The following is a 72,089-nucleotide window of genomic DNA, read 5'->3' on the forward strand; positions in this document are numbered from 1 at the left end:
ACTGTATATTATCAAGATCTTTATTAAGCATGATTCATGAGTCAAGTACTGTATATTATCAAGCTCTTTATTAAGCATGATGTATGAGTCATGTACTGTTATTATCAAGGTCTTTAGCAAGCATGATTCATGAGTCAAGTACTGTATATTATCAAGCTGTTTAGCAAGCATGATTCATGAGTTAAGTACTGTATATTATCAAGCTCTTTAGCAAGCATGATTCATGAATCATGTACTGTATATTATCAGGCTCTTTAGCAAGCATGATTCATGACTGAACATTGATTAAAAATAAATATATAGAGCAACAGAGTGCTTTGGCAAGGTTAATGTCCTAATTTAGTTGGAAAATGTAATTATTGAGAAATCAGCTAAAAGGAAAATGTATGAGTGTTAATGATTTGTAGATGAAATTGTGGTTGAAAATGGATGAGTGTGGATGAGTGTAAGTCTGTCGTAAACTCAGACTGAACCATGATTCAAACACTCTCTGATTCACTTGAATAGTCTGAATGTGCATATGTTGGCCAACAAACACTCTTTGAAGATGTATATAGGCTACTCTGGGGTCAGATTAATTAGGTTAACATTTTGCATTTTGGTCACCACAATGAAGCGTACTATTTGAATTGCCGTCCATGACTGATAAAGTGCTGTGATAACCAGCAACATAAATGTTTTCTCATGTCTCTTTTGGCTCCCTGTCTCTTGACGTGAAAAAAATCTTAAACACTGCTATGGTGTAGTCAGATAAATAGTACTTGAAGAACCAGTCAGTCTTTCTAAACAAAACAATCTTTTGATTAGTCATTCTAAACAGGACCTCCATGTTAGTTCTGTTGTGGCCCTGTTCCGTTGTGGGGTTCCTACGTGCCTAGAAAATTAGATTGATGACTGCATAATTCCTTTCTAATTGGCATCAAATGTTCTAATTTCCCATCTGCTCCTTTGGCTGACAACATAAACAACATTCCAGAAAAAGGAGAGAGAGAACAGAGAGAACAGTGACAGGGCCTTAATGGAGGAGAGGATTGGAGTAGAGGAACGGCCTTAGCTGCTGATCGATCAGGCCAGGAGAACACAGACCCTATTCATCACTACAGTATGTTTAAACACAAACCCCTTTGGGTGCAACTCCTTTTCGAGTCAAACCAAATCATCTTTATTTGAGTGGATAGTGTCTAACTAAACTCTCGCTAAGAAGACCTGTGGAGTCCAAGTCCCTAAGTATATTTCCAAACTCAAATGGTCGAAGCCACACAGTAGCCCATCCTGGCTGCTTCTGCTCTCTCTGGTCGCTGAAGGAAACTTTGCGTTCCTTACGCTCCACTTGGCCTTCCGGTGTCTAAAGCATTTAATGTTGCTGCTCGGTTGCTGGTGTGGCCACAGAGCTGCTCTGGTGGAGGCCCCTATTGTCTCCAGGTTTTCCTCTCGTTAGCACCCTTGGCCTCTCATTGTCTAGCCCCCTCTGTGTCAGGTCGGGTCGGGTCCGGTGCAGACCTCCGCCGCACAGAGGACCCCCTTCTCTCCCTTTTGCGGATCACTAAACAGGACAATTTCTCTATCCATCTTTTCATTATGGGCCATTGTGGCAACACCCTGGGTTGAGAACGGTTTTCTTTCACTGGGAAACCTCTTTCTCCTCTTTATCCTCCTCCTTAAGGTTAAGAAAGAAAACGAAGCAAACCCCCAGACTATGTGTCTCTCTTTTGGGAAGCCCTTATCCATTTTTTTTATGCCCAGACTTGATATCCATGACATGAAGAGTATTCAGCAGCACATCAAAGCACCTGATAGACCGGCAGGCAGAGAGAGCGACGTTCCCTCGGACGGACAGAACAGTGGAATGGAAGAGGTGGATTGTGGGAAATTCTACCTCATTAACAGACTTTCATTAATGAAGGTCATAGAAGGTCTTGTGAAAAAGCTCAGGCTCAAGTTTGGTTTTTATTTTAGAAATAAGTTGTGTTTCTTTTAAAGCAAGAAAGGGACTTGTTCAGCTACCTTCTTGCCTGTAATCGACTATGGACATTGTACATGTTTGCCCCTGTGGCGTCGTTACGTATGCTGGACACTGTGTACCATGGGGCGCAGAGGCGTGTTATGAACTCCAAAGCTCTCACCCATCACTGGAACCGCTATACCAGAATGGGCTGGCCTTCCTTAGCTCTTTGGAGACTAAGTCATTGGTTCGTTTTTATTTATAAGGCCATACTGAGAATGCTCCCATTTTACTTGTGTACCTACATTGTCCAACAGCCGAATGACAATGCGCCCAGGACTGTATCTCCTTGACGGTGCCTAAGTTCCGTACATAGAACAAAAAAGCATTCCAGTACTCTGCCTCTTCTACTTGGAACGAACTACAAAGGGAATTGAAACTACAGGAGCTTGTCTCCTTAAATGTTTTTTTTTTTTTTACAGCTAGGGTAAACTCTGTGGCGGAAAATTGATTTAGGAGGCTGTGCCAGTTCAATGTGTAAACTGATGTTTTAAACTGTGTTCTATGTTGTAAATGTTAAAAAATTTGTGTGCTGCTATTTTGGCCAGGTCTATCTTGAAAAAAATATATTTGTAATCTCATTGAGACTAATGTGTTATGTACAGTTTATTAATGTGTTATGAAGTCCTAAGTAGGTACTCTTCAAATAAAGTGTTACAAAACATTGTTACAGATTTGATTTAGCATGCCCTGTTTCAGCTATTCATAGCCTGTAGCATTTCATTTATATAGTAAAAAAATGCTAAATATGCCAAATAAGCCAAAGTCCTGTTTCAAAAGCTTTACTTAGTCATATAATAATGAACATAGATCATAGATCACATAATCACAATATGTTGGTTGTGCATCATGAATGTTCTCTTTCTCCACGAGAGTCTTCCTTCCACACATGATATTGTCATCAATGGTCTCTGGTCTGTAACAAGTAATGTGTTGTATCAGATATCACTTGGTTAGTTAGAAGCTTTAGGGAAAACGATACAACACCAGTCTTCATACTTACCCTAGCTCTCTGAATTCCTAAAATGAACAAAAATATAAGTGCAACAAGTAAAGTGTTGGTCCCATGTTTCATGAGCTGAAATAAAAGATCCCAGAAATTGTTCATACGTTGCAAAAAGTTGATTTCTCTCTAATTTGGTGCACACATTTGTTTCCATCCCTGTTAGTGAGCATTTTCTCCTTTGCCAAGATAATCCATCCACCTGACAGGTGTGGCATATCAAGAAGCTGATTAAACAGCATGATCATTACACAGGTGGACCTTGTGCTGGGGACAATAAAGGGCCACTAAAATGTGCAGTTTTGTTACACAACACAATGCCACAGATGTTTCAAGTTTTGAGGGAGCGTGCAATGACATGCTGACTGCAGGAATGTCCACCAGAGCTGTTGTCAGAGAATTGAATGTTCATTTCTCTACCATAAGCCACCTCCAACGTCGTTTTAGAACATTTGCCAGTACACCCAACCGGCCTCACAACCGTCGAGTGGGGAGGCAATTTGGTGATGTCAACGTTGTGAACTGAGTGCCCCATGGTGGCGGTGGGGTTATGGTATGGGCAGGCATAAGCTACGGACAACGAACACAATTGCATTTTATCGATGGCAATTTGAATGCACAAAAATACCGTGACGAGATCCTGAGGCCCATTGTGAGGCCCATTTTTTTTTAAAGCTATCTGTGACCAACAGATGCATATCTGTATTCCTAGTCATGTGAAATCCATAGATTAGGGCCAAATAAATGTATTTCAATTTACTGATTTCCTCGTATGAACTAAGTTGAGGTGACTAAACTGCTTGGAGTAACCCTAGATTGTAAACTGTCATGGTCAAAACATATTGATACAACAGTAGCTAAGATGGGGAGAAGTATGTCCATATTAAAGCGCTGCTCTACCTTTTTAACAGCACTATCAACAAGGCAGGTCCTACAGGCCCTAGTTTTGTCACACCTGGACTACTTTTCAGTCGTGTGGTCAGGTGCCACAAAAAAGTACTTAGGAAAATTGCAATTGGCTCAGAACAGGGCAGCATGGCTGGCCCTTGGATGTACATAGAGAGCTAATATTAATAATATGCATGTCGATCTCTCCTGGCTCAAAGTGGAGGAGAGATTGACTTCATCACTACTTTTGTTTATGAGAGGTGTTGACATGTTGGGTGCACCGAGCTGTCTGTTTGAGCTACTGGCGCACAGCTCGGTCACCCATGCATACCCCACAAGACATGCCACCAGAGGTCTCTTCACAGTCCCCAAGTCCAGAACAGACTATGGGAGGCGCACAGTACTACATAGAGCCATGACTACATGGAACTCTATTCCACATCAAGTAACTGATGCAAGTAGTACAATTAGATTTAAAAAACAGATTTTAAAAAAGCACCTTATGGAACAGCGGGGACTGGGATGCAACATAAACGTAGACGCAGACACATGCATACACACACACGATAACATACGCACTATACACACATGCACACATGGATTTTGTACTGTAGATATGCGGTAGTGGTGGAGTAGGGGCCTGAGGGCACACAGTGTGTGAATGTATTGTAATGTTTTTAAAATTGTATGAACTGCCTTAACTTTGCGGGACCCCAGGATCCATAATAAATGGGGATCCATAATAAATACAAATACAAATACAAACTCAGCAAAATCATTGAAATTGTTGCATGTTGCGTTTATATTTTTGTTCAGTATATTGATGCTCTCTCTCTCTCTCTCTCTCTCTCTCTCTCTCTCTGTCTCTCTCTCTCTCTCTCTCTCTCTCTCTCTCTCTCTCTCTCTCTCTCTCTCTCTCTCTCTCTCTCTCTCTGCTGTCGGTGAATGGAAGTAAGTAACTTTCATTAAAACTCAATACTTTTTATACCCCTACTGTGTTAACCCCTTAGAGTCTAAGCCCTGTCTAAGCCAGGGGAGGGTGGGTTCTACTAAGCGAACATATGGAATCATTTAGCTATTTCATTTAGATAAAAAAAAAAGTACACCGCTCTAGCTCTGCCATCTTTCACCGCAGATGCGGAAGGGCAATATCGGCAGATGCAGTGGAAAATGATACTTAAACAGGCGGTTTTTGATTGGGATTTTTAAATTATGTTAATTAGATTTCCGCAGGGCCGCAGAAATTGTATGAGAAGGGTTAATGCAGAATCATACGCAGAGCTGAATTTGAGATAACCAGATATCCTAATATTATTGAGAAGACATCTACCATCATTAGCACCAGCAGTCAAGTACTCAATGTGTTCACTCAAACAGTGATTCACCCATTAATCCAAACACAGAACATAGGACTTTCTTCACACAAGAGCCCAAACTTCCTGCTCTCTGTCAGCAACCTGTTGTGACAGAGACTAACTGTAGTAAGGTGTTTTTCTTCTCAGAGCACCTTCTATCCTCCAGGTAGTTCACACCCACTATATTATGAGCCTGTCTGAATAAAATATCCTGCCTTAATCCTGTCTTAATTGAGTAGGAGTTGTTTTGTTATTTTTTACGACCAGGCTTGAATTCAATTTCACTAGTCAAAACAAGGTACTAGTCATAACGTTAGTTTACAGTTAGTTTAAAGTTAGTTGGAGAGACGATGGAATGCCCAGAGGGCAGGATTAAACAGGTGACTATGTGTCTGTCACCGGTGCATCTCATGAAACCTGCAGCGAGGCGTGAATGATCCTGCAAAACAACACCCTCATCCCGGCCCCCCTACTGCCCCTTACCCTCACCCCCTGCCCCCCTACTGCCCCTTACCCTTACCCTCACCCCCTGCCCCCCTACTGCCCCTTACCCTCACCCCCTGCCCCCCTACTGCCCCTTACCCTCACCCCCTGCCCCCCTACTGCCCCTTACCCTCACCCCCGGCCCCCCTACTGCCCCTTACCCTCACCCCCTGCCCCCCTACTGCCCCTTACCCTCACCCCCGGCCCCCCTACTGCCCCTTACCCTCACCCCCTGCCCCCCTACTGCCCCTTACCCTCACCCCCTGCCCCCCTACTGCCCCCTCAGTCAGAGGTCCTGAAGCACTACTGCAGTCAGACCTGGGTTCCAAGACTACAAGAAACCTTTCAAATACTTTGTGTTTTTGCTTAAACCTGCCTGGGCTACCAGATGGTGCCAGATTTGCACTTTTGGGACCAATTCTATTGGTTCCCATGCAACAGGCAAGCTCAATCAAGCCCAGCTAAAGTATTTGAAATTATTTCAAACACTTTTTGAACCCAGGTTTGACTGCAGCACATCCATCAATTAGAGATTAGCCTGTGTAAACAGCCTCTAATCTAGGCTCCACTGCTTGAAAGGATTTGCTTTTCTCACTGATGTGCTTCAGGGGAGGAATCCCACTGTAGCTATGCTCCCTGGCTGTTTCAATGGGGAATTTCCTCAATGGGGTTTTGCTGCAGGCAGTGTGCTGTGTTTGCGTTATTGGGTGCTTGACTGTCAGATTGTAATGCCTGTGAAATCATACTGGAATTGGTCAATTAGTTGAAACAAGGAATGTGTATGATGAAAACATTCACTCAGAGTGGGAAACAGGCTTGGCTTGGCTTGGCTGAGTACTTTGAGAGCAGGGTTAGGGTTTTTCCATCAGTACTGATTGGGACATTTTGATTTACTCATATCTCAACTTGCTTGAATGGAATGTAAACTGAAAATGCTCAATCTCTGACAAAAAGCAAACGTTGTATGCACCAATCACACATTCGTAATAAATGTATCACATTAATTTTGATCGACAAGATTAAACATGTTACGGATTCAGTCATGACAGATTGTTAACATTAGCGTTCAAATCGAGTAGCTGCCCACAAGCACACAAGCAGATTTGGTTCTGGGTTTGAGATTAGGGATCCAGTGGGTGTGGGATAAATAGGTACAAGCCCTCCCCCCTCACAGGAGGACAGACGTTAATTCAAATTATCCCCCAAAACTAAAGCTTTCAGGTCACTCACTTCATCTACATTTATCTTCACAGGAAGACAGAAATGCCAGATCTTTCTCAAAGGGCAGCAGGCATCTATTTTCTTAATTTATCTTCATCATCATTGCTGTGTAAAACACTGGCCAGGGAGAAGGAGAGTAGCTTCAAAAAGTCACAGGCTAGCTGTGGATTGAATCACATGGTTACATCCCAAATGTTACCCTATTCCTTATATAGTGCACTACTTTTGACCAGAGCCCTATGGGAAGAGAATAGGGGGCCATTTGGGATACAAACACAGAGAGACAGAGGGCGAGAGAGGAAATGTAGGCCTAGAGATCAGTTGAGGATTACAGCAGCCGTAAAGGTATGTACAAAACCTCTCACCCACAGGAAATAACCTCACTACGTAATTAAGTCACTGAGGCTTGAATAAATAAAACAAAATAATGTCAACAAGCAGCACTGCACTGGGGTGTGTGTGGAGAGAGGCCCTCCTGTAAGCATTGATAGGGACCCCTCTCTGTCCTAATGATTGCTAATTACTCCAGGGTATTTATATGGTTAAAGGTAACATGACAAACAATAAATAACAAGGTAAACACTGATAACATTAAGACCATGCTAAGACAAAGTTTTAGATGAAGACCTATGGGTCCAGTAAGCCAGGACCGTGCTCAGGACAGGACCAAAATAACCCTGATCCAACCAAGATGATCAAGGCCATACAAAGAAATCCTAGCATCAAAACATCTTTGCCTTTGTTGCTTTCGCCGGCCAATGTCACTCCCTTTCTCTCGAGTTCTTTCATTTGGAACCTTTGACACAGGTTATGAGAACCATTCAAACTCCCTCCTTTGAGTTCTAGATTCTTTGGGTTTTGAATCACTTCAAGTATAGTTGATTTACAGCTATGGGGTCACGGTGTTGTGGTCAGAAGACAGAGAGTAGACATTAATCTTGTATTCCGGTTACATGGTACTCTACCACTCCCTATGTAATTAGTTTTCCATTATGTTGCCTGATTTATGGGGTTGTTAAGGTTCAGATTTCTCCAAGGAACTGGAATTTATATTCACAAGGAGATCTGGGGTGTGGCTCAAGATTTAGCCCAAAGGGGGCTTTTTGAAACAGAACAGGGTTAAGTGCCTTGCTCAAGGGCACAATGGCAGACAATGACATCTAGGATTTGCCAGCTCACTTCCCGACAGATTTTTTCCCATAGTACCCGGGATTCAAACTGGTAACCCTCCGGTTGTCGGCTCGCCTCTCTAACCGGTAGGCTAGCTGACGCCTGTATGTATGCTTGTTCTTAATTTTTTTATTTTGATAGCCTTTTAGTAAAATATTTTGGCATTTGTACAATGTCAAATTGATATGTCAAATAGATTGCTGACACAACTGTAAAGCTAGGTGTGACTCACAGTCAGTGTGGGTAAAAAGTGAGAGAGGTTGTTACTTACCATAAATGACAACCTTTACCTCTCTCATTCATTCATTTATCCATTAATTATTTTGTTTTGTAATCCATGGCAACTATAAACAGCCCCACTGGCAGCTAATGTGTAGCTCTTCCTCAAGCACACCTACAGGAAGAGAGCAGAGGGCCGTGGGAAAACTAAACTGCCCTCGCCCTCCCATCACCTCCACCTCTCCTGGAACTGAAGTGGAGCCGTCCTACACAGGGCAGGGCCAGGTTTTGGCACACACATACATATCTCCTCTGTTGCTCATACGTGGCAATGGACCAGGAAGTCACTGTGAAATAAGTGAAGTATACAGTATTGGTATTTCTATTGATCAGACCAACAGGAGGAATGAATCCCTCTGTGTACCCCTGCTGCAAGCTTAGCAGAGGACAATTATATAATAGGTGATCAGGAAATGTGTGTGTGCGCATGCACGAGTGTGTTTTCCCCTTCTTCTTATACCACACATACGTGATACACTGTAAGGAAATATTTAGTTTTTACAATATATTAGTATGAATTTATTTATTTATTTTAGCTTTATTTAACTAGGCAAGTCAATTAAGAACAAATTCTTATTTACAATGACGGCCTACACCGGCCAAACCCGGACGACGCTGGGCCGGTTGTGATACAGCCTGGAGTCGAACCAGGTGGTCTGTAGTGACGCCTCAAGCACTGAGATGCAGTGCCTTAGACCGCTGCGCCTCTGGGAGCCCCAGTGAGAGTTGAAACCTCAAAGTATGTTATGTATTCACAATACATAATGTGAGAACACAAAGTGCTGTGTGGGAAGTGAACTCTGGATTGTTTTACAGTAACTCTCAGACTAAATAGATTGTTTTACAGTAATTCTTAGACTAAAAGGGATTGTTTTACAGTAATTCTCAGACTAAAAGGGATTGTTTTACAGTAATTCTCAGACTAAAAGGGATTGTTTTACAGTAATTATTCGGTGAAGCTGTAATGTCTATATAGTTGGACGGAGAGCCTAGAAAGCTAAACCCAGCTAAACTTTTCAGATTCATTAAAATCCTAGCTACAAGTAGCCTATAGGCCTATTGTGAACAGGTTGCTGGAGTAGGGAGAGCCGTATCTATTCATACATGCTTAAGGCTAGAATCCTTAGTTGTTACATCCATTTTTGGATTCAAATTCATTATACAGTAAATACTCATTGATTCTTGAATAATATAACTTATAAATGCCTCATAAACTTAGTTCAACTGTCGTACCGCATCAGAAACCAAAATACAGTGGCTTCAGAAAGTATTCATACCCCTTGACTTATTCCACATTTTGTTGTGTTACAGCCTGATATCAAAATGGATTAAATAGATTTCTCACCCATCTACACACAATACCCCATAATGACAAAGTGAAAACATTTTTTTAGACATTTTTGCAAATGTATTGAAAATGTAATACAGAAATACTCTAATTTATGCAATATTCACACCCCTGAGTCAATACATGTTATAATCACTTTTGGCAGTGATTACAACTGTGAGTCCTTTTGGGTAAGCCTCTAAGAGCTTTGCACACCTGGATTGTACAATATTTGCACATTATTATTAAAACAATTATTCAAGTTGGTTGTTGGTCATTGCTAGACAGCCATTTTCAAGTTTTGCCAAAGATTTTCAAGCCAATTGAATTCAAAACTGTAACTAGGCCACTCAGGAACATTCAATGTCGTCTTGGTAAGCAACTCCAATGTATATTTGGCCTTGTGTTTTAGGTTATTTTCCTGCTGAAAGGTGAATTCATCTCCCAATGTCTGGTGGAAAGCAGACTGAACCAGGTTTTCCTCTAGGATTTTGCCTGTGCTTAGCTCCATTCCATAAAAAGAAATCCTGAAAGACTCCCCAGTCCTTAACAATTACAAGCATACATAATGCAGCCACCACTATGCTTGAAAATATGGATAGTGGTACTCAGTAATGTGTTGTATTGGATTTGCCCCAAACATAACACTTTGTATTCAGGACAAAAATTGAATTGCTTTGCCACATTTTTTGTAGTATTACTTAAGTGTCTTGTTGGAAACAGGGTGCATGTTTTGGAATATTTTTATTCTGTGCAGGCTTTCTTCTTTTCACTCTGTCAATTAGGGTAGTATTGTGGAGTCACTACAATGTTGTTGATCCATCCTCAGTTTTCTCCTATCTCAGCCATTAAACTCTGTAACTGTTTTAAAGTCACCATTGGCCTCATGGTGAAATCCCTGAGCAGTTTCCTTCCTCTCCGGCAACTGAGTTAGGAAGGACAGCTGTATGTTTGTAGTGACTGGGTGTAATGATACACCATCCAAACTGTAATTAATAACTTCACCATGCTCAAAGGGATATTCAATCTCTGATTTTTTCCCCATCCATCTACCAATAGGTGCCCCTCTTTGCGAGGTATTGAAAAACCTCCCTGGACTTTGTGGTTGATTTTGTGTTTTAAATTCACTGCTTGACTGAGGGACCTTACAGATAATTGTATGTGTGGGGTACAGAGATGAGGCAGTCATAAAAAAATCATGTTAAACACTGTTATTGCAACTGATTATGTGACTTGTTGAGCACATTTTTACTTCTGAACTTATTTAGGCTTGCAATAACAAATGGGTTGAATACTCAAGACATTTCGGTTTCTCATTATTTATTAATTTGTAAAAATCTCGAAAAACATAATTACACTTTGACATTATGGGGTATTCTGTGTAGGTCAGTGACAAAAAAAAATCTAAATGTAATACATGTTTAATTCAGGCTGTAACACAACAACATTTGGAAAAAGTCAAGCGGTGTGAATACTTTATGAAGGCACTGTACACAAAAAGAATTTTTCTAATGTTTGTAAAAAAATTATCACTGTATTGTCTCTAAACATGGTTAAAACTATAATGTTGATATCATTGATGGTCAGTCCTTGCATCCATAGCTCTGTCTATGAATTTGAGAGGGGTTACATTTCTCCAGGCCCATCCCTCAGCTTTTTACCAAAACAGAGGCAGGGTGACCGCTTTGTTATTGTCTAGCTTTAATAAGAACAAAATCATTGTGTGTATATAGACAAGGAACTTGTTGCATTTGTTTAAGGTCTTTCTTTTTTATTTTAATGATCAAGCAAATTTGCATTCATTTTCAGAGTCAGACTCACAAAACAAAAGACATTCACCTTGCTAACATGACAATGACAACTTATAAAATGTATAATGATAATAATCATCATCATCACCATAATAATTAAAATAATAACAACCCATTGTACAACTAATAACAAAAATAATAATAATAATAATAATAGGCTAATAATTACGCTAGTATTAACCTACTACATTCCTCCTTCCTCTGCTTCTTTTTCTCATAAGTCTACTAGGCTTGTAGTTAGTATTTTTGACAAAGTTCAAAGTGCATGGGTAAAAAAGAGGCCACACAAACAATACAACATGAGTCCTCCAGTCCAGCCACCAAGCATCTCTGCTTCCCCTTTCGGTACCCCCGCAGTAGCTGCAATCAGACCCTCGCCTAGCCTACTGCCTCCAGATCGGACCTGAGACCTCCCACTTCCAATAGCCCACACAATGTTCTGGCTGCGATGGGAAGGGAATGAGTTTATGTGGAATAGAGTTCTAAAACGTGTCCTCTTCTCTAAGGCGGGGGGGGTCTCTCTCTGTCTCTCTGACTCTCTCTCTCCCTTCTCTCTCTCTCTCTCTCTCTCTCAATTCAATTCAATTCAATTCAAGGGGCTTTATTGGCATGGGAAACATATGCTTACATTGCCAAAGCCAGTGAAATAGATAATTAACAAAAGTTAAATATACAATCAAAAATGAACAGTAAACATTACATTCACAAACGTTTGAAAGGAATAGAGACATTTCAAATGTCATATTACGGCTATGTACAGTGTTATAGCGATGTGCAAATAGTTAAAGTCCAAAAGGGAAAATAAATAAACATAAATATGGGTTGTTTTTACTCTCTCTCTCTCTCTCTCTCTCTCTCTCTCTCTCTCTCTCTCTCTCTCTCTCTCTCTCTCTCTCTCACTCTCTCAGTTCAATTCAAGGGGCTTTATTAGCATGGGAAACATATGTTTACATTGCCAAAGCAAGTGAAATGGATAAACGAAAGTGAAATTAACAATAAAAAGTGAACAGTAAATATTACACTCACACAAGTTCCAAAAATAATAAAGACATTTCAAATGTCATATTATGTATATATACAGTGTTGTAACAATGTGCAAATAGTTAAAGAACAAATGAGAAAATAAATAAACATAAATATGGGTTGTATTTACAATGATGTTTGTTCTTCACTGGTTGCCCTTTTCTTGTGGCAACAGGTCACACATATTGCTGCTGTGATTGCACACTGTGGTATTTCACCCAGTAGATATGGGAGTTTATCAAAATTGGATTTGTTTTCGAATTCTTTGTGGGTCTGTTATCTGAGGGAAATATGTCTCTATCTCTCTCTCTCTCTCTCTGTGTCTCTGACTGTCTCTCATGGTCGACGCCGCCTTCCTTTGATCTGCTCTCTAATAACAACAGTCACGTCATTGACCAACTGCGCGGAGGGGAGGGGAGTTTATTGAGGAGAGCAGAGCTTGGTCGCCTCCTGAGAGCTTCGACACAGCAGTCGCAGCAGACAGAGCAGAGCAACTTCCACGGAACTTTGGGGGAAGCAATCAATCAGTCTCTCTATCAGTCTCTCTCTGTCTCTCTCATTGCTCAAGCGACTGCCGAAGCCGAAGGAATGGAACACCAGTTGCTGTGCTGTGAAGTGGAGACAATCCGGAGAGCTTACCAAGACTCGAACCTGCTCAACGATAGAGTTTTGCAGACCATGCTAAAAGCTGAAGACAATTATCTCCCAGCAACGAACTACTTCAAATGTGTACAGAAAGAGATTGTACCTTGCATGAGGAGAATTCTTTCTACATGGATGCTGGAGGTTTGTGCAAGAAACACTTTCTAACAGCTACATAACATTACATTTACCGAAACAGATACATAACATGACATTCACCGAAATAGATACATAACATTACATTCACCGAAACAGATACATAACATTACATTCACCGAAACAGATACATAACATTACATTCACCGAAACAGATACATAACATTACATTCACCGAAACATCTCATATGTCTAGCCAATGCCTTTGGAATAATAAAAGGCAACATACGCTACTAGCATGCGTCTATAAAGAGTACTTGTCCTGTGTTGGTCAAAGTTGTCTATAGGCCTACCTTTCAAATGTGTTTATTACATCATACGTATTTATTCACCCAGTTTACCCTTTGGACTACATTAAGAGGTTGTCTGTGGGACTCATTGAGCGTCATTTTACCTGATACATGCTGCAAATGACGCCAAATATTCCCATATATTATATATTCAAGGGAACGAACACTTTAGTTTCATAATTCTCTAAATTAATGTCAATGTACACGTATGCAGTCACAAGTGCCAAAATGCGCCATCTTTGTTTTCTTGTGGTTTATAGCACTATTTTGTGTGTTTAAAAAAGTAATAACTGTGTCACTGCTGTTTTCGATATAGTAGGCTAATTGACCTCATATGCATTTGGAGCTATGTTTCTATTGTTAAGTTACAACTTGATAAAGCAAACTTACAACTGAACCATCAAAGTCGATGTGGGAGTTGCAACGGGTCGACTCTAGTCTAAATATGGTTAATATCTTCGATCCCCTTTGAGAGAATGCAATGAAGGTGTCATATAATGAAAGAAGAAACATTGCTTAAAATTTACATGATAAAAATGTTTTCGTGATGTGGACGAATATATTTTTTATTAATTTCTAAAGTTGCATGCTGTAATGAGATGTGGGCGCATGCTCCTTGTCCAATTTAGTGGCTTACAAAAAAAGTTAATTTTGACCTGTATTCTTTTAGCTATTCGGAATAAGACACTTATGTCCAATAAAGTATACGCCTTAGACTGTTTACATGCAATTGTTACATGCTAAAACAATTTTCAAATATTAAAAACAATTTTTTGAAAATATGACGAACTACAATTGCTTTCTACGCCATGTGCTTGCCTTGACGCCACCTTTGTGTCCACGAGTGAAATATAATGTTGTCAAAATGTTGTAGATTTATCCAAAACGTCTTACATCTGCATTTACATTCACATAATATACACTTATATGCATGCATGTATGACTCGTGTTATTGTTTGTTCTTTTTGATGACTTTGTAGTAGTGATTGTCGCCGATATGTAAAATCTCTGTTGCATTTTTCGATTCGATATTGATATCATATCGGGTTGTAGAAAGTACAGTTCATACAACTGCTTGCGGATTGCCCATTGGCCCTGGTGTAAATGTTCTGGTAGCCTAAACCTACCTAACCAGTTTGAAAACAAAGGGATCCCATCCACAGTTGTCGACCCATCAGCAGGCAATTAAGTATGCTTAAGTCAGAGGGTTTTGTGCATGCCTTAACAGTCATGTATGCTTTTTTACAGAACAGTGTAGGTTAGCAGGAAGAATAAACCAATATCATGATATGCCTTGCTCATATCGATATCAAACGATATTGATATATTTAATTATCAATATTGGTGCCCACCACTACTATGTAGTAGATAGAAATAGACCTATACAGGTATAGCCTATAGATATGTAACTGATCTTTCGTTTGGTTTTTGATTACAGGTCTGTGAGGAACAGAAATGTGAAGAGGAGGTTTTTCCCCTAGCTATGAATTTTTTGGACAGATATTTGTCGGTCGAACCCACAAAGAAGACCCGACTACAATTATTGGGAGCTACCTGCATGTTTCTGGCGTCTAAAATGAAGGAGACCATTCCTCTAACTGCTGAGAAGTTGTGCATATACACTGACAATTCCATCCGACCAATCGAGTTGCTGGTAATTTCACTTCCTCATCATGTTCTCATTAGTTGTAACCAACACATGTATATTATGTTAACGAGGATATAGTATAATATAGTATAGTGTAATATCCATATTATTACACAGTATGCCTATAATCAGAATTTTTTTTATGTGTTCATTATATTCCATATAGCAATGGTTAACTTCTGGAGATCAATCATTTAAAATGAGATAATAACTCAAATTCTGAAAGAAATTCTCAAACCAAATTCCCATAACATACTGTATCAATGATTGTAATGATAAGTAATTGGCAAGGTGGCAGAGTGTAGGCCTGTGTGGTGCATACCCCCCTCTAGTGGTGTGTTGGTGTCTTGAACCCTTGCACAGTGTCTTACTACAGGTTTTGTTTCTCTCTCTCTCTCTTTCTCTCTCCCTCTCTCCCTCTCTCTCATCTACAGCAAATGGAACTACTAGTATTGAACAAACTGAAATGGGATCTAGCCTCAGTGACCCCACACGATTTCATAGACCATTTCCTCTCCAAACTACCCATCCATCAGGACACCGAGCAAATCCTGCGCAAGCATGCCCAGACCTTTGTGGCCCTATGTGCTACAGGTATGCATGATGGGAGATCCACCACTACCTGCCTGTCTGTTGTTACAGTTGTAGGATCTTCATTTGATCACCCTGTTGCATGATAACTTTCCTGCAATGCAAGACATTTAAAACTTTTTGAGGTTTTAAAAGGCTTCTGAAGTTTGTAATTTCCACTTAGAAATTTCAGTGTATCAACACCTACAAAAATGTCCATGAATTATAATCCACATAATAATGTTGATTTCCTGTGACTGCAGGATTACTTTCCTGCTGTAGCAAACTTGCTCAAATTATGATCCTACATCTGTATACTGCTGACTTCTCTGCTGCGCTCTTACTGTTGTTGTTTAGTACTATAGAGGGGGTTTTAGGTGGAGGTGGAGGGGTAGAGGTGGTTTGGGCTAGAGGTGGAGGCGGTAGAGGGGGTTTGGGCTGGCGGTAGAGGGGGTAGAGGGGGTTTGGGCTGGAGGTGAAGGGGGTAGGGAGTGGAACACTAGAGAGTGTGAAAGCATGTTGAAGATCCTGTATGTGCTATTTGTGATGAGTAATACTTCTAAGGAAGGTATTTAACTATACTGAACAAAAATATAAGTGCAACATGCAACAATTTCAAATATTTTACTGAGTTACATTTCATATAAGGAAGTCAGTCAATTGAAATACATTTGTTGGGCCCTAATCTATGGATTTCACATGACTGGGAATACAGATATGCATCTGTTGGTCACAGACACATCAAAAAAAAGTAAGGGCGTGGATCAGAAAACCAGTCTGGTGTGACCACCATTTGCCTCATGCAGCACGAAACTTCTCCTTCCCATAGAGTGGATCAGGCTGTTGATTGTTGTCTGTGGAATGTTGTCACACTCCTCTTCAATGGCTGTGCGAAGTTGCTGGATATTGGCAGGAACTGGAACACGCTGTCGTACACATCGATCCAGAGCATCCCAAACATGCTCAATGGATGACATGTCTGGTGAGTATGCAGGCCATGGAAGAACTGGAACATTTTCAGCTTCCAGGAATTGTGTACAGATCCTTGTGACATGGGGCTGTGCATTATCATGCTGAAACATGAGGTGATGGCGGCGGATGAATGGCACGACAATGGGCCTCAGGATTTCGTCACGGTGTCTCTGTACATTCAAATTGCCATTGATCAAATGCAATTGTGTTCGTTGTCCGTAGCTTATGCCTGCCCATACCATAACCCCACCGCCATGATGGGGCACTCTTGTTCACAACGTTGACATCAGCAAACCGCTTGCCCACACGTGGTCTGCGGTTGTGAGGCCAGTTGGACGTACTGCCAAATTCTCTAAAACGACGTTGGAGGCGGCTTATGGTAGAGAAATAAACATTCAATTCTCTGGCAACAGCTCTGGTGTACATTCCTGCAGTCAGCATGCCAATTGCACGCTCCTTCAAAACTTGAGACATCTGTGGCATTGTGTTGTGTGGCAAAACTGCACATTTTAGAGTAGCCTTTTATTGTCCCCAGCACAAGGTGCACCTGTGTAATGAGCATGCTGTTTAATCAGCTTCTTGATATGCCACACCTGTCAGGTGGATGGATTATCTTGGCAAAGGAGAAAATGCTCACTAACAGGGATGTAAGCAAATTTGTGTACAACATTTGAGGGAAATAAGCTTTTTGTGCGTATGGAACATTTCTGGGACCTTTTATTTCAGCTCATGAAAACATGCTACCAACACTTTACATGTTGCGTTTATATTCTTGTTCAGTGTAGTTTTGAACTGCTGCCACATTGTTGTTGTCCGAGGTGTTTCGATAGGCTTTGATACACCTCTGTGAAATACACCTCTGTGAAATATATTTACTTCCTTTGTCTTGCCACCAATAGAAGAGATGAACCCCTTTTTTATATCTCTCCTTTTTTCTGAGATTGTGGAGTCACCTGCTTTATATAGTTCATTAAGGACAGCTACTGGCTGGCATTCCTACATTTAACTAAAATGTAAAATGATTTAACCTAAAGGGTTTCAAGCATTTATTTCCTTTCTCTTTTAGGGGAGCCTATGATTGGGTAGATTTAGTGAGGATATGATTGGGTAGATCTAGTGAGGATATGGTCCCCGATGATGGCTCTCTGGCTTGCCTTTATGCCAGTGTCAAATTAAATTAATCTCACAGCGCTCCCTCAATCCTCGTCTCTAAACTCTTTGTGGTGCAGGCTCTTGTAATGGGAGCTCAGTCACAGTGATGCCCCATACTCTTTGCATGGGCTGGTGGGTTTAAAGGGGGCTTGTCTCCTAGACTGGGAGGCCCCCTAATTAATATGGTCAAATTAATGGTCTGAGCCTGGTGATTAGACCTGTTGTTTCACACAATGTGCCACGCCTGAGGAGTCCCTCTGGGTGTGTGTGTGTGTGTGTGAGCACCCCTGCCTGGAGTAGATGTATTGTCTCTTTAACCACTTAAAAATAGGAAGTGAGACATGATCTTTCCAGAGAGGTGTCCCAGCAGAGCTAGTTGAAGGGTGATTTATTGCATAGTGAGGCTGTGGAGAAGAGGAGAGAAAGGGGGTTTGGGCTGGAGGTAGAGGGGTAGAGGGGGTTTGGGCTGGAGGTTGAGGGGTTGAGGGGGTTTGGGCTGGAGGTAGAGGGGGTTTGGGCTGGAGGTTGAGGGGTTGAGGGGGTTTGGGCTGGAGGTAGAGGGGGTTTGGGCTGGAGGTAGAGGTAGAGGGGTAGAGGCATGTTTGGGCTGGAGGTAGAGGGGTAGAGGCATGTTTGGGCTGGAGGTAGAGGGATAGAGGCATGTTTGGGCTGGAGGTAGAGGGGTAGAGGCATGTTTGGGCTGGAGGTAGAGGGGTAGAGGGGGTTTGGGCTGGAGGTAGAGGGGTAGAGGCATGTTTGGGCTGGAGGTAGAGGGGTAGAGGCATGTTTGGGCTGGAGGTTGAGGGGTAGAGGGGGTTTGGGCTGGAGGTAGAGGGGGTTTGGGGTGGAGGGGGAGGGGGTAGAAGCATGTTTGGGGTGGAGGGGTAGAGGGGGTTTGGGCTGGAGGTAGAGGGGGTAAAGGGGGTTTGGGCTGGAGGTAGGGGTTAGAGGGGGTTTGGGCTGGAGGTGTATAGGGTAGAGGGGGTTTAGAGGAGAATACATCTGCATGAGCTTGTCTCTCTTTCTTTCTCTCTGTGTGATTATTAAGCAGCTCTTGGGCTGAATAGATAATTCATCACCAACATGAAAAATTTATGCACTCACTAACTGTAAGTCGCTCTGGATAAGAGCGTCTACTAAATGACTAAAATGTAAATGTTAAACATAATTATTCCAACAAGTGCAAAACATTTCCCCTCTTATTTTAATGACATGTTTTATCTACGCTTTAATCTTACCTAATGTTCTGTATGCATGTCAATTTACTCTCTAAGATGATGGAGAGAGGAGGAGGACAGAGAGAGGGGGATATAGAGAGGCCAGAGAGAGGGGGAAGAGAGAGGGGGTTAGAGAGAGGAGGCCAGAGAGGGAGGCCAGAAAGAGGAGGCCAGAAGGAGTGGGATATAGAGAGAAGGCCAGAGAGAGGGGGCAGAGAGAGGGGGTTAGAGAGAGGAGGCCAGAGTGAGGAGGCCAGAAAGAGGAGGCCAGAGAGAGGGGGATAGAGAGAGGAGGCCAGAATGAGGAGGCCAGAGTGAGGAGGCCAGAGAGAGGAGGCCAGAGCGAGGGGGACAGAGAGAGGGGGATAGAGTGAGGAGGCCAGAGAGAGGGGGACAGAGAGAGGGGGACAGAGAGAGGGGGATAGAGAGAGGGGGATAGAGAGAGGGGGACAGAGAGAGGGGGATAGAGAGAGGGGGATAGAGTGAGGAGGCCAGAGAGAGGAGGCCAGAGCGAGGGGGACAGAGAGAGGGGGATAGAGTGAGGAGGCCAGAGAGAGGGGGACAGAGAGAGGGGGACAGAGAGAGGGGGACAGAGAGAGGGGGATAGAGAGAGGGGGATAGAGAGAGGGGGACAGAGAGAGGGGGATAGAGTGAGGAGGCCAGAGAGAGGGGGACAGAGAGAGGGGGACAGAGAGAGGGGGACAGAGAGAGGGGGATAGAGAGAGGGGGATAGAGAAAGGAGGAGGGGATGATGTCTGTACGGGTGTAATAAGGGCGAGCCAGTCTGAGACTGGGACCTACAGCGTAGTTCATCAGTAGCAGGCAGGGCATCCTGCCACATGTCAGCATGGTGTCACTTTAGAACTTTAGAATGCCTCTGTTCTGATTCTGCTGGAAGCACACTGTCTCTCTCCTCTCTGCCTTGCCATTATCTGGTTGTGCCACATTAAACTGCCCCATCCCGACACCTCTTCTCACCCCTCTCTTCCTCCCCCACTCCTCCTCCTCACCCCTCACTGCCAGGGTGGTGGAGTGAGAAGATGTGGATAGGGAGAATGGCCCATTGACATTTGTAATCTTGGTCTTGTTGTCTCACCCTGTGTCACCTGCTCCCTACAGATAGTCAATGGCCTGAGCTGCCTCTTTGCAGCCAGTGAGCAGCCAGTGAACAAGGTCGTGGTGTGAATTGTTTTTGGATCAAATGCCTTGCTTCAGGAATTTAACCTGTTGCCTCCTCTCTCTCTCTCTCTCTCTCTCTCTCTCTCTCTCTCTCTCTCTCTCTCTCTCTCTCTCTCTCTCTCTCTCTCTCTCTCTCTCTCTCTCTCTCTCTCTCTCTCTCTCTCTCTCTCTCTCTCTCTCTCTCTCTCTACACCAGATGTCAAATTCATTGCCAACCCTCCGTCAATGATCGCAGCGGGCAGTGTGGCGGCTGCTGTCCAGGGGCTGCATCTGAAGATGGACGATGCAATGTCATCCCAGCAACTCACTCACTTCCTGTCCCAAGTCATCAGAAGTGACCCGGTACGCGAGAACAACCCAGTCTCATGCAAAAAAAATCAAAGGCTAATAACTTAGTGTTGTTAGTAATAGAATAACTTCTGAATTCTTCCTCGCCCACTGGTCTGGCTCTAGTTTCTACAGGCCTCTTTGATCCAGGTAATAAGAACCGTAATCATTAGAATGAGGTCCCTGGGGCACTCCTTCCCCCACCTGATTGAGGGTCTGGCCCTCTTATCCTTGGCCCAGTGAATTGCTTTAGCTCCTATTGTTTTGGGGCCAGGAATGGGTGCTAGCAGATTGGGTTTCCAGTCATTCTGGATGAATTGTCTTCCTCCTAATCCTGGCATAGTCACAGCCCTTCCCACTAGAATACCACTCTGCCCTTGTGGTTCTGTGTGCTACCACAACTCCTTAAAGCCTACACAGTATATCATTGGTACCATTGTCATACCATTCTAATACTGTATACAGATGTAGAATCTTAATTTGAGCCAGTTTGCTACAGCAGGAAAATAATCCTGCAGCAACAGGAAATGTGAATTATTATGTGGATTATAATTCATGGATATCTTTTATAGGGGTTGATACATTTTACGTTAGGGCAAATCAAGTCTGACATTTTAAAGTGGAAATTACAAGTTTGCATTTCCTGCCGTGCAGGCAAATTCTCAACAACAAAAGAGTGATCAAATTAAGATCCTACATCTGTATTTTTCAGATTGTTTTGAAGATTTTTGTTATAAGGCAGGCAACAATCTGTTAGTCAAATGTCCATGACTGTAAGTGACGCTCATTGCTGAGAGACCGTCTAACACTAGTCCATATCTCATCACTAACGATGTGTCTCCCTCTGCAGGACTGTCTACGGGCGTGTCAAGAACAGATCGAATCCTTATTGGAGACCAGTCTCCGTCAGGCACAGCGACACACTGTTTCCACAGAAACCAAGAGCATGGAAAAGGAGGTCAACCTCTCGTGCACGCCAACGGACGTGAGAGATGTGAACATCTGAGTTGGACAGTGTTGTCTGGTGCACACCAAGGAGAGGCCATAGATGGAGGAGAGGGCTTCGGGGAGAGAAGAGGACGCGCTGATTGACACTGTCTCAGCAGCACCGCTCCCCGCTGACTGTGCTCTCACCCACTTACACCTACTTACATACCTGTGCTCATAGCACAGGGTCTGGCCTGGCCTGAATGTCTTGTCTGGCTCCTAACATGTGTTGTAAGCGATCAGCCAGGGCTTAATTCCTACGCTTGCTCTCTGTCCCTTCACTGGTTTGTGGCAGCATAAATTGGGCGTGGTTCCCGCTATGTATTTTTTATAAAACAAACTTGAATAAGATAAAACATTTTGAAGTAGTACTGTATGTGCCACATATGTGTTGTGCAACACATTAGACATAAACTATATAATAATTAATTAGGTCTTATTTTTGTTCAACAGATTGAGTACACCTGCACCTGCAATTTCTCACATAAAAATCTAGTTTCGAGTTGATTGATGACAAAGGCATTTTAAAATATGGTATACCCGCTTCTAAAGGAGCAGATGTTTTACTGTGCCTGGTTAGTTTGGTATGTCCATGCTTGCCTCAACGTTTAACCGACTTTGAGATATTGTTTAGAAAATCAGTCTTCTAACCTCCTCTTTTTTGAAATGGAGAATGTAACCATACAATGTAATTTTGCTTAGCATACTTTTTCAATTATCATCAGAGGACTGTGGATTACCTCTGTCATAACTGCTGACACACTGCCTTCCGAAGACAGCAAGCTAACCAGTAAGGTACAGTTACTTCAGAATGTCTACAGGAAAAAGTCTACTTTCTAGTGTACTTGAATACTTGCAACATCGCATTCTGCTACAGAATGATTAGCTAGCTGTCCTGAATGCTCTCTATGGAAGCTAACGTAGTCCACAGTCGTTATCGAATTGTTACTCTGTCTTACTTTCTAAGAACATTCCATCGGAAAAGCACTTTTGGTCAATAACGCTTTACTGACTATTTTGAGAATGGAATGGTTTGGGAACAACGACAGACTTTCCTCTGGGATGTCTAAATATGGTGTTACGTGGGAAAGGCAGGACATAGTAGGATGTTAAGGGGAAATCTAATATATTTATCCAGCTATAGTACCTGGACCCCAGCTTTCTTAACAGGTGAAAGATGGCAGCGCCATCCTCGCAAGAAGGCACCTTTCTATCTATTCTCCTCATGACAGCTGATGACAGATTTGGACTTTTCAAACTGCTTGAATTGAATCTGAAGCTTGTAATTTATAGTTACATGAACAACAACTATTTATTGCAGAATATTCTATTTTCAAGGCCAGTGTGAATCATGATGACAGATGGCTATTTCATATATGTCAATATGTCAAACCATTCAATACTTTGAAAGGCATGTGAAGTAAAAGTAAACTCTAAATATTACTATAAAATCAATGCACTGGCTTAGTGTACTGAATGTTGAGGAAAAACTCAAATTAAAAAACGAAATGTTTCAAATCTACCCCTGTCATCAAATAAACATTTAAAAGGCTTTTATATCATTTTGCACAAATTCAAAGATGTCATTTTTGTATTGTTAGAGATCAGTGGAGGATCAATCTGGAAGACATAACTGAAGTTGCTATGGGGTTGCTAGGGGAGTGACAGGGGGCATTAAGTACAGTATGTGGGCAAACTGCAGAGTCAATGAGTTTGATTGTACAATGACAGAAAAAAACAAGTGAACACTCCTTATAACGACGCTGCTATGGAGGAATATTCCCAGCAAAGGTTCACGACTAAATGAAATGAAAAATAAAATAAAAACAATGCTTTTTGTTCTTATCAAAGTGTTTGCTGCTATTTTGTAGATATTTTTTATTAAAACGACAATATACTGCCATGTAATAAAATAATTTTTTTCATAGAAAGTTATATGATATTATTGACATTGTCCTTCTTTCGTAGTGTATTGGTATGTGATCTGATTTTTAAAAACTCTATGTTTTATGATATCTGCTCTATTCCAAAAAAGAAACAAAATCTAGCTCCTGTTTCCTTCACAATACCTCATGCCACAGACACAATTATCTGTTCATTTCATCTGAGTTTTAATTTTAATTTGTCTATAATGATAGTTCTGGTATAAAATTAGGGTAAAAAAATTATTATAGAAAGCAATGATTGAACCTTGTGCCATAATAACCAACCTGTTGTAATAAAGTTGTTATAACTCCTTTATAACACCTGTATAACTAATTTTTAAGCTGTTTCAGTTAAGGAGACTGTATCCCCCCATTAGGTCGATGATGGCCCTATATATATATATAAAGCTTTTGTACAAATTGAAAACAGATATGATGGACTTTTGTAAATGGCATGTTTACCTATTAAGCCATAGGTTGTTTTCTGATAGCGATTTAACACCATTTTGATAAAAAAATATACAATGTGCCGTCTTGTGTCATCAGCTGGAAACGACCGGAGACGTGACATTATCAATCATGTGTTTTTACTGCACAATAAATGGAGAAAAAAAAAAGACGTATTTTGTCTTTACAGTATGTTAGTGTCCCTTTACAGTATGTTAGTGTCCCTTTACAGTATGTTAGTGTCCCATACTGAGCCAATATTGTGTTTTTGCCATAAAATAAGTAAACACTGTACGTCTCTGGTCTTTGTGAGCAAAGTCAAGTAAAAACGATGCTGCTGTCCAAGTCTTTCTCACTTTGATTCCTACCTAGTGGGGAACATTTGTTAAAAAGATATCAGAAGGGGGGGTGTTAAGAGACTGAGAGGGGGGGAATTGAGAGAAAGGAGCAAAAGAGAGTGAGAGAGGAGAGGAGAGGAGAGGAGAAGGGAGGGGAGGGGAGGGGAGGGGAGGGGAGGGATGTAGTGTATACTATTTTGTTATGCATGGAATGCTTTTGAAGGGAGAATTCTGTATAGAGGAATAGAAAGGCTGAAACCCCAATCCTTTCTCACAGGCCAGTGAACATGAGCTGGACAAACAGTGAAGAATGGGCCAGGGCAGAGGGAGGAGAAGAGCAGTGCTGTACCCCTACATCCTACCACCAGACTGCATCCCAAATGCCACCCTATTCCCTACATAAAGATGTAGGATCTTAATTTGAGCAGGAGATATAAAACTTGTAGTATATTTTTGGTATAAAAAGGCTTCTGAAGTTTGTAATTTCCACTTTGAAATTTCAGACTTGATTTTCCCTTAAGGAAAATGTATCAACCCCTACCAAAATGTTCATTAATTATAATCCATGTAATAATTCACAATTCCTGTTGCTGCAGGATTATTGTCCTGCTGTAGCAAACTGGCTCAAATTAAGATCCAACATATGTAGTGCACTACTTTGCCAGTCATCCTACCCCCAGTCAGCCAACCGCCCTGGGCCTCAGGAGACACTGCACCACCACTGTTACGTCACACAACAGAATAATGTAATTTATCAAACAGTAGAGAGAGAAGAAGAGTTTTACTCTTTAGCTTGTAAAGCTGTTTTTTGTTTCTGTTCTCCAGAGAGTTCCCACTCTAACCTGTAAAGTAAAAGTAAAATGATGTACGCTATGATAAGTGTAAATTAGTTACAGCTTGTTTTTCTTCTTTTGTGACTACTTTCGATACCAGCTGTCGCTTGTCTAGAATACTGCATTCCAGAGAATGCTGCTTTCAAATTCGAGGGACTACTGCTTTCTCTCTCTCCTTTTCTAAATGATCTCTCTTACAGACTGCTTCTCAGAGTTGTCCACTTTGTGCTGTTGCATTTTCCACTGACACAGCTTTATGAAGAGGAGGGTCACGGTCGTTGGCACACAGGTTTACAAGCAGTAAAGCTAGCAGCATTTGACGTGAAGTGCTGTTTGTTTGCAGAGCGGAGCCTTGAAGTAGAGAGACAGATACCAGAGAGAGGGAGAGCGAGAGAGAGAGAGAGAGAGAGAGAGAGAGAGAGAGAGAGAGAGAGAGAGAGCAGAGAGCAGAGAGAGCGAGAGCAGAGCAATTTTATCAGTGGGCCTCAGTTCATGCCGCCAGTCCGATCCTCACCTGCTGCAGAGTGCTATAGGCCAGCTGTCTGTCCTTTCGGCAGCTGGCCCCTGCCGGCTTTGTCCTGCTGAGTTCTGATCCAGTCCTCTTCTGGGGAAAAGGAAAATCAGAAAGGCAGCTGTCCAGCAGCATCAGGACAAAACCAGCCTGGCAGGGAGGCAGCAGCACAATGCAGACAGCCTCTGTGGCTCTCATTCGCTCTCAACCAACTGTAGTGTCCTGTAGTGTCACATAGTCCAGGAGGAAGGGTCATATCACCCTCTACTGGAGGGTCCAGAACAGATCGAGCACACGTCTGATACTAAGGCCTTCAATACTGTTGTTGTCATACTTCGTCCTTTCTATAGGATTTGGGGTCCCACTTTAAATAAACGAAAAAGTTCAATGCTTAATGAAGTCATCATAAACCCTCTACGAGGCCTATATAGAAGCATACCATCAGGAATCATACCTAATAGACGCAGAGCGTCAGAAAAGACTATGCCCCATCGCTACCTTGTGATTCACTATTTTACCCAGTTGATGGCAGCACTTTACTGGATTATGTTTGCTAGGTAACTGTTTTGGCACCCAGACTATCCCAACGGGGTCTTCGTTCTAACATTGGAGACTCACAAAAAGTAATTTAATGTGTGACTGATTTTACTATACTAACCGGTTGAACTGCTTTCAACACCTCCATGTCTGATATCTTTTAAACCCCAACGATCCTTGGAGCAGTAGATTAGATGATCAGAACTATAGCTCACCTTCTGTGTTATTGATCCTTAATTAATTCTCACAGTACACAGGATCATGATGTTTGTTATTGAATCATTCATTATTTTCAAAAAATAAATAAAAGTATAATTCAGTCCAATCCAATCTACTCAAATTAAGCAGAATGAGCATTGCTGGGACAAAGTTGGCAAAATAAACTGAGGTCAATGCTGTTCAAAGCTCTCCAGGTAAATCTTTAAACAGAACAGGACAAAACACCTTCCTCTATATGGGCATTCCTGCAGCCAGCATCGAGGTAATCTGTGCCCCCTGCTCTCTGTTGTGTAGTGCTCCTCCAGGAATACATTGTTATGTCGTGGTGTCTTATCTGGAGCGGCTCTGCCTTTGAAGGGCTCCCTATCAGAGAACAAGCAGGTAAATAAGGTGGCTTAAAAGAGCCTTTTAAAATGACTGTTTTTGTCAAGGCTGATGGGAAATTGACACGCTATTCTCAGTGTGTGGGATACTGTTGTAATATGTATCAAATACATGTACAAGGCATTTGTTTATGTTAAGACATTTGCACTATGTCCTATATGTTCCATGTTGTATTGTGGATTATTGTCACACAAAAATCACCCTTATTGGTCACCCTCTTGGGTTAGGGTGCTAAGCTTGTCAATGGGAATCGCATGTTAGAGCCGATTTGGGCATATTTTGTATAAAAGACCGAACATACTGAGCTCCATGTACATTTGTGTAAATATATTAAATATTAATGTATATGATGAAATATTAGGTACGTACCTTTATGATTTATTTACCGGATTGAGATATATTCATTTGTTATTAGTGTAACTCAGTTTTTGCCCCCCCCTCTTGCCCATTCATTGTACTGTGTTAATTGTGTTAGTATAAAGGCAGGAAGTTGGGCCTTCGGGGGGAGGAGTCCTTGCTAGATGCGGGAGCGGTATAGTTTTTTGACCATATAGACATACAGAAATACAGACAGACAGGTCATATTATATTATGTATTTGCATTTCAAGTAATCTCTGCTTTAAGTTGATTGGAGAATACCTTTTTGTTAGATAAGAAGAATAAACATTTTTTGTTGCACTATATCCCTGGATCTCATTGAATGTTTGGCCGTTTGGAAACGTTGAGTGTGGACTGTATGCGTCCGAAACAACCCCGCTTCAGGCTAGGGCAGTGGCTATGGTAAAGAGGAAAGGAAGCCACTACATTCAAGTCAAAAAACTCCGTGAAGGATTACTACCGGAAGGAAATCTCCGGTTCGGACACACGCTGGATTTTGTTCTATTTGTAATTGCATTCGGACCATAAGGACAGCTCGCTTGGAAGGATTTGAACTCCTAGATTTCGCCAGCCGTGAGTAACCACTGCGAATGAATGAGCTGCCCTGTTCAAGGCGATCGTTTGATCATGCATATTATGGAAGCGCAAATGTGCTTATAATTGGAATGTTTGATAAACTTGGGAATGGAATTCAAAATACAGCGCTGTGAAAACAATTAAGAAGTTTAAGTTTGGGAAACACAGATCCTATGCACAATGTAGCCTAATCATATATCTAATATTTGGCCTAACGTGGAAATGCAATCCATCAACGCAACGAATGCAACTTAAGGATCTAAAGATACTGCGTGTTAAAACTTCATTAAAGGGACAAAACCTCAACGGGATGAAATGTTTAAAACGCATCTAAAATGCCAAACTTGCACATGTGCAATTCAAAATGGGTCAATATGCTGAAATGGATGACTGTGTTTTTAAAGATTAAAGGAGGTCTAAAGGGGCATTACGTTTAACAATCAAACCAACAACCGTGTCATTGTAAATTGAGTGAACTAAAAGTGAATGATGGAGGAGGAAATCCCAAATAAGACTCCACTGGAGAGGGCAGAGGAGCATCTAAATTCACTCTATGCAGCCCGGAGAGGCAAACTTGGAGTGTGTACACGCAAAATGAATGAAATAAAAGTCCTTCTTGTTGATGGAGGAAACATTGCAACTGTGAATGAGAGTCTTGAAGCATTTGAGGCTGTGCTCAATGACTTTAAGAAGGCTCATGAATCTGTGCTAGAGCTGGTCACAGAGGAGGAACAGGAACAGGAGAGCATTAACTATTATCAACCAAGAATGAGAACTTATGAACATTTCCTGAAAGAGGTGGAAATATGGAAAAAGGCTGAAGTTGAGCCACAAACGCTCATTGAACCACATGACAGCATTTCCAATGTGTCAAAAATATCAAGTAAAACTAAGTATTCTAAGACTGCTTCCTCAGTGTCCTCTGAACGCCTTAAAGCCGAGGCAGAACGAGCAGCTCTACTAGCTCGCCAAGCATCATTACAAGACAAGCATGCATTGGAACTGGAGAAAGCTCAACTGAATGTTAGGATGGAAAAAATGGCACTGGAAACGGACATAGCAGCATATAATGCCAAACTGAAGGTCCTGGAGAGTACCGAGTCAACTTCTCAATCCCATTCTGTGGCAGCCCATTTACTAAGCCAAGAAGATGGAATGAACTCTTATTTTGAGAAACAGGAACCAGAGGTCTATGTGGAACCTGAACCATCACCTGTTGAGTTTGCTGCATTAGGTGCAGTTCCAAAGACCCCACTACAAAGAGTTTTACAACAACCGACCACAAAGCCATCAAACCCTATTCCGAAAACAGTCGTAAACCACACTCTTCAGCAGCCAACAGCAAGGTCTAGCAATCGACACAGAATCAACACTGCGGGTATCAGCCATAATACCAGCCATGATAACCTCTCTACTGTCATGCAAAGGCAGAATGAAATTGCTGACCTCCTTGTACTACAGCACAAACAAGCCACACTCCCTGTTAGGGAGATACCTATGTTTGACGGTGATCCTCTAAACTTTAGGCCATTCATGCGTGCATTTGAGCATGGTATAGAAGATAAGACAAGCAGTCACCAGGATAGGCTCTATTACCTGGAACAATACACCTCTGGTCAGCCCAAGGATCTGGTCCGTAGTTGTCTGCATATGGAAGCCAGAAGAGGCTATGCAGTAGCTAAGAGGTTGTTAAAGGAACACTTTGGCAATGAAATCAAAGTCACCACTGCTTACATGGAAAAGGCTTGGAACTGGACAAACATCAAACCCGATGATGGAAAGGGACTGGGTGGTTATGCACTCTATCTAAGAGGTTGCTGTAACGCTATGCAAGACCTACAGAACATGGAAGAGCTTAATCTTCCCTCCAACATAAAGCTGATCATGTCAAAACTTCCCTACAAACTAAGGGAAAAATGGAGGTCTATGGCATGTGATATTTTAGAGAGAAGTCACCTGAGGGCCCAGTTCAGTGACCTGGTAACGTTCATGGAAAAACAGGCCAAAATACTGCAGGATCCGTTGTATGGAGATATTCAAGATCCCCTGTACAACAAAAGGTTTTTAAAACCCAAAACAGAAGCTGACTTTAAACAGCAGTTCAAGTCCAAGAGTAGGGGAAGCAGCTTTGCCACTACAGTAGCTGTAGTGGCAGATTGTGACTCTGAAAAACCTTTAAAAGAACAAACATTCAAAGTAAAGAGACCAGGCACCTACCCTTCTGATGCTCCCAGTATCTCATGTATATTTTGTGCTGGTGCGCATTTATTGGTCGACTGCCAACAGGTGAAGGCACAGCCACATGAATTCAAGGTTGAGTTTCTGAGATCAAAAGGCCTTTGTTTTGGCTGTTTGATGAGAGGACACTTAAGCAGAGAATGTAAAAGAAGGATGACCTGTCAGAGCTGTCAAAGAAAGCACCCCACTATCCTGCACATTGAAGGAAGAGAGAGATTTAGATCTCAAAAGGCAGATATGAGTGGTGTAGCAGTAAAGCGGGAGGAGACTGTCAGCAGTGCTCTTGTTTCACTGGAAGCTGGTGAAGATACCGGGGCCGGTACAGATTGTGCACTTGCAATTGTGCCAGTTCAAGTAAAGGTGGCAAATGGAAGCAAGTCTGTGTTAACCTATGCGTTTCTCGATTCTGGTAGCTCAGCAACATTTTGTACGGAGAGACTCATGAGGCAGTTGCAAGCTAAAGGCAGTGCGACTGAAATTCTGCTACGCACAATGGGGCAGGAGAGTCCTACCAAGAGCTTTGAGATATCTGGATTAGAGATTGGCAATGTGGAAGGCGACACATTTCTTGCATTACCAAAGGTCTACACCCAACATAAGATCCCAGTGACAAGAGAGAACATTCCCACTCAGAAAGAGCTCAAAAGGTGGCCATACCTGAAAGAGGTTCAGTTGAAGGAGATTGATGCTGACGTCGAACTTCTGATTGGCGTAAATGCTCCAAAGGCAATGGAACCCTGGCAAATCATAAATAGCCAAGGCAACGGACCGTATGCAGTGAAAACCCTCTTTGGATGGGTGATGAATGGTCCTCTCAACAGTTGTACCATGGCAGAAGAATCCGGGCGTCCTACGGTGATGGCCAATCGTATCTCAATGGCCGACCTGGGGGTTCTTCTTGTAAATCAGTACAACCATGACTTCCCTGAGAGAGAGTATGAAGAGAAAAGTGAGATGTCAGCTGAGGATCGTAGGTTTATGGAGATAGTATCAAGCTCCATAACCCTCAAAGACCATCACTACTACTTACCGTTGCCCTTTCGCAACAAAGATGTAGTCCTGCCAAACAACCGTGACATGGCAAAGCAGCGGGCTCTAAATATTATCAGGAAGTTCAAGAAGGACAAAGGTTACGCTGCAGAGTACAAAGGCTTCATGGAAGAGATGATAACAAAAGGTTACGCCGAGAAGGTACCACAAGAACAGCTCCTCAGAGAGAAAGGCAAGGTATGGTACATACCACACCATGGCGTTCACCATAAGCGCAAAGGAACGATACGAGTGGTGTTTGACTGTTCATCATCCTATAAAGGTACATCTCTTAACAGTGAACTCCTTCAAGGCCCTGACCTGGCAAACACGCTTATAGGAGTCTTGCTAAGATTTCGGCAAGAGCACATTGCCATGATGGCAGACATCGAAGGAATGTTCCATCAAGTACGTGTCCATGAAGATGACTTAGACTTCCTGCGATTCCTATGGTTGCCGGATGGTGATACTAACAAAAGATTGGAGGAGTACAGAATGACAGTACATCTTTTCGGTGCTATATCCTCTCCAAGTTGTGCAAACTTTGCACTGCGAAAGACTGCAGAAGACAACTGTGAGGGGTACGATGAAGAGGTGATTCAAACAGTCAAGTCCAACTTCTATGTTGATGACTGCCTCAAGTCAGTAGCCACAGAAGAACAAGCCATAGCTCTCACAAGAAACCTCAGGGATGTGTGCTCTCAAGGTGGGTTCAAATTGACCAAGTGGGTCAGCAACAGCCGCACTGTACTAGCTTCTATCCCTGATGAACACAAAGCCAAGCAGATAAAAGAACTGGACCTGGACAGAGAAAAGCTGCCTGTTGAAAGAGCACTTGGAATCCGATGGAACATTGAAAGGGATGTGTTTACCTTCCAGGTCACTGTCAAGAACAGACCCCTTACAAGAAGAGGTATTCTCTCAACTGTCAGCTCTATTTATGATCCATTAGGTTTCCTCGCCCCATTCGTATTAAAGGCAAAGCAAATTCTTCAAGTGCTCTGCAAGCTAAAGTGTGGATGGGACGAAGTCATCCCTGAAGAACACTCTATTTCATGGAAGAGATGGCTCTCAGAGCTGGACCAGCTCTCCAGATTCCAGATCAACAGGTGTATGATGCCGGAGAACTTTGGTCAAATCAAGACCGCACAGCTGCATCACTTCGGTGATGCAAGTGAACAAGGTTATGGCACGGTAAGCTACCTTAGGTTCACAAACGTTATGGAAAAGGTCCACATCGCATTCATACTGGGGAAATCAAGGGTGACTCCACTCAAGCAGATGACGATCCCCAGACTGGAACTTGCTGCAGCAACATTGGCAGTGCGAGTGGACAGGATGTTAAGGTTGGAGCTCCAGATTGAACTTGAGGAGTCAACTTTCTGGACAGACAGCCAGTCGGTGCTAAAATACATCCGCAACGATACCAAGAGATTCCATACTTTTGTGGCTAATAGGGTTGCTATGATCCGTGACCTATCGAAAGCAAAACAGTGGAGGTATTTGAACTCCAAACACAACCCAGCCGATGATGCCTCAAGAGGATTACATGTTGAAACTTTCCTGAACTCAAAGAGATGGCGCAAAGGACCAGAATTCCTGGAGAAAACAGAAACACAATGGCCGAAAGTCCCCGAGGAGCTTGGCTCCATCCCTCCAGATGATCCAGAGGTGAGAAAAGACGTCATCGTAAACAGTACATGTGTGGAAGAAAAGAGTCCGACCAGCAAACTGATTGAGTACTATTCAACATGGAACAGCTTGAAGAAAGCAGTTGCCTGGATGCTGAAACTGAAGAGACTTCTACTACAGTTAAGCCAGAAAAGGAAAGTTCTCACCCAAACCGATCCAGGATCAGATCAGAGTCTGACAAACTCACTGAAGGAACAAATTGACAAGTTCAAACTGACGTTTGGAAAAGAAAGTCTGTCTGTAGATGACCTAGATGAAGCAGAAAAGGTCATCATTCGATTTGAGCAACGACAGCACTTTAAACAAGAAATTGCACTAGTTGTAAAAGGACTATTCCAGAGAAGTGACCTATACTCAAGAAGGAGATGGAAGCAAGTACAATATATCACTGACCTCTTCTGGAAGAGATGGATCAGGGAGTATCTTCCACTTATGCAGGAGCGGAACAAGTGGAACAAAACTAAGAGAAACTTCAGTCCTGGTGACCTTGTGGTCATCGTCGATGACACCGCCCCAAGGAACTCTTGGCTAATGGGGCGTGTGGTGAAGGCTTTGCCAGGGGCCAAAGGTCTTGTCCGGAGCGTCATGGTTAAGACTAAGACCAATATCCTACAGAGACCTATCAATAAACTCTGTCTGCTCCTTGAGGCGACGAAGTGAGACACACACACACACACACACACACAGTGCTCCATCTTTGAATCACGTGCACCTCTGATTCGTTGATGTCGTACTCTTACATTCTTTGATGTCATACATTTTGTGGACGTCAAACTCTTGGACATTTTTTGGAAGTTGAACACCTTTACACTTCAACTCAGACTGAGATCTATGGACTATTTTCCCATATGGCACCTTGTATATTTGTATATAGCTATGAACTGTAATGGTGCTCTGGTATAGAATGTTTTTGTATTGGCTCTACGTTTGAATATTAAGTAATTGTTGTGCATTCAGTGCAGTCAACAATTAGGGGCCGGTATGTTAGAGCCGATTTGGGCATATTTTGTATAAAAGACCGAACATACTGAGCTCCATGTACATTTGTGTAAATATATTAAATATTAATGTATATGATGAAATATTAGGTACGTACCTTTATGATTTATTTACCGGATTGAGATATATTCATTTGTTATTAGTGTAACTCAGTTTTTGCCCCCCCCTCTTGCCCATTCATTGTACTGTGTTAATTGTGTTAGTATAAAGGCAGGAAGTTGGGCCTTCGGGGGGAGGAGTCCTTGCTAGATGCGGGAGCGGTATAGTTTTTTGACCATATAGACATACAGAAATACAGACAGACAGGTCATATTATATTATGTATTTGCATTTCAAGTAATCTCTGCTTTAAGTTGATTGGAGAATACCTTTTTGTTAGATAAGAAGAATAAACATTTTTTGTTGCACTATATCCCTGGATCTCATTGAATGTTTGGCCGTTTGGAAACGTTGAGTGTGGACTGTATGCGTCCGAAACAACCCCGCTTCAGGCTAGGGCAGTGGCTATGGTAAAGAGGAAAGGAAGCCACTACACGCATATTACACCTTTGGTCTGTGATTTACACAATTGGCCCACGCAGAAAAAAGTCAAACTCCATGCATGTCAGGGCATAAGCATGAATGCATGTGTACCTACCTGTAAATCTAGTCCACTTCAGCAGGTGAGCCTGAGCGGCACTACAAACGCAGCCTTTTGAAATTCCGTCTCTATTCAATCTGCTCTCACTGAACATCGCCCTCGTGTGGGAGCTGCCGCTCCTGCACCAACACACTACTCGCACGTTGAGGATCACATGTTGAGGACACCCCCAATTGAGGAGGCTCAGTTCCATTTTTCCCCTAGCTCCTTTGATGACGCCTACTCCTTCGGTAATTAAAGATGTGCATTTTCTGACTAGTGATGGTAGATGCCGCCAGTCATGTTCGCATGTTATAGAGCTGGCTTGGGGGCGTCACAATACTGCTTTCACCTATCCAGTCCTTGACTCTTTTTGGATTTATGAACACAAGAGCCACAGGATCTAAAACAAGGGGTGGAAATGGAACCCGGGCCAACAAGTGTTGTGGTCATCAGGAGAAGCCCTCAGTCAGGCTGTCTCTCAACCCGCTGACTCAACCCACTTCAGTTGTTTTGCTTTCTAGTGTGTAGGACGTATCTTATTGCACAGTTTGCTCATCTGCCCAGAGGGTAAGGGTAAGGTAACACTTCCTGATGATGAGTCAGCCTGGCCCGCATAGATGTAGTGTCACTACAAGCTGGGTGGGAGATACAAACGCACACACACACACACATGCACGCACACACATACGCTCACACATTCACACACACACACACAGGGGTGGATGTTGCGTCTGATCTCCAGATCCCATTCCTCCACAGAGAGACAGTCAGACAGGATAAGACAGACACCCAGAGAACTCACTGCTCACCTGCTGAGAAACTCACTGATGACTCGTGTGTTTGATGATTAGAACCCCCCCCCCCCCCCCCCCAGAGCGCAACACTCAACAAGCTGATGTTTATTTGCACTAATAATACTTTAAAAGTGTTTATTTTGAGGCTCACTCCCCCTCAGATTGTCTTTGAGAGTTTGTATCACCGTCAGATAACAAGGGAAGGGAATACGATGCTATATGGGAGTTGGAGAGTTGTAGGACATGCTGACAATGTGTTATTACTGATGTATTACTGTTATCACTGCACTGTGAAAGATCTCTACTACTATTCCATCAAACACCAAGGGATTGAATGATACCAAACGTTATGTATTACTGTTATCACTGCACTGTGAAAGATCTGCACAACTATTCCATCAAACACAAAGGGATTGAATGATACCAAACGTTATTTATTGCTGTTATCACTGCACTGTGAAAGATCTCTACTACTATTCCATCAAACACAAAGGGATTGAATGATACCAAACGTTATTTATTACTGTTATCACTGCACTGTGAAAGATCTCTACTACTATTCCATCAAACACAAAGGGATTGAATGATTCCAAACGTTATTTATTACTGTTATCACTGCACTGTGAAAGATCTCTACTACTATTCCATCAAACACAAAGGGATTGAATGATACCAAACGTTATTTCATTTAAAAAAAGAATGTCTCTGAAACCATGTCACATTTTTCTCCAATTCCGAAGTTTCACTGAGTTACCTTTTCTGTTGACTGAAATCATGAGTAAAGTCTGATTTAGATACATCATGTGTGCCTACCCTCCTTCCTGCTTAAGGTCTTCCCATAATAGGTTGTTTGATCTCAGGCTCACATGGGGCAATAAAGCTGCGGCAGCTTTTTGGAACGATAGTCTCTGCCTGATTTGACATCAACCCCCACAGGCCGCTGAGGAGGCACTCAGGTGAAAATGAGGGAAACAGCGGGAAAAAGGAGTTCATATAGATTATAAGACCAATGATTAAATGCTGCATTTATTTGTCATATGTGAAATGAATGCCATTCATATACTGTAACTAATGCCCTATGCATTATGAAGAACCATAAGCACAGTGATGTGTCTGAGGTAGTCACAGTTCACAGACTACCTAAAAACCCAAAGCCCTTTTACCACCAATGTCAATCCTGAGCAACAATCAAGTGTCCCACATCATTTATGAAACGATAGTACCCCTGTTTATAGTGAGCCCTCATGTACTGATACGGTACCTTGTACCCTGTCGCAGGCAAACGTTTGCTGGATCTGATACCTGAGAGTGAAGCATTTGATCAAGAGGCTGCTAAATGAAAGAAGACGGCTTCTTATGCTTAACAGGCAGATCAGATATGATACATCTTTGCCGTGGTGAGGTAGGGCAGGGCCTGAACTCAGCAACTTTGATGAATGAGATGAGAAGTTTCCCGCCCTGAAGCCATCACTTCTTCTCTCTCTGCGATAGGAGTCTAGCGGCAGAACAGGAGTATTATCCCCAGGCACGTCTGTGAGGCCCGTGCCATGACAACACTCAGCTGTGGATATCAACGAGAGCACTGCTGAGAGGGAGGAGACAGTCAAATGAAGGTGTGTGATCTTAAAGGGAAATGTCTCTCTTTTCCAACTTCATATTCCTAATCTCCAGCACCACCTCAACATCAACATATGTGAAAATTGTAGTAAAAAAGACAGAGGAAGATAGGTGTTGACATCATCAACCAATTAGTAGACAATTAGTACGCAATTACAGTGGGGAAAAAAAGTATTTAGTCAGCCACCAATTGTGCAAATTTTCCCACTTAAAAAGATGAGAGAGGCCTGTAATTTTCATCATAGGTACACGTCAACTATGACAGACAAAATTAGAAAAATCCAGAAAATCACATTGTAGGATTTTTTATGAATTTATTTGCAAATTATGGTGGAAAATAAGTATTTGGTCACCTACAAACAAGCAAGATTTCTGGCTCCCACAGACCTGTAACTTCTTCTTTAAGAGGCTCCTCTGTCCTCCACTCGTTACCTGTATTAATGGCACCTGTTTGAACTTGTTATCAGTATAAAAGACACCTGTCCACAACCTCAAACAGTCACACTCCAAACTCCACTATGGCCAAGACCAAAGAGCTGTCAAAGGACACCAGAAACAAAATTGTAGACCTGCACCAGGCTGGGAAGACTGAATCTGCAATAGGTAAGCAGCTTGGTTTGAAGAAATCAACTGTGGGAGCAATTATTAGGAAATGGAAGACATACAAGACCACTGATAATCTCCCTCGATCTGGGGCAAGATCTCACCCTGTGGGGTCAAAATTATCACAAGAACGGTGAGCAAAAATCCCAGAACCACACGGGGGGGACCTAGTGAATGACCTGCAGAGAGCTGGGACCAAAGTAACAAAGCCTACCATCAGTAACACACTACGCCGCCAGGGACTCAAATTCTGCAGTGCCAGACGTGTCCCCCTACTTAAGCCAGTACATGTCCAGGCCCGTCTGAAGTTTGCTAGAGTGCATTTGGATGATCCAGAAGAGGATTGGGAGAATGTCATATGGTCAGATGAAACCAAAATATAACTTTTTGGTAAAAACTCAACACGTCGTGTTTGGAGGACAAAGAATGCTGAGTTGCATCCAAAGAACACCATACCTACTGTGAAGCATGGGGGTGGAAACATCATGCTTTGGGGCTGTTTTTCTGCAAAGGGACCAGGACGACTGATCCGTGTAAAGGAAAGAATGAATGGGGCCATGTATCGTGAGATTTTGAGTGAAAACCTCCTTCCATCAGCAAGGGCATTGAAGATGAAACGTGGCTGGGTCTTTCAGCATGACAATGATCCCAAACACACTGCCCGGGCAACGAAGGAGTGGCTTTGTAAGAAGCATTTCAAGGTCCTGGAGTGGCCTAGCCAGTCTCCAGATATCAACCCCATAGAAAATCTTTGGAGTGAGTTGAAAGTCTGTGTTGCCCAGCGACAGCCCCAAAACATCACTGCTCTAGAGGAGATCTGCATGAAGGAATGGGCCAAAATACCAGCAACAGTGTGTGAAAACCTTGTGAAGAGTTACAGAAAACGTTTGACCTGTGTCATTGCCAACAAAGGGTATATAACAAAGTATTGAGAAACTTTTGTTATTGACCAAATACTTATTTTCCACCATAATTTGCAAATAAATTCATTAAAAATCCTACAATGGGATTTTCTGGATTTGTTTTTCTCATTTTGTCTGTCATAGTTGACGTGTACCTATGATGAAAATTACAGGCCTCTCTCATCTTTTTAAGTGGGAGAACTTGCACAATTGGTGGCTGACTAAATACTTTTTTTCCCCACTGTAGTAGGCAATGCCTACTCACAATTGGTTAAAATCACACAATGCTCATCGATGATGTCATTGGAAACACTTATCTTCCTCTATATTTTTTACTACAAAACACAGAAACGCGCAATTTTCACATATGCTGATGTTGGGGTGGAGCTGGAGATTATAAATATGAAGTTGACCATTTTTTACATTTCTCTTTAATGACCTCACTGACAGTGGCGGGAAACAACCCTGGGTCAAGAGGAGCATGTTTAGGCATGACTTTGTGTAGGACCTTATTGGAAAAAAATTAAGAAGTTTCTTGAAAAATAAACCATTATTTCATTTTCTATTAGAAACTATTTATTTAACTATTTGAAAAGGAGAACAACCATTCAATTTCTAACATTAGTTACAAGCTTTTGTTGCGTCTGTTTATTTGTTTGTCAATTTCACGGCCTGCCTGAGAAATCTGTTTGAGCTGTAACATTTCATGCCCATTTTGCTTTGTTATGCCCTGGCAGCACCAACTCAGCTGTGAGGGAGTGCCAGGGGAGAAGAATGGGGACGTTTGACAAAGCAGCTGGAAATGTGAAAACATGTAGCAGGAATGCAGTGGAAATCTGACTGACCTTTGAGAACAGAAGTTGTTCTATTCCCCCCTAGAGAAAATTCTAATCACACAAACACTGGAGGTGTGACCATCAAGTCCCTCCTATGTCCTGCCTTTACCGCTCGTCACCTGGGACTCGTCAACTAGTGGGGGCTTCAATGGAGCTACCAGGAGGGTTGAGCAGCTAAACTGTACCAGCAGCTATGCCACCGTTAGGATACTATGATCAATTAGAAAGGACATACTGTAAGCTAAAGGGTAAAGGCCCTAAGACAGATCCCTGGGGAACCCGCATTGTACAGTTGTTGGATGATGCGACATTCCGATTGAATCTAACACATTATATTCTGTCAGATATGACCTTGGCTAGTTTAGAGAAAATGAACAGGAAATAACACAGTAAATACAACACTGTTGATACCTCCAATACTTACAATGTCCTCACCAAAGAGTAATTTCCTCTGTGGTCCCTGCAATCAAATGTTTGTGATCCAGATCTGAAACAGATGTGCATAACAGGTCTAAATCCTTGGTTAAATAACCCACATGGAATTGTCAGAGCACAAAATGGATCCTTCATGTAATTGTCAGAGCAGAACAAAATGGATCCTTAAAGAGATAATGCAAACACTTTAGCTGCTCCAGTTCCCAGCATCTTGATAAAACACACAGTTAATACTAACATAAGCTTTCCTAACTCACACACACTAACCCATTCATTATTTTTTATGTTTCAGGTTCTGGTGTTTGTAAAATGCTTTACTAGAGGTTGTTCCTGGACAGAAACAGGACGGCCAGGTGGGAAGGCAGAATGCAAGTGGCAGTCAAGTTCAAGGTGCCCCAAGTTTACAGACATAAAGCCTTGCCTGGCCACAACAGACCAGTTGGCTCTATCATGTGAGAGACAACAGCATAGAAAGTGACTTGGGTCTCAACTTGTTTCTCCAGTCCAGAACTAGCCCTTTACTCTTCACAACACCTGTCGGTGGCCTCTGATTACAGGGCCCAAGTCTGCATTGTTTCCCATCTCTGAACTCCTCCAGAGTGGAGCTGTGTCCCAGAAGAGAGGGGCGGGAGGAGGGAGGAGGGAGGGGAGACAGGGTAGAGAGGGGGGAGCCGGGGTTGTCTCAGCCCTTTTGAAGTGCTGCTCTTTATGGTCAAACATCTGCAGGCCCACACCACACCACTGTCCCAAACACACATGTCACAGCTGGCTCTACAAAGGAGACCAGGGGCACAAACACGCTGGCTAAATACATCCCTTGCTCTGCTAGGCCAGGACTCGGCTCCCAGCTGCAGGTTCAGGCCTGCCGCACCATGGACCCAGGCCAAGCCTGGGCCGCCATTGCTGCACGGGGAAGGAGCAGACATGCGCACACCTCTACATAGACAGGAAATGCACACTTTCACATGATTGGCCATTTAGTTTAGAGAGAGAAGCAAGAGGAGCAGGTGAACAGCTAAGCTATGACTTCCCAGATTGTGAATTCCTAGCAAAGAAAAGGCTGGCCATTACGTGCTTAGAAATGATTACAGACAAACAGACCGGAGCATGTGGCATCTTACTGCAACCCTGACTGTATATCATACGATTTCACTCTTAAATGAGCGCTCTTTCATGTCTGGCCATGAGTAATTCCCTTTGATGTTTAATGTTCTGTTTGCGTTGAGAATTGCTTATATCGAACGGGACAGTAAACTCGCTTAGTACTTGCCTGGATTCAATACTACAACGTTTTACTTTGACATTCGCTCACAAAGAACAAGTCACACAAATATTTATATGTTCCCAAAGCAATTGTATCATATTTCAAACCCCATGAAAAAAAAAATATTTGAGCAGTTGTTAGCGAGTTTGGCTACGGGCTGGGAGACCTGGGTTTGAGACCTGCAAGGGGCACTGCACTGTCACCATTCACTTCAATATAGTACTATAGCTAAGTATAGTATGCAAGGTGGTCTGACCTTAGGGAAAGAAAGACTTCCATCTGCCCTGTGTTCTGTTTTAACTCAAGGGGAAGTGACTAGATAAAGGCCCAAGGACAGACTAAACAACAGACAAACACTAGCTGTGCCTGGAGTATCACACCAAAGCTCTGAGATCTAGACAACACTAGCTGTTCCTGGAGTATCACACCAAAGCTCTGAGATCTAGACAACAAACCTTTAACAAGGGTGTGTGGATCAAGAAGAGCTTTTATTCACATCTTGTGAATCTTCAATTAAATGTGATCTAAAGGCCAGTGGATTTGTGTTGAAGAAGAAATTACATAGGTGCAATACTGTCCCCAAAGCACCTGTTGAAAGGGAAGTTATGGGGGACTGTGTCCGGGAAAACCAGACCCAGAAGTCTTACTGGATTCACCAAAGCATTGCATTGTTCCCGTGTCCACAGCTCTTCTCCTATTTGCTCAGGCCTAAAGGCCATAACAGAGAATAAGACATGAGCCCTGTCCTGGAGAGTACTTCCCGGCACTGAGCTTATCGCTCTCTCTCAAATGCAGAGACTGTGTGTTAAAGGGGGATAAAGAGGGAAATAAAAACCCCTGTCATTTAATGGATTCAACAATCATGGATGCTGAGACACTAATGGGACCATGAATAGTTAAAGGCTCCCCTAACAGTCAGTCACAGCAGTAGAGGTAGAGGAAGATTAAGTCAGTCACAGCAGTAGAGGTAGAGGAAGATTAATTCACTCATAGCAGTAGAGGAAGATTAAGTGGGTCCCAAATTTTAAGACAAATGCTTAGTTTAACCCTTGCCCTACAATTTCCACGCCCCTGTGTTAATCTAATTAACATAATACAAAAATCCACATCAATATATGTCTGTTGAAGCTAGAGATATCTGTTTTTTTTTGCATGGGCTGCATCTCAATCCACCGCATCCACCAATATCGCCCTTCCGAATCTGCAGTGAAAGGTGGCAGAGCTAGAGCGGTGTTTTTCAGACCATGAGACATCCCGAAAATGGGTCTTCTCACGAAAACGTCTGTAGCGTCCAAACAGTTTGGCCTACACTCTAATAAAACCACTCTGTGGAAAGCTGAGACTCTCACGAACACAATGGTGTTTTCCAGGACACCCACAAGCCTCACAAGACTCATCTGAAGGTCCCTAGTACCAGTTAAAAAAATTATGGAAGTACAGTGCCTTGCAAAAGTATTCATCCCCCTTGGCGTTTTTCCTATTTTGTTGCATTACAACCTGTAATATAAATGGATTTTTATTTTGGATTTCATGTAATGGACATACACAAAATAGTCCAAATTGGTGAAGTGAAATGAAAAAAATTACTTGTTTAAAAAAATTCTAAAAAATAAATAACGGAAAAGTGGTGCGTGCATATGTATTCACCCCCTTTGCTATGAAGCCCCAAAATAAGATCTGGTGCAACCAATTACCTTCAGAAGTCACATTATTAGTTAAAAAAAGTCCACCTGTGTGCAATCTAAGTGTCACATGATCTGTCAAATGACCTCAGTATATATACACCTGTTCTGAAAGGTCCCAGAGTCTGCAACACCACTAAGCAAGGGGCACCACCAAGCAAGCAGCACCATGAAGACCAAGGAGCTCTCCAAACAGGTCAGGGACAAAGTTGTGGAGAGGTACAGATCAGGGTTCGAAACTTTGAACATTCCACGGAGCACCATTAAATCCATTATAAAAAATTGATTGAATATGGCACCACAACAAACCTGCCAAGAGAGGGCCGCCACCAAAACTCAATACCAGGCAAGGAGGGCATTAATCAGAGAGGTAACAAAGAGACCAAAGATAACCCTGAAGGAGCTGCAAAGCTCCACAGCGGAGATTGGAGTATCTGTCCATAGGACCACTTTAAGCCGTACACTCCACAGAGCTGGGCTTTACGGAAGAGTGGCCAGAAAAAAAGCCATTGCTTAAAGAAAAAATAAGCAAACACGTTTGGTGTTCGTCAAGATTAGACTAAAATTGAGCTTTTTGGCTATCAAGGAAAACACTATGTCTGGCACAAACCCAACACCCCTCATCACCTCGAGAACACCATCCCCACAGTGAAGCATGGTGGTGGCAGCATCATGCTGTGGGGATGTTTTTCATCGGCAGGGACTGGGAAACTGGTAAAAAAATTTAAGGAATGATGGATGGCGCTAAATACAGGGAAATTCTTGAGGGAAACCTGTTTCAGTCTTCCAGAGATTTGAGACTGGGACGGAGGTTCACCTTCCAGCAGGACAATGACCCTAAGCATACTGCTAAAGCAACACTCAAGTGGTTTAAGGGGAAACATTTAAATGTCTTGGAATGGCCTAGTCAAGAATCTGTGGTATGACTTAAAGATTGCTGTACACAAGCAGAACCCATCCAACTTGAAGGAGCTGGAGCAGTTTTGCCTTGAAGAATGGGCAAAAACCCAGTGGCTAGATGTGCCAAGCTTATACAGACATACCCCAAGAGACTTGCAGCTGTAATTGCTGCAAAAGGTGGCTCTACAATGTATTGACCTCAGGGGGTGAATAGTTATGCACGCTCAAGTTTTCTGTTTTTTTTGTCTTATTTCTGGTTTGTTTCACAATAAAACATATTTTTCATCTTCAAAGTGGTAGGCATGTTGTGTAAATCAAATGATACAAACCCCCCAAAAATCTATTTTAATTCCAGGTTGTAAGGCAACAAAATAGGAAAAATGCCAAGAGGGGTGAATACTTTCACAAGCCACTGTATATATGGAGATAGTTTAGAGCCTAAAATAAGGGGATAAATACATGTAAAAATATATAATAATAACAATAAATAAAGATAGTTTCCTGATCTTTTTTATATCTCTCATATACAGTGTATAGGACAGACACAAGTTACATTTCGTAGCAGGTTAGGAGAACTTACGCGGCAGGTTAGGATAATGAATGTGGCAGGTAAGGAGAATTAGGTTAAGGTTAGGAAAAGGGTTAGGGTTAGCTAAAATGATAAAATTGTCCTCAACGCGACTCGAACATATCTAGCTACAACCAGGCCTGCCCTGAGAACAGTCATGGCTTCCACTAATGTGATTCTGCAAACATTTAGGACATCCCCCCTTTTGCACCTGAGTTCTCAGATACAGAGGCAATAGGACGGTTGCATTATACATGCGCTCTCACAACTGCTTGCTGTCAATGTGTAGGGCTGGCTGTTCCCTGCTGCTAGCCTCCTGGCCATTGTGTGTGTGTGTGTGTGTGTGTGTGTGTGTGTGTGTGTGTGTGTGTGTATGTGTGTGTGTGTGTGTGTGTGTGTGTGTGTGTGTGTGTGTGTGTGTGTGTGTGTGTGTGTGTGTGTGTGTGTGTGTGTGTGTGTGTGTGTGTGTGTGTGTGTGTGTGTGTGTGTGTGTGTGTGTGTGTGTGTGTGTGTGTGTGTGTGTGTGTGTGTGTGTGTGTGTGTGTGTGTGTGTGTGTGTGTGTGTGTGTGTGTGTGTGTATGCGTGTGTATGCATGTGTGTGTTAGCAGTGCAAAGGAGAGAGGAACAAATCAAAAGGCTAGCATCTAGCCTGACATTGCCTGGCTGGGATACTTAACCACCATTCAATTACTGTCAATGACCTTTCTGTTATCACACACATCGTTGTCAGTTTCCTGGATTGTCTGGAGTTTGTTGGGACCTTTGTACATCTAAAGGACATGAAATGACCATTGGGCATAAAGCAGACCCTTGAGGTAAACTGTTCAATGTAGGAGTAGCACCCGAGCCATGCTCAAATATTGGTTTTGATGATGATAGTGCAATTAGTGCGGAAATGACACCAATTTTATAGGTCCTCTCAGCTCCGAGACAGATCTTGGCTGGGAGGGTATCAGTGTACTGTCATCTTTATGGGGGAAGCTTTTGGAAGAGGAGGCCTAACATGCTAGTGTGGGGATTGGACACATACAACACCTGTTGATACCTAATAGGCCACTACCCTCTGTGATCTTATGATTCTAGCTACTAAAGTAGCAAAACAAATTCACGGTTGCTACTTTGCATCTTAGGGCCACCATAGATTTTGCATGCCAGGAGACTAACTTACATGGGCTAAGCACTTTGTTAAAGTTCTGAATGTATGACTCTATAGTGAATGGTGGATTAATCAAGGCAAGCAGAGCATGTATAGAGCCCAAAGAAGGAGGCCTGATGCTCTCCTGACATACAAATCATACTCTCAGATTGGCTACTGCTTTGTCCTCCATTCACACTGTCTCAGCCAGCCACAAGTAAAACAGTCTAGTCATGTTCATACCTGTTAGCATAGCTAATTTACTGATGCGATTTCAGCAGCATTTCCACTTTAGAGAAGTGTGAATGCAACAGGCTTTTAACATGTACATCTTCACTCAACACAGTGATAAATCCAAGCATGCAAATTACCCCTTCGTCTCAGAGATCTCCCAATAACTTAAGCAGTGTGGACTTGGATTTCTATGTTGAAGTGTCATTGATAATTAACCTGGAAATCTAGATTGAATCATGCCATGTTTCACCATTCTTTCACTGAAACAAATGCGAAATGAAGCTGAAATCAGTCTGGATTTAAAGTCTAACTTAAAGTGCTGATGTTAAATCTTTTGCTGGTCTGTAAGTGAGTATAAATTACAGGGGGGAGTAAAACAATACAATCCGCTGCTCATCATCATTATTAATCGTTTCGTTCACTTTCTGTCTTTTTTGAGAATGCATTCCATCACTGTCATTTTTGGGCAACCCCGTTATTTAGTGTGACACACCGAAGCGTCATAGTTTGAAGTCTGAGCTGTATCCTTATGAGTAATCTTTCACAAGAGAACACTGCATAACACGTCCTTGTTGTGGGAGCGTGTGATAGGCCCATGTCCCCTAGGCTATGTATTGCCCCAATCAGTAGGCCTACTTGAAAGAGCTTTCTGAATTCCACAAGGGCTGTGAGTCGTTGGCATGGACAAATGATCTGTGATATGTGTATATTTTATATAGATGTAAACTATCGAGAGAGGTTAACATTATTCACAGACACAGAGTATTTTTAGCTTGACTTGAACTTGAATATTAGCTTGATAGGGTGGTGCAGAGTTGGTTTCAGTCTCTACTTGTTAATGTACTGCTTTCTGGAACAATCCATAACAATCCATAATACAAAGTTGTTATGCTGCTTAACATAATTTATTTACTTTCTTTAAGTTATTTGATAATATGCACAGCACATACACCACAATGTTGAACAGGACCTGTATAAAACTACAGCCATAATGTTGATACATATAGGCTACATGAAATGCATAACAGGGGATATAGTATAATGTTGAACTGAACGCAGAATATCACAAGGGATAATATTAATGAGCACAGTAAGAAACACATGTACGGCTCTATTCAAGTTCAGCGTTAAAGCGTGATTTGAAATTTAAAGGCAATGTTCACGCATTAGCGGAGAATGCATTCACGGTAAACGCTGCAAACAGATGTAGAATCTTAATTTGACCAACCTGTTGCTGGAAAACTTTCCTGCAATGCAGGACATTTTAAACGTGTAGTGTATTTGAGGTTTAAAAAGGCTTCTGAAGTTTGTAATTTCCACTTTGAAATTTCAGACTTCATTTTTCCTTAGGAAAAATGCATCAACCCCTACAAAAAATGTCCATTCATTATAATCCACATAATAATTCACATTTCCTGTTGCTGCAGGATTATTGTCCTGCTGTAGAAAACTGGCTCAAATTAAGATCCTACATCTGTATGTCGGCTCAATCTGAAATTACTTTTACATTTCTATTGGGCAATTTGTAACGCTTCAGCGATACAGATTGAATAGAGCCCTGTTTCAGTTTTCAGTTTACAGTATATGTTAATTTTCTGCATCCGCTGTGCCAACAAGAAATAACATTCTTCTTGGTTTAGATTGCACATATCAGGCATTGAGTACAACAAGACATATATTTGAAATACAGAAAAACATAACAAAGTGACAATGTCATAGATTACTTTATATATCTATATAAAGAAATAGTAATCTACCTTCACTAATGTGAGAGTAGAGGAGGGTCCAGTCATTTGTGTGTGCATTTGAAATACTTTTTTACCATACATGCATGCAACAAAAACATAGTTCATACTTGGATTGGGGTAATCTTGAACCCTAAACGTACACTACAGATGTGCCATCTAAACTCTGATTCCCTCTCTTTGATTGGGCTCCTCTCTGTTCCTTTTGGTTGATCTCATCAGTGATATCCAGTGTAGGCTATGTTGTAAAGCGTAGAAGCATGGCAGCGTCATCCGTCGTCCTCAGAAAGACAACAAAACAACATAAAAGACACAAACAACAACACAATCCATCCTGGCTTCTCCGTACTGAGGTAGTGAAACACTAAATCAATAAGAAATGAAAAATTAACAAGTGAGCTTGCTTACATTTTTTAAAAATACTACAGTAACACAACTCTGACCAAGACCATGATTTTGTTAAACAAATTCAATACAGGAACCGATTTCTGTGTTATTTAGTTTTTAGACGTCCCAATCGTCATTGTATTGACCAATAAATAACTAATCATGGGACCAGTACTGAACTTTGAATGGTTTGGACCTTTACCATCATTATCTTTGTTTATGATGCTGTGACACAAATCTGACAAGCGTGGGTCTCCAATTTCTTTCAACGTAGTACAAGTAGTATAACAACGCTTACTGCATAACCGTTGCTGCACAACAGTACTTTTAAAAAAGTGCAAAATCAATTTTACTCTTTAAAAAATTCACTCATCTCAATACATTTATAGCAGCACACATTTCATAGATACAAAACAAAAACAAAAACAATTGTCATTATTCATTTTCCCCTTTCTACGTTATTCCACTTTCCCAAAATATAAAAATTATCAGGAATCATAAATAAATAACTTAAATATCACACTCTAGAAAAACATTTGAAAGTGCATTGTTTCCAGTCCCTCTCCTCTACCCTTGTTTAAGGTACAGTCTCACTGGAGTCATTCAGATCCTTGGTAAGAAGTGTGTCACTGTCATGGCTGGTGTTACTCTGTTTCCTTTTTTGGTTTTGCCAGTCTTACTCAGTCCAATATACATCCCTGGGTGAGCTGCTGACTCGTAAGCATTGTAGTTATTTGCCAAGAGATTCTCCTTGAACTTGCACTCATCATTGTAATGACCCTGGAGAAGGGATGACATAAGAGGTTAATATTTACGGTAAAATAATTCAATGTACAGTAGACTATAAGGAAGCTGCGGTAGAACCTCTGTTGGCCAAATGAATCCAATCACACATGTCAATCTCAACACTTGGGATTTTTTGGCCAATTCCACATTACTTTTAAATACCATATTGGCTACTGTACATGTCATGGACTCTAGGGAAAGGAAATGTCTACACCTTGTATTGAATGCACCTGTGGCGTAGCGTACTATGACGTTCATAAGCTACAAACATGTACAGGCATGCCAAGACATTGACTATAATTTTTCTGTGGAGATCTCTCATGAAGCGAAGTATGTTGTGACCCAGAAATACATCCCAGTAAACATGTCATGTCTACTTACAGATCCATAGAGCTTCCCTTTGCTGTTCATGGCCAGAAACAGACCACTTCGGATGCCAAAGAGCGTCACAACCCCTCTCTCCACAGGTGATATCTCAAGGAGACCTGAAATTAGACAAAGAATATCACTGATATGTTTACATTGTACTTATCTACACCAAAACGAAGTTGTTTATAATCCATTGTGTTGTAAAACTAGATGGAGTAGATAAGGAGAACTGTAGTAGACAGGTCTGTTTAGGTCTATGTTCAAACTGCTACTGGAACATCCTGCAAGGAAATGATGCTTTCCTCCCTTCATATTCGATGATGAATTGAAGCATCAAGTAGCCTAAATATAATATAGACTTCCTCTCAGTGAAGTTCCCAGTAACAGGTTGGATTTTGGATTAAATTGCCTACTTTGGGCTTGCATGATAAAACAAGATACAAACAACCTTGTCTTGTCTCTGTGGTTTTATTTGAGGATTGTTTTAAAAAGACTCATTTGTGAGGAAGGAAGAGAAACATACTACATATTTTCCAATGGGTCGTGACTTTATACAGTACTGGATATAATACCATAATGTATTATGATGACTAGCCTATTCTCCATAATACATCATGGGGAATAACTGACCCAACCTCACACCAATATGTTGATAGCCAACGGTTAGGGTGGGTTGGGGTTAAACGCCCCCCAGGGTTAAATGCCCCCCTCCTGTAATTCTCACAGAAACCACTTTATGCCACAAACATGTTTTTCAACACTTTCCCTGGATGCCACTAGTCTTGCTCAAGTAAACATTTCATCTGTCTCATCTCAACTTTTTAAGTCACTCCAACAAAACGATTTTGATGTACATTGATCTAATATTTTGTGATTTAGAAAAAGTTATACATATAACCTAATGAAGTTAGATCTATAAACTGTTTTATATATACCAGTAGGGGAGCCTAAAGATAAACAATCCACTTGGCTAGAGAGAAAAATGGTGATAACTTTTTAATAAAATAGTACAATTTGTTTGGGGCAACCACCCCCCCTCCATGGGGCGTTTTCCCCCAAGTTACCCTATCATTGACGCCAAACTCTCAGATCTGGTACCATCCCTGATTCCTTTTGACATTTCAGAAACATGTCCCGAAGCCTTTTTATTTGAAAAAAGACCTGTGAAAATTGTTCAAGGAGGCGCATTAATCAAAGCCTTGCAAAGAAGCCGAAATGAAACATCACTCTTGGCTAAAACACACCTCGCATCCTTCAACTGTAGTCACATGGGACAATAATAATAACATCCATGTGACGTCAATTCACTAGTAGCCTAATCTAAACACAGTATTATGCTCAAGTTGGCATGGTCCCCATTCACACAACTCGATCCCACAATATGAAGTGTTGGCGCATGGCACAGACAGGTTGCAGATCAAACAGTTGGCCCAAAGATGATGAGTTCAATAAAAGTATGAAAATGAACTTACTGTATCTATTTTCGTTATGCATTCCAGTTATCTTTCCGTCTGGTAAAACTTGAATATGAAACCCAATGCCGACATTGCAGTAGAGACGCCGAAGTCTTTTGATGCCTGTAAGATAGTCACCGTCCCGGTTGATTTCTCTTTTTTCCCATGGGTTTCGAGCCAGTGAGCGAGAGTAGAGCGTTTCCCAATGCCGCTCTAGAGTGTCGGTCTGCCTACCCGTGAACGGGGCAGTGCGCACTGAGCTACACACTAGTCCCCACACCAGCAGCGGTACTGGTAGCCAGGACGCGTGGACAGACATCCCTGTGCAGTCGGTCAGTGCTGTCTCACGTGTTTGAAGAGGTTTTAAAATTCCCCAAACCCCCTTTCCCCTGTCCGTGGCGCTCACAGGTTGACAAAAAAAGTTGTGTAGACTGTGGGACTCAGTGAGCCTCACAAGGCTATACAGGGTAAATGTGAACTTATTTCTGAGGCCGCATGAAGTCTTTTCTGTAGGCTACTTCAATGGCTCCGCTGGTGTTTGTATGACTCTATTCCGAGTTGCTTTGTGTTGGAGTTGTGAGTTGTCAGTCGTGTTGCAGGACATGGCCATGTCTGTTCTCTCCTGACGATACTTATATGTGCTCCGAAATTACATCACACGCCACCTACTGTACCAAAACGTTGCTCTCAGTTACCTCCGACGCAAAGTCACTCAGAAAACCACCTCCCCTTCTTGTGCACTCAGATATCGGAGTGGCGGTGCGCATGCAACTCAATGCGCTCGGTTGATGTATTGACTGTAATTTTAGTATGAGCTGACACATATAGCCTATATATAAACGTTTAGCCCAGCCTGTATATATAGTGTCTTTATATTGCTCTTCCCAGGCTTCTCAATATGTGTCCAGGCGACAGGATGAATTACGCATGGGATCGTTGTCTAAAACTTCCTCCAATATCGTCTGAAATAAAATAAATGATGTATTGCAGGATGCAGAATAGGAAGCTGAAAAGCCAGCAGACTGTTGCACAGTAGACAGTGCTATAAATGAAACCATAACAGGAAAACAACAGCACTTTAATGGGATTTCCTACTTTTAGAATAATGGAAATAAGGGATAGCCTGCACAGAAAATAATGATTTAAATGCAACAATATCAACAATAAGGTTATATTTGTATTATTTTGATGCAAGACAAATACTTTAGCATCTTAAAAAGGTTTGGAGACATTATCAACCCAAGCCTCCTACCATGGGGATGAGGGATCTACAGTCATCTTCTGTTTATCTGATCTGATCAGCTAAACACAATGTAATACCCCCAGACTGTACCAAGAGCTTGCGCACAAGGTACCAAGCCTTTACGCACAGGATGTTGGAGATGTCCGTTATTAGACTCAAGTTCTGGCCCATGGTGGCCAGTGATGCGTAAAACACCCATCCAATCCCAACGCACGTCCATAAATGTTCAACAAAAGTTAATATCAAAGGTTTGCTCGAGGTTTGAACCGTATGTGTGACCGTCCACACCTTGGAAAGCCTATGGCCACTTTGCCAGTGTAATGCACAACCGGAATGACATAGAGGTGTCAAGTGGGGCGTGAGGCGCAACGACTTTTGCACCTGCTCACAAACAATCTTTAATTATTTCAAGCTGGGGAATTACTGGTGGAAAAATTGCGGCTAATAGTTGTTAAATTATACATAAAACGAAGACTGAGGGCCATGTAAGAAGCTATATTAAATCCACAGGAGGTTGGTGACACCTTAATTGGGGAGGACAGGCTCATCAAACACATGGGTTCCATTTCTTTGATGCCATTCCATTAGCTCCTTTACAGCCATTACTATGAGCCGTTCTCCCCTCAGCAGCCTCCACTGATAAATCTCCATTTACTTTTGGCATGATATAACGTGGTCATGAGTTTAATTCAATATGGTCCAGGCAACGACCTGTCTGTGACACCATTACTTTGGCAAACGTCTCAAATATACTTAACTTTATTTTCATATTAAAATTGATATTTTGGATTAATTGAACTTGCAACAATATTTAACGCAATAGGCCTACTGATGTCCCAACCCCCCAAAAAATATAAGCTTTTAGTCTTATATTTAGATAGCCTACCTATTTTGATTGTTACTTGAAAAAAAGTCTGAAATCCTTCAGGTTTAGGTAATTAATTGCTTTGCAAGAATAAAACCGCAACACAGTATTTTAGCGCTGCAAATAGCCCAACAATTTTCGATTTATTAGATCGGGTGTTTGTTGATATTTACTCATATCGTATCATTGAAGAGCCAAAATATCAATAATCATTTCAGGCTGCTGAATTCTAGCCTATACATACGCGTTCTCAGCTGCTCTCCATGGTACTGCATTTTAGTCAGATCCATGCTGGACAGGGATGCGGTTTCCAGGATGTCATTGTTCAACTTTTCACAGGCTGTGAAATAATGTATGTTGAAGCCACAGTCAGTCACTTTTTTTCAGTAATTTCAAATAACAAAATACATTGATTTGGTAAGAAAATGACTTATCACTGCCTTACTGAGATTAGTATGCCCTGCAATTGTCTTACCTTATCATTACACCAAAAACGAATGACCTGTGCTCCTTTCGTTATGTTTCTGTTGTCATTGGGAAATTGGTAAACTAATAATAGCTTAAAATCATTATTTTAATGAGCAATGTTACTTTCTTGGAATGTAATTTAATGCAAACAGAACCTCTGAAGAGAAGAGATTTGACTTGCTGCCCCTAGGGTGCAGTGTCTACTAATGAACAGAACCAATAGTATACCCTGCAAATAGAACCCAAAGGCTGCATTTACACAGGCAGCCCGATTCAAATATTCTTTTCCCACTATTTGGTATTTTGACCAATCACATCGGATCTTTTCACATCAGATTTTTTTCAGAGCTTATCTGATTGGTCAAAAGACCAATTAGTGAAATAAATATCAGAATTGGGCTGCCTGTGTAAACACAGCCATAGACAACTCAGGCAAGGTGATACCAGTAGCCCTAAATCCCAACCCTTACAGCCTGCATATCTGGTAGTCTTGATTATCCAATTGTTTTCTAGATTACCTACTACAGTTTTGAGATAATTCCTCAAAACTCTAGGCTAGTAGCCTAATTCATAAATACATATAATCTAGACTACCACGAGTAATGAAACTTGAGTTACATAGACCAATAGAAAAACAATGCAAAAGTAATATTGATAGAAAATGTGTTTATGATATAAAAAGTAATAGAGGCAAATAAATAAACAACACAACAGTAATATACATACTATTTATAATTTGCAAACACTTTTACCCAAAGCGACATAGATCGGGATGGGACCCACAATCCTGCCGTTGCATGCACCAAGCTCTACCAAGTGGACAATAGGACAATATACAATTGTTTGAACAAAGTGCTTTTTTGTACATTATATTCTTGAGTAATCTACATGCATCCTTCCAGACATATTCGTATGAAATGGGGGTCAAGAAAAATAATACAGGACATTAACTGCATGTACTTTCGATATTGTGAGTTAACAACAACAGTACAAAGATACATTATAGTCAAGACATTGACCACTTTATTCACAGGACAGCATGATGCATCCATGCTCTCTGTAATGTTGTACGTCTTTCAAAGAGTACCATTATGCCAGTTTAAAGGAGGGCAGGGGGAGCTAGTATCTCTCAGTCACCAGTCATACTCTTCCCATAGTCCTCGTGTGGATGTCTTGCCTTGAGTCTGACTAGTGAGACTGGTCATCAAAGCTCCCTGGAGATGAACACACGTGTCTATCTCCTCTGTGCTGTCCTCCCCGTGAGTCTGAGGGCAGTCTGCCTGTATCCCAGACTACTGTTGATCAACAGGTGAACCATGTCATGGTCCTTGTGGCCCAGGACCCTGGGCAGGAAGAGGGAGGCCTTCTTTGTCTTTCGGGTATTCCGTCCCCACATTGGCTGGCCCTTTCCATTGATTGACACATACCACAGCCTCTCAGCTCTCGCCCTTCGCCTGCTGCTGCTTCCCGTTGAGGTGGAGTGTGGGGTTGTCGGGTAGTGGCGGGAGGCGTAGGTGTTGTAGCCTAACTCATGGATCCGCTCCATGAACTCACACTCCTGGTTGAAGGCAGCCTGAGAACAAATGTATTTAGTTGAAACCAAATGCATTACAATGAAAGTTTTTCCAAATGTAAGACTATGCTCAATGGAAATGAGACTGTTTATGAATGGTAGTCAATTATCCAATTATTCGAGAGAGAGAGAGAGAGTATATATATATTCTATATACAGTGTTGTTACAACACTGTATATATACATAATATGACATTTGAAATGTCGTTATTGTTTTGGAACTTCTGAGTGTAATGTTTACTGTTAATTTTTATTGGTTATTTCACTTTTGTTGACTATCTACTTAACTTGCTTTGGCAGTGTTAACATACGTTTCTCATGCCAATAAAGCCCTAAATTGAAATTGAAATTGAGAGAGAGAGAGAGAGAGAGAGAGAGAGAGAGAGAGAGAGAGAGAGAGAGAGAGAGAGAAAGAGAGAGAGAGAGAGAGAGAGAGAGAGAGAGAGAGAGAGAGAGAGAGAGAGAGAGAGAGAAAGAAAGAAAGAAAGAAAGAAAGAAAGAAAGAAAGAAAGAAAGAAAGAAAGAAAGAAAGAAAGAAAGAAAGAAAGAAAGAAAGAAAGAAAGAAAGAAAGACAGACAGACAGACAGACAGACGGACAGACAGAAGGACAGACAGAAGAACAGAGGGACAGAGAAAGATCTCAGAGATCATGTCTCATTTACAGATGCATGTAGTCGTCCTTTTTCGTTCATGGCCAGATATCTCCCAGAGAACAGTCCTTTAATAACCACCACTCCCACATCCACTGCTGTGATCTCCAATATACCTGAATGGGAAAACAATATAGCCAATAAAAAACGTTCATTCATTCTCATTTCATGCAATGACAAGTGTTACTTGTGTCAGTGTAATAACAATGTTATTATAATGTCGATACACTACTGTTGTGTTGGATGCAACAATAAAGTTGTATGGATTTTAGTTAGACTTCAGTAACACTTTACATCATCAGCTAGTCTTCTGATCACTCCAATGTAGCCTACCAAATGACCAGTAGTAGGAACGACCCCACAATAATGCACGCAACTTGTAAGAAGTAAAACAGAGCTCTGTTTTAACTGAGAAATCATGAACGTCTACTTTAAAACTATTTACAATCATGTGTACCGTAGGACTATTCTTGTTAGGCTTTAGCCCATATAATGGCTGAACATAAACTTTTATATATGCATAGCACATAACAAGGCAGAAATAAAAGCGTATGTTATACTGTACTCACTGAAAGGGTTATGCTCCTCCAGGGTCCCGTCTATTTTCCCATTGGGATGTATTTGTAAGTGATATTTTGTGGCACAGTACAGCTTTCTGTGTCTCGGTGCTCCCCCAAGGTGCTCATACACTCCTCCGCGCCCCGCAGCATCCCTGCGCTGCCTCGGGTCAAAGCTCTGCGCACCGACACTCTGCGGAGTAGATGTCCTTACCGCCAAAGAAGAACGAGGCTTTTCGTGACTGGGGTGTAATACATTCACCAATAGCAAGACCAGAATTATAACCATTGTGGCATGGCCGAAAATAGTATATCAGTCCTTTTCCATGAGTGACAGAAACGGACTCAATAGTTTCCATCGAATTCTTAGGAAGTCCATTAGTCCAGCCCGATAAAATGGATCCACTTTAGATATCTTTGTTTTGCCAACGGTAACTCGCTTTCAGACAACTTGATTTTGAAATCGTCATGGAAAATAGACGAGCACAGCATGAAGATGTCCAAGTTGCGCGCAAAATAAAAGAGCACTCATTCATTCGATAGCCCCATTGCGGCGAGTGTGAGCTAGGAGAGTGCAGTAGGTATGGATGGATAAAACATGACATTACACACAGAGGCTCATTGCTGAAAGCCGCATCACAAAGGGCAAGCCAGCCATCTGAGGACAGAGCGTTCCTCTCAGCTTTACTTTTGATGGATCCAAAAGGCCAATTAGACATTCCAAAATTATAGCCTACAGCATGGGTTTCAACACCAGCATTCCCCTGGTCAATTCAAACTCCCAACTCTTGCCCACTTGGTGGAAAGATGCTAAAACGAAGACATCGGTGGTGAAAATGGCAGAAATTGTTTCACATTCGAAACAGCTGGACACCATAATGTTATTTTGAGGGCAGACATAGTGATCAAAATATATACATCTTGTTTCAAGTATTCCCACAAATAATATATTGGCTACACCCCTGTCAAGACATTGGTACATGTTATGGTTGTTTTGCAGTGTCAAAATAAATGTGAAGGAATAACCCATTTCTATTTAGAAGAGATGGAGGTATGGAGTAGGTTTATGGGAGAAAGACTGCAAGTTGAAAGGACGTCACGCTGCTTGCTTATCGGGTACAGGCTCATATTGAGGCTCGAACACAGGACGTCTGCCTCGCAAACACAAGTGACTGCCCTCCAGGAGCGTCTTACCCAGTCACGCCGCCGAAAAGCTAGTGGAGTAACTTTAGGTTGAGGAGTGAGTTTCACAGAGCCCCATCTGCTACACAAGCCAGTATTACCATGAGTGTCTGCAGGAGGCAGCACATGGTCAGCTGCAGAGAAACACCCCTGGAGCAGGTTAAGTGCCTTGCTTAAGGGCACATGACAGTAGGTGGCATCTGATATACTAATGCCAGATATGATCAGATTTATGCTGATGGTAGTTTCAGTTACCAGCTCACGCCAACCAGATTTATCCAGTCAGCCCTGGGATTTGAACCAGCAACCCCCTGGTTACTGGCCTGCTTCTTTGGCCTCAAGGCTCATTTTTACTGTCTATTCACCTCACTTGGATGCTACACAGAAGATTGGTACTCCATGTTCCCACCATTCTTTACCACACTCTCATAGTTCACTGTAAAACATTGAAGTTTGCTGAAGCCCAGAGTTTAACCCACAAATTACTCATGCTTAAATTGCTTAGATCTTGACAGCGTTATGGTTACAGCCTTGATAATTAGCACTCCATCATTAAGCTACATATCTATCATGCCTTGGCATTGTGTGAGTGCGGAGCGCTTGCTCATGAAGCCATAGACCCATGGTATACTGCACAGAGCGTACTCATGGGACCGTGTCGATCATTTGTCCTGCCCTTTATATATGCCTGTTGGCCACACAGTTTACCAGGAAAATCTACAGATGTAGGATCTTAATTTAATCATTCTTTCGATGATGAATATTTTCCTGCACAGCAGGAAATGCTAACTTGTAGAGTATTCAAGTTTTAAAAAGGCTTCCAAAGTTTGTAATTTCCACTTAAAAATGTCAGACTTGATTTGCCCTAACGTAAAAATGTATCAACCCCTATAAAAATATCCATGATTTATAATCCACATAATAATGTACATTTCCTGTTTGCTGCAAGATTGTAAGGTTGTAAGTCTGTAAGGTTGTAAGGCTGTAAGGCTGTAAGGTAAGGTTGTAAGGTTGTAAAGCTGTAAGGTTGTTAGGTTGTGAGGTTGTAGAGTTGTAAGGCTGTATAGTTGTAAAGCTGTAGCGTTGTAAGGATATAGAGTTGTAAGGCCATAGAGTTGTAAGACTGTACATTTGTAAGGCTGTAAGGTTTAAGGCTGTAAGTCTGTAGAGTTTTAAGACTGTACGGCTGTAAGGTAAGGTTGTAAGGCTGTTGAGTTGTAAGTCTCTGTAAGGCTGTAAGGTTGTAAGGTTGTGAGGTTGTAAGGTTGTAAGGTTGTAAGGCTGTAGAGTTGTAAGGCTGTAAGGTTTAAGGCTGCAAGGCTGTAGAGTTGTAAGGCTGTAAGGCTGTAAGGTTGTATGGCTGTGGAGTTGTAAGACTGTAAAGTTGTAAGGTTGTAAGTCTGTAAGGTTGTAAGGCTGTAAGGTAAGGTTGTAAGGTTGTAAAGCTGTAAGGCTGTAAGGTTGTAAGGCTGTAGAGTTGTAAGGCTGTAAGGCTGTAAGGATGTGGAGTTGTAAGGCTGTAAACCTGTAAGGCTGTAGGGTTGTAAGGCTGTAAGTTTGTAAGACTGTAGAGCTGGAAGGCTGTAGAGTTGTTAGGCTGTAGAGTTGTAAGGCTGTAAGGATGTAGAGTTGTAAGGCTGTAAGGTCGTAAGGCTGTAGAGCTGTATGGCTATAGAGTTGTAAGGTTGTAGAGTTGTAAGGTTGTTAGGTTGTAAGGTTGTAAGTCTGTAAGTCTTTAAGGCTGTACGATTATAAGACTGTAAGGTAAGGATGTACGTTTGTGAGGCTGTAAGGTTGTAAGGTTGTAAGGCTGTAGAGTTGTAAGGCTGTAAGGCTGTAAGACTGTAGAGTTGTAAGGCTGTAAGGTTTAAGGCTGTAAGGCTGTAAGACTGTAGAGTTGTAAGGCTGTAAGGCTGTAAGGCTGTAAGGTCGTAAGGATGTAAGGCTGTAGAGTTGCTAGGCTGTAGAGTTGTAAGGCTGTAATGTTGTACGACTGTAGAGTTGTAAGGCTGTATGGATGTAGAGTTGTAAGGCTGTAAGGCTGTAAGGTCGTAAGGCTGTAGAGTTGTATTGCTGTAGAGTTGTAAGGTTGTAGAGTTGTAAGGTTGTAAGGTTGTAAGACTGTAAGGTAAGGTTGTACGTTTGTGAGGCTGTAAGGTTGTGAGGTTGTAAGGCTGTAGAGTTGTAAGGCTGTAAGGTTTAAGGCTGTAAGGCTGTAGAGTTGTATGGCTGTAAGGTTGTAGGGTTGTAAGGCTGTAACGCTGTAAGGTAAGGTTGTATGTTTGTAAGGCTGTAGAGTTGTAAGACTGTAAGGTTGTAAGGTTGTAAGATTGTAAGGCTGTAGAGATGTTAGGCTGTAGAGTTGTAAGGCTGTAAGGTTGTACGACTGTAGAGTTGTAAGGCTGTAAGGCTGTAAGGTAAGGTTGTAAGTTTGTGAGGCTGTAAGGTTGTGAGGTTGTAAGGCTGTAGAGTTGTAAGGCTGTAATGTTTAAGGCTGTAAGGCTGTAGAGTTGTATGGCTGTAAGGTTGTAGGGTTGTAAGGCTGTAACGCTATAAGGTAAGGTTGTACGTTTGTAAGGCTGTAGAGTTGTACGACTGTAAGGTTGTAAGGTTGTACGATTGTAAGGCTGTAGAGTTGTTAGGCTGTAGAGTTGTAAGGCTGTAAGGTTGTACGACTGTAGAGTTGTAAGGCTGTAAGGCTGTAAGGGTGTAGAGTTATAAGGCTGTAAGGTCGTAAGGCTGTAGAGTTGTAAGTGGTTCTCTGTAGCTCAGCTGGTAGAGCACGGCGCTTGTAATGCCAAGGTAGTGGGTTCGATCCCCGGGACCACCCATACACAAAAAAATGTATACACGTATGACTGTAAGCCGCTTTGGATAAAAGCGTCTGCTAAATGGCATATTATTATATTATTGTAAGGCTGTAGAGTTGTAAGATTGTAGATTTGTAAGGTTGTAGAGTTGTAAGTCTGTAGAGTTGCATGACTGTAAGGTTGTAAAACTGTTGAGTTGTTAGGCTGTAAGGCTGCAAGGATGTGGAGTTGTAAGGATGTAAGGCTGTAGAGTTGTAAGGCTGTAATGTTGTACGACTGTAGAGTTGTAAGGCTGTAAGGATGTAGAGTTGTAAGGCTGTAAGGTCGTAAGGCTGTAGAGTTGTATCGCTGTAAGGATGTGGAGTTGTAAGGCTGTAAGGCTGTAAGTTTGTAAGACTGTAGAGTTGTAAGGCTGTAAACCTGTAAGGCTGTAAGGATGTAGAGTTGTAAGGCTGTAAGGTCGTAAGGCTGTAGAGTTGTATGGCTATAGAGTTGTAAGGTTGTAGAGTTGTTAGGTTGTTAGGTTGTAAGGTTGTAAGTCTGTAAGTCGTTAAGGCTGTAAGATTGTAAGACTGTAAGGTAAGGATGTACGTTTGTGAGGCTGTAAGGCTGTATTGTTGTACGACTGTAGAGTTGTAAGGCTGTAAGGATGTAGAGTTGTAAGGCTGTAAGGCTGTAAGGTCGTAAGGTTGTAGAGTTGTATTGCTGTAAGGCTGTAAGGATGTGGAGTTGTAAGGTTGTAGAGTTGTAAGTCTGTAGAGTTGCATGACTGTAAGGTTGTAAAACTGTAGAGTTGTAAGGCTGTAAGTCTGTAAGGATGTGGAGTTGTAAGGATGTAAGGCTGTAGAGTTGTTAGGCTATAGAGTTGTAAGGCTGTAATGTTGTACGACTGTAGAGTTGTAAGGCTGTAAGGATGTAGAGTTGTAAGGCTGTAAGGCTGTAAAGTCGTAAGGCTGTAGAGTTGTATTGCTGTAGAGTTGTAAGGTTGTAAGGTTGTAAGTCTGTAAGTCTTTAAGGCTGTAAGATTGAAAGACTGTAAGGTAGGGTTGTACGTTTCTGAGGCTGTAAGGCTGTGTGGTTGTAAGTCTGTAGAGTTGTAAGGCTGTAAGTTTTAAGGCTGTAAGGCTGTAGAGTTGTAAGGTTGTAAGGTTGAAGGGATGTAAGGCTGTAACGCTGTAAGGTAAGTTTGTAAGGCTGTAGAATTGTAGACTGTAACGTTGTTAGGTTGTAAGGTTGTAAGGCTGTAGAGTTGTTAGGCTGTAGAGTTGTAAGGCTGTAAGGCTGTAAGGGTGTAGAGTTGTAAGGCTGTAAGGTTGTAGGGCTGTAGAGTTTTATGGCTATAGAGTTGTAAGGTTGTATGGCTGTACGTTTGTACGACTGTTCAGTTGTAAGGCTGTAAAGCTGTAAGGGTGTAGAGTTGTAAGGTTGTAACACTGTAGAGTTGTAAGGCTGTAAGGCTGTAAGGTCGTAAGGTTGTACGATTGTAAGGCTGTAGTGTTGTTAGGCTGTAGAGTTGTAAGGCTGTAAGGTTGTACGACTGTAGATTTGTAAGGCTGTAAGGCTGTAAGGCTGTAAGGGTGTAGAGTTGTAAGGCTGTAAGGTCGTAAGGCTGTAGAGTTGTAAGACCGTAAGGTTGTAAGGCTGTAGAGTTGTAAGGTTGTAGAGTTGTAAGGTTGTAGGGTTGTAAGGCTGTACATTTGTAAGACTGTAGCGTTGGAAGGCTGTAGAGTTGGAAGGCTGTAAGATTGTAAAGATGTAGAGTTGTAAGACTGTAAGGTTGTAAGGTTGTAGAGTTGCTAGGCTGTAGAGTTGTAAGGCTCTAATGTTGTAAAACTGTAGAGTTGTAAGGCTGTAAGTCTGTAAGGATGTGGAGTTGTAAGGCTGTAATGTTGTAAGGTTGTAAGGTTGTAAGGCTGTAGAGTTGTTAGGCTGTAGAGTTGTAAGGCTGTAAGGTTGTATGACTGTAGAGTTGCAAGGCTGTAAGGCTGTAAGGGTGTAGAGTTGTAAGGCTGTAAGGTCGCAGGGCTGTAGAGTTTTATGGCTATAGAGTTGTAAGGTTGTATGGCTGTAAGTTTGTATGACTGTAGAGTTGTAAGGCTGTGAAGCTGTAAGGGTGTAGAGTTGTAAGGTTGTAACACTGTAGAGTTGTAAGGCTGTAAGGCTGTAAGGTCGTAAGGTTGTAAGGTTGTAAGATTGTAAGGCTGTAGTGTTGTAAGGCTGTAAGGTTGTACGACTGTAGAGTTGAAAGGCTGTAAGGCTGTAAGGGTGTAGAGTTGTAAGGCTGTAAGGTCGTAAGGCTGTAGAGTTGTAAGACCGTAAGGCTGTAAGGTTGTAAGGCTGTAGAGTTGTAAGGTTGTAGGGTTGTAAGGCTGTAAGTTTGTAAGACTGTAGAGTTGGAAGGCTGTAAGGCTGTAAAGATGTAGAGTTGTAAGGCTGTAAACCTGTAAGGCTGTACGGTTGTAAGGCTGTAGAGTTGTAAGGCTGTAGGGTTGTAAGGCTGTAAGTTTGTAAGACTGTAGAGTTGGAAGGCTGTAAGGCTGTAAAGATGTAGATTTGTAAGACTGTAAGTTTATAAGGCTGTAGGGTTGCTAGTCTGTAGAGTTGTAAGGCTGTAGAGTTTTTAGGCTGTAGAGTTGTAAGGTTGTAAGGTTGTAAGGCTGTAAGTTTGTAAGGTTGTAATTTTGTAGAGTTGTAAGACTGTAAGATTGTAAGGTTGTAAGTCTGTAAGACTGTAAGGCTGTAAGGTTGTAAGGCTATGGAGTTGTAAGGCTGTAGAGTTGTAAGGCTGTAGAGTTGTAAGGTTGTAGAGTTGTAAGTGTAGAGTTGCATGACTGTAAGGTTGTAAAACTGTAGAGTTGTAAGTCTGTAGAGTTGCATGACCGTAAGGTTGTAAAAGTGTAGAGTTGTAAGGCTGTAAACCTGTAAGACTGCAAGGTTGTAAGGCTGTAGAGTTGTAAGGCTGTAGGGTTATAAGGCTGTAAGTTTGTCAGACTGTAGAGTTGGAAGGCTGTAGAGTTGGAAGGCTGTAAGTCTGTAAAAATGTAGAGTTGTAAGACTGTAAGGTTGTAAGGCTGTAGAGTTGTTATGCTGTAGAGTTGTAAGGCTGTAGAGTTGTAAGGTTGTAGAGTTGTAAGTGTAGAGTTGCATGACTGTAAGGTTGTAAAACTGTAGAGTTGTAAGTCTGTAGAGTTGCATGACTGTAAGGTTGTAAAAGTGTAGAGTTGTAAGGCTGTAAACCTGTAAGACTGCAAGGTTGTAAGGCTGTAGAGTTGTAAGGCTGCAAGGTTGTAAGGCTGTAGAGTTGTAAGGCTGTAGGGTTATAAGGCTGTAAGTTTGTCAGACTGTAGAGTTGGAAGGCTGTAGAGTTGTAAGGCTGTAAGGCTGTAAAAATGTAGAGTTGTAAGACTGTAAGGTTGTAAGGCTGTAGAGTTGTTATGCTGTAGAGTTGTAAGGCTGTAATGTTGTATGACTATAGAGTTGTAAGGCTGTAAGGATGTAGAGTTGTAAGGCTGTAAGGTTGTAGCGTTGTAATGCTGTAACGCTGTAAGGTAAGGTTGTAAGGTTGTAAGGCTGTATGTTGTAAAGTTTTCAGGCTGCAAGGTTGTAAGGTTGTAAGACTCTAGAGTTGTAAGGCTGTAAGGCTTTAAGGTTGGAAGACTTTACATTTGTAAAAGGCTCTGAATGGTCAATCCAACGTCTGCATTGGCTATAAAGCATTTACTGCGATGCGGCCTCTGCAGAAGTCAGAGCAAACATACTTTTTGCACTTCACGGAGCAGCGCTGAGCAGTTGTGAAGTTAGTTTTCAAGGAAGTGAGTTTGTGTTTGTACAGGACCTCCAGCCCTCATCTACTGGCAACCAATCATGTCACATTGTGAAAAGCCCTCCACATTGTGAAAAAATTTGAGAGGCGCACGGCGATGCGGTACGGAGCTCAATTTGACCTCTGCATTTCTCCGGAGGCTCCGCAATGGTGTCACACCATCCATACGGCGCCTCAGACCACATTTTCAGATAAAGCATTAATGGGCTTTAAGGCTGTAAGGCAGTAATGTTGTAAAGCTGTAAGGCTGTAAGGCTTTAAGGTTGTAAGGCAGAAATGTTGTAAGGTTGTAAGGTTGTAAGTTAGTAAGGCAGTAAGGTTGTAAGGCTGTAAGGCTGTAAGGTTGTAAGGCAGTAAGGTTGTAAGGCTGTAAGGCTGTAAGTTTGTAAGGCTGTAAGGTTGTAATGTTGTAAGGCTGTAAGGCTGCAAGGCTTTAAGGTTGTAAGGCAGGAATGTTGTAAGGCTGTAAGGTTGTAAGGCAGTAAGGTTGTACAGTTTTAAGGCTGTAAGGTTGTAAGGTTGTAAAGCAGTAATGTTGTAAGGTTGTAAGGCTCTAAGTTTGTACGGTTTTAAGGCTGTAAAGTTGTAAGGCTGTAAGGTTGTAAGGCAGTAATGTTGTAAGGCAGTAAGGTTGTAAGGCAGTAAGGTTGTAAGGCAGTAAGGTTGTAAGGCTGTAAGGTTGTAAGGCTGTCATGTTGTAAGGCAATAAGGTTGTAAGGCTGTAAGGTTGTAAGGCAGTAATGTTGTAAGGCAGTAAGGTTGTAAGGCTGTAAGGTTGTACAGTTTTAAGGTGTAAGGTTGTAAGGCTGTAAGGTTGTAAGGTTTTAAGGCTGTAAGGTTGTAAGGCTGTAAGGTTGTACAGTTTTAAGGTGTAAGGTTGTAAGGCTGTAAGGTTGTAAGGTTTTAAGGCTGTAAGGTTGTAATGTTGTAAGGTTGTAAGGTTTTAAGGCTGTAAGGTTGTAATGTTGTAAGGTTGTAAGGCTGTAAGGTTGTACAGTTTTAAGGTGTAAGGTTGTAAGGCTGTAAGGTTGTACAGTTTTAAGGTGTAAGGTTGTAAGGCTGTAAGGTTGTAAGGTTTTAAGGCTGTAAGGTTGTAATGTTGTAAGGCAGTAAGGTTGTAAGGCTGTAAGGTTGTACAGTTTTAAGGTGTAAGGTTGTAAGGCTGTAAAGTTGTAAGGTTTTAAGGCTGTAAGGTTGTAAGGTTTTAAGGCTGTAAGGTTGTAAGGTTTTAAGGCTGTAAGGTTGTAAGGTTTTAAGGCTGTAAGGTTGTAAGGCTGTAAGGTTGTAAGGTTTTAAGGCTGTAAGGTTGTAGAGTTGTAAAGTTGTAAAGTAAGGACCTTTGGGTTATTGAGTTAGGACTGTATGGGGGTTGTCTTTCTTTGACAGAGATACATGTTATTTCTGTATAATTTTCTGTGTCATTCATCCAGTCAGTCTGGATGACATGCAAAAACAATATCTTTCTCCTTTACTGATATATTTTATTGCCAATTATTCTTGAGAGAGAATTTAAAATGTTTATGTTAAGGTTAATTGTTTTAATGAGTTCCAGATTGCAAGAGATAAACACTTATTGATAGAGATCGCCGACCTCACAGATTAGCTAGCTGAAAATACTTACAACCCTCAGGGCACAGCTACAATTATCACTAGGAGCAGGAAATCACCTGAAATAAATGGTTCTGACATGGTCTAGATGACTATGGGCTGCAGGCAGGCTGTGGAAACACAACACTTCAAGGGTTAAAGGGTTGAATGTTGTTAGCTTATTATATGGTTTGGCCTTTGACCCTGGCTGGATCTAATGATTAGTATACATCTTGCATAAAATGCTTCCATTTTCCACCAGTGACCATTATAATATAGGCGTGATCTTTGTCTAAAACAGAGAGGATCCAAATCTGTAAAAAGATGATCTAAAATGTATCCTTATATTTTCTCATAGAATAACACCACTGCTTTGAAAAATAGTAGGCTAATGACTCAATAACAAACCCATGCAACGCACATAAAGGCGGCAGTCAATAAACCTATAACACTCATACAGGCGGTGGTCTGATTTGAACTTGGTAAATTATCATAGCCATCTGGCCTTCTCCTTCAGACTGATCTGGGCTGAGAGGAGCTACAGGGAGAATACAGGGATGATGAACATAACATGGGGAGGACTGACTCTAAATGAGAAGCAGAACGCTGTTCGATGAACCAGATGCTTCTAATCTGTAATTTAGGAAGTGTGATATATTGATGCTCTGCTTTCCCTCAACCAGTTGGCTGGCTCCTCTCTCTGACATCCACTGACTCCTCTCTCTTTCTGAACATCCACTGACTCCCCTCTCTCTCTAAGCATCCACTGACTCCCCTCTCTCTGACATCCACTGACTCCTCTCTCTTTCTGAACATCCACTGACTCCCCTCTCTCTCTAAGCATCCACTGACTCCTCTCTCTCTGAACATCCACTGGCTCCTCTCTCTCTGAACATCCACTGATTCCTCTCTCTCTCTGAACATCCACTGACTCCTCTCTCTCTTTCTCTCTGAACATCCACTGACTCCTCTCTCTCTCTGAACATCCACTGACTCCTCTCTCTCTCTCTGAACATCCACTGACGCCCCTCTCTCTCTCTGAACATCCACTGACTCCTCTCTCTCACTGGCTCCTCTCTCCCCGAACAACTGGAAAGTGAATTGATGACACAAATACTGGTATCCCTAAAGTATTATCAGAACATTAGGTCACACTTTATTTGGATAGTTCGGATAGTCTATCTGTAGATGCTCCAGATGCTCTACAGATGGTCATACCATCAACAAACTATCTGTTGATGAGCCACTGCTTGCTAAAGTAACGGTTAGGGTTAGGTTTAGAATAAGGTTTAGGGTAAGGGTTAAGTTTAGGGTTAGGGCTAGGGTTAGGGTTAGAATAAGGGTTAGGGTAAAGGTTAAGGTTAGGGTTAGTAGATAGTTATTTGAAATGTTACTGATAGTCTGTAGATAGTCTATAGAGTATCTACAGATGGACTATCCAAATAAAGTGTTACCTTATAATGGTTTTGGAAGTGAGAATTATAACAGATTCTCTCACAAATCACAACAGTGCTGTATGTATGCAATATGAATGACTTCGGGAGGGATCTTTGGTATCACCGATATGAATATGACTGAAAGCTGAGGGGGTTGTCATCAGTGTCGCTGCTCATACATGGCATTAGGCATTCTTGATTTTTGTCTCGAGAGTAAACATAGCATAGCCGTGACGCAGACGGGATAACTATCACCTTCCTACAGTGTCAAAGTACCTCCCCACCCGGAGCCCCCCATAGAAGAGCGTCCTACTAATTGGTACGCAGTGCACCCAACCCCTCCATCCTCAATGCAATTAAGATCACTCAATGTTCAGAGTGTTAATTAATTCACATGCCAACCAACCAGGCTTAAGTACGGCACACACTACATTATCATCCACTTCAGCTTTACTAAGACATAGTGTGTCCCAAATGGCACCCTATTCCCTACATAGTACACTACTTTTGACCAGATCCTTATGGGCCCTGGTCAAAAGTAGTGCACTATGTAGGGAATAGGGTGCCATTTGGGAGGGAACCTAAGTATGGAGAGGCTCTACTTATCAGCACAACAGAGATCCTGTGTTCATAACTACTACAGAGCCTGGCCCTGCCCAATCTTAATTACCACATTCACTGATCTTTTTATAGCATTTTATAGCTTCCCTTTTATATGTTTTAATTCTGATGATAGTTGTGTATTATATTCAATCTCTTCCGGAGGACTTGTGGGTCTTAGAATAAAATAACTCACTGTTACAACAGGTAATACTAATACTTAATCTTGTATTAGTGCGTCGATCACAAGAACGCAGCCAAGTAGGAATCACATCAACATCAAAGCTCTTCTTTTTTACTCTGGACACACGCAGATGCCTTCCGGGAATAATTAAATGCTTCACAATAAGGGTACAGTCAGTAATAATGACTCAACATAGTTTCAGAATAAAAGTCTAATACAAAAGCTTAGGCTACAGTTGTAAATCACATTTGTAAACAGGACATAACCTGCACACACATAGTCATATGACAGTCTGACATATGATATGACAGACACTTATCTAGTGCATTGGAGATTTCCAGAAGACAAACCTGAATGAAGGAATGATGATAGTTCTCTCAAATAGCCTACTACAGACTTTACGTTTCAATAATACAAATTTGGTTGTCTGTAACAGTATTTGAAGACTGTGCTCTTTCAGTCTAGTCGAAATAGCGAGCCACCTTCTGTTCGGTTTAGAACAACCACTTTTTCATCATTTGGTCAATACGTCTCATACAGTCTGTCTGCTTCAGAAGCTGCGAGAGAGAGAATGCCCCTCTTGGCTGCACTGAAAGAAGAGGAGGTTGAATACAAGTACGCATGCCATAAAGTGTGCTTAGCTTTCAAAGGAAACCACATTTCGCAACAGTGCACTAAGGTCCACCATTCTGTGGTTTAAAGTATTTAGTGTTTTATTTCACTCTGCCTTTGATTCCACAAATGGTTGTCACCGAAAACGAACATAACCAACAATAGAGAATAATACGGATCCTCTTTTGAAAATGTCAACAACAACGTAGGGAGTCTGTTGGACCTGTGCCCTCTCCTGTCACGCTAATAAAGACAGTATTCTTTCTAGCCTGCATCATCTAGAACTCAGAGACCTATAAAATGTAGCTCTTTGTAAAACTCAACCACCACTAAAAGACAGAACATAAACAGGGCAATATGAGCTTGTATGCAATGTAATAGTTTTACAATGTTTAGTTAACATTATAGTCGACAAGAGGGTCCCTCAATAGGCCTACCAGTCTTGGATGGTATGTATCCAGCTTTTCTGAAGCATCTGACATGGGTAAAAGAGCATGGCGCTTGCAGGGTTGTGGGTTCGGTTCCCGAGGGGACCAGTACGAAAAAGTATGAAAAATGTACGTAAGCACTCACTACATTAAGTCGCTCTGGATAAGAGCATCTGCTAAACCACTAAAATGTAAATACTCTGTTTTGAGACGGCAGATTCCATATTCAACATGCTGCTTCATTCTCACAGACATATTGTACGACTGCAGCTTATGCTCTATCACCATGTTTGCTCTTGGACCTCATTACTTGTTGTGTGGTTTCAATTCAATGACCCGAGATTCTCCCAGCTGCTCAATTCAATCTGAATTTAGGCTTGATATTTGGTGTGTATTAAAAAGGGATTTCACTACTTCCATTGATTTGCATTAAATTATTATTATGCTAACATGAGGCTTAGCAACAACAAAAAAATTAAATGTTGGATTGCTGAGTCGTCGGGAAGACTACTTTCTAGGTATTCACAAGACGAGGCACGTTTATACATTGTGTGAGCTATCCCTTTTAACACCAATAGAATCACAAGTATTGTAGAACTGCTGCCCAGTTTCTGTCATTACTATGGAGAGAGAGAGAGAGAGAGAGAGAGAGAGAGAGAGAGAGAAAGAGAGAGAGACAGAGAGGGAGGGAGGGAGGGCCGGTGGGCGGGCGGGAGGGAGGGAGAGACAGACAGACAGACAGACAGAGACGTCCCTGTAAGCACAGTCTTAATGTGTTATTGATTTGATTCTAAGCCACATCTTCAGAGGCAGACAAACCCCCCCCCCCCCCCCCCTCTCTCTCTCTCTCTCTCTCTCTCTCTCTCTCTCTCTCTCTCTCTCTCTCTCTCTCTCTCTCTCTCTCTCTCTCTCTCTCTCTCTCTCTCTGCCTCTCTCTCTCTGTGTGTGTCTGTGTGTGATAGAGTTTGCAGGAAGCCCCAGGCTCCCTGTATCCACTGACAGATGTTTATCCACTGGTGTTATTTATTACTCATTACACCAACAACGCACACATTTGAAATGCCTCACAACAAGGACATCCTTCAATGCTATTGCAATACTGTGAAACTTCCTATGAAGAACACCATCTAAGCTGTACTGGATATTTTCATAGGGATATTCAGTTGGTCTTCAGAGGCAGTGTTTTTATTAAATGTATTACTATATGATATATAATTCACATCTAAGGGACTATTTATTTTGTATATCTATTAACATTGTAATATTTGTCAAGCTGATGCATCATGTGTAAACCAGAAAAGGAGGCAAAAGCTTTCATCCTTGTCCCAGTGCAGACATGGTTTCAAATAACTATATAAAATAATTGAAATGCTTGAAAAAATTGGCTTAATGAAGTAATAGAAAGGTCCTAAAACTGTAAACCCCATTCAATTGGCACTCCAGGCAGACTCAAGCAAATACTCAAGGTATTTTAAAGATTTTGAATAGTATTTGAACCAAGGTCTGGTCTTTATTAAGGTCTGATAGTGTTGTTCTGATGTAGTCCTGTCCTGATGTAGCCCTGTCCTGATGTAGCCCTGTCCTGATGTAGCCCTGCCCTGATGTAGCACTGTCCTGATGTAGCCCTGTCCTGATGTAGCCCTGTACTGATGTAGCCCTGTCCTGATGCTGCCTTGCCCTGACGTAGCCCTGTCCTGATGTAGCGCTGTCCTGATGTAGCCCTGTCCTGAAGTAGCCCTGCCCTGATGTAACCATGTCCTGATGCTGCCTTGCCCTGATGTAGCCCTGTCCTGATGTAGCGCTGTCCTGATGTAGCCCTGTCCTGATGTAGCCCTGTCCTGATGTAGCGCTGTCCTGATGTAGCCCTGTCCTGAGGTAGCCCTGTCCTGATGTAGCGCTGTCCTGATGTAGTGCTGTCCTGATGTAGCGCTGTCTTGATGTAGCCCTGTCCTGATGGAGCCCTGTCCTGATGCTGCCTTGCCCTGATGTAGCCCTGTCCTGATGTAGCACTGTCCTGATGTACTCCTGTCCTGATGTAGCCCTGTCCTGATGTAACCCTGTCCTGATGCTGCCTTGCCCTGATGTAGCGTTGCCCAGATGTAGCACTGTCCTGATGTAGCCCTGTCCTGATGTAGCACTGTCCTGATGTAGCCGTGTCCTGATGCTGCTTTGCCCTGATGTAGCCCTACCCTGATATAGCCCTGTCCTGATGTAGCCCTGTCCTGATGTAGCTGTGTCCTGATGTAGCCCTGTCCTAATGTAGCACTGTCCTAATGTAGCCCTGTCCTGATGTAGCACTGTCCTGATGTAGCCGTGTCCTGATGCTGCTTTGCCCTGATGTAGCCCTGCCCTGATGTAGCCCTGTCTTGATGTAGCCCTGTCCTGATATACCCCTGTCCTGATGCTGCCTTGCCCTGATGTAGCCCTGTCCTGGTGAAGCCCTGCCCTGATGTAGCCCTGTTCTGATGTAGCCCTGCCCTGATGTAGCCCTATCCTGATGTAGCCCTGTTCTGATATAGCCCTGTCCTGATGCTACCTTGCCCTGATGTAGCCCTGTCCTGATGTAGCCCTGTCCTGATGTAGCCCTGCCCTGATGTAGCGCTGTCCTGATGCTACCTTGCCCTGATGTAGCCCTGTCCTGATGTAGCCCTGTCCTGATGTAGCCCTGCCCTGATGTAGCTCTACCCTGATGTAGCACTGTCCTGATGTAGCGCTGTCCTGATGTAGCCGTGTCCTCATGTAGCCCTGTCCTGATGTAGCCCTGTCCTGACGTAGACCTGCCCTGATGTAGCCCTGTCCTGATGCTGCCATGCCCTGATGTAGCCCTGTCCTGATGTAGCCCTGTCCTGATGTAGCCGTGTCCTGATGTAGCGCTGTCCTGATGTAGCCCTCTCCTGATGTAGCCCTGTCCTGATGTAGCCCTGTCCTGATGTAGCCCTGCCCTGATGCTGCCTTGCCCTAATGTAGCCCTGTCCTGATGTAGCGCTGTCCTGATGTAGCCCTGTCCTGATGTAGCCCTGTCCTGATGTAGCCCTGTCCTGATGTAGCCCTGTCCTGATGTAGCGCTGTCCTGATGTAGCTATGTCCTCATGTAGCCCTGTCCTGATGTAGCCCTGTCCTGATGTAGCACTGTCCTGATGTAGCCCTGCCCTGATGTAGCCCTGTCCTGATGTAGCCCTGTCCTGAAGTAGCCCTGCCCTGATGTAACCATGTCCTGATGCTGCATTGCCCTGATGTAGCCCTGTCCTGATGTAGCGCTGTCCTGATGTAGCCCTGTCCTGATGTAGCCCTGTCCTGATGTAGCGCTGTCCTGATGTAGCCCTGTCCTGAGTTAGCCCTGTCCTGATGTAGCGCTGTCCTGATGTAGTGCTGTCCTGATGTAGCGCTGTCTTGATGTAGCCCTGTCCTGATGGAGCCCTGTCCTGATGCTGCCTTGCCCTGATGTAGCCCTGTCCTGATGTAGCACTGTCCTGATGTACTCCTGTCTTGATGTAGCCCTGTCCTGATGTAACCCTGTCCTGATGCTGCCTTGCCCTGATGTAGCGTTGCCCAGATGTAGCACTGTCCTGATGTAGCCCTGTCTTGATGTAGCCCTGTCCTGATGGAGCCCTGTCTTGATGCTGCCTTGCCCTGATGTAGCCCTGTCCTGATGTAGCACTGTCCTGATGTAGCCCTGTCCTGATGCTGCCTTGCCCTGATGTAGAGTTGCCCAGATGTAGCACTGTCCTGATGTAGCCCTGTCCTGATGTAGCACTGTCCTGATGTAGCCGTGTCCTGATGCTGCTTTGCCCTGATGTAGCCCTGCCCTGATATAGCCCTGTCCTGATGTAGCCCTGTCCTGATGTAGCTGTGTCCTGATGTAGCCCTGTCCTAATGTAGCACTGTCCTGATGTAGCACTGTCCTGATGTAGCCGTGTCCTGATGCTG

The 72,089-nt window shown here is 42.3% G+C and overlaps 2 protein-coding genes and 1 pseudogene across 3 annotated transcripts; 1 reads left to right on the forward strand and 2 right to left on the reverse strand.

The window, feature by feature from the left end:
- The first annotated feature begins 12,788 nt into the window (after nucleotides 1-12,788).
- LOC311134985 (G1/S-specific cyclin-D1-like) lies at nucleotides 12,789-23,636 on the forward strand. The gene is made up of 5 exons (XM_084168778.1): nucleotides 12,789-13,348; nucleotides 15,089-15,304; nucleotides 15,733-15,892; nucleotides 20,585-20,730; nucleotides 21,566-23,636. The coding sequence occupies exons 1-5, from the start codon at nucleotides 12,854-12,856 to the stop codon at nucleotides 21,719-21,721; spliced, it is 1,173 nt and encodes a 390-aa protein (XP_084024904.1). The 5' UTR covers nucleotides 12,789-12,853; the 3' UTR covers nucleotides 21,722-23,636.
- Nucleotides 23,637-48,137: 24,501 nt separating this feature from the next.
- On the reverse strand, nucleotides 48,138-50,462 carry LOC311135239 (fibroblast growth factor 4B-like; the record flags this gene model as incomplete). Its single annotated transcript, XM_084169178.1, has 3 exons — nucleotides 48,138-48,314; nucleotides 48,702-48,805; nucleotides 50,162-50,462. The coding sequence occupies 3 exons, from the start codon at nucleotides 50,460-50,462 to the stop codon at nucleotides 48,138-48,140; spliced, it is 582 nt and encodes a 193-aa protein (XP_084025304.1).
- Nucleotides 50,463-53,907: 3,445 nt separating this feature from the next.
- Nucleotides 53,908-55,789, reverse strand: LOC311134855 (fibroblast growth factor 3-like; annotated as a pseudogene). Its single transcript has 3 exons — nucleotides 55,513-55,789; nucleotides 54,956-55,059; nucleotides 53,908-54,292 (listed from the first exon to the last, which is right to left on the reverse strand). The product of its transcript is annotated as a fibroblast growth factor 3-like (transcript).
- Nucleotides 55,790-72,089: the final 16,300 nt, after the last annotated feature.

The sequence above is a fragment of the Coregonus lavaretus genome (genome assembly GCF_964263955.1).
Source record: "Coregonus lavaretus genome assembly, chromosome: 9".
Classification (NCBI taxonomy): domain Eukaryota; kingdom Metazoa; phylum Chordata; class Actinopteri; order Salmoniformes; family Salmonidae; genus Coregonus; species Coregonus lavaretus.

Coding starts and splice junctions, on each gene's coding strand:
- LOC311134985 (XM_084168778.1), top strand. CDS start 12,854: ATGTCTCTATCTCTCTCTCTCTCTCTCTGTGTCTCTGACTGTCTCTCA. Junction 15,305..15,732: donor TCCGACCAATCGAGTTGCTG/GTAATTTCACTT, acceptor TCTCATCTACAG/CAAATGGAACTACTAGTATT. Junction 15,893..20,584: donor TGTGGCCCTATGTGCTACAG/GTATGCATGATG, acceptor TCTCTACACCAG/ATGTCAAATTCATTGCCAAC.